Genomic DNA, 72,089 nt, shown 5'->3' with positions numbered 1-72,089 from the left:
AAATTTCCAAATAAGGAAGTGAAGAAATAGGAAGAAAATTCTAAATCTCCCCCTCTCAGAACTAGATAAATCTAACCATAAAATAAACAAGAAAGAAGTTGAGTTGAATAGAATTTTACAATAAATATGATAGGCTTTTGGAGAAAATTACATAGAGAAAGAAAAGAAAGTCCCTTTTTTTTCCCCAGTGGTACATGGCATATAAACAAAAATTGATCATGTATAAGCCACAAAAATGTCACATCAAATGCATAAAGGCAACAATAGTAAAAGCTTTCTTTTCAGATTATAAATTTACAATGTTTTTATTTAGGGACCATAGAAAGTTATTTTAAAAATTTCAAAATAAATAATCTAATTCTAAAGAATGAGTTGTGCAAACAACAAATCATAGCGGGGGAAATCAATAATTTCTTTTTAAAATATATTTATATATTTAAAAATTATGTTCAAAATACAAAAAAGAAAAAGACAAAATTGTCATGTGCACAGAACATAAAAGGAATCAAAATATGAACAATAAATTTCTATTTCAAGAAAGTGTATATAAAAATAGGATATGTATTCAGAATTATCTTTTTTTTTTTTTTGGTTCCTTGAAAGTTTTTGTTTTTCTTTTCTATGTACTTTTTACTTTATTCCTTTTTTCCTCTTTCCACCAACTCCCCCAAGCAGGCTACAATTAAGGAAAAATATATTTATGTATCTATATATTTATATATGTATTTATGTATATCTCTGCTATCTATTTATACATGGATACATGCACATATATATATACACATATGCATATATGTATTATAAGTATTTATGTATATGTACTTATGATTATAAGTACACATATCCATTCATATATTTCTATGTAAGGTTATACTATGTTTGTTTGTTCTTATCCTTTTCTGAGGGTAGATGACATAATCCTTCTTAAGTCCAAAGCTTTCTTTATTTTTCTAAATCCACTAACTCATCATTCCCTAAGCTACATTAAAATTCCAAACATATATTATCTAATTATTTTGAGTAGTATTTTGAGTAGAAAAAACCCACAATATTAATATGGCTGACATATAATGTAATTCCCTATTTTTCTCTTTTAACTGAATGTATTTTAACTTTAACTTTGTCTGACATAAATGATTACTAATTCTGCTTTTTAGTTCCAATAAATTCTGCTCCTGAGCATCATTATTGTTTTTGTGTTTATTTCTTGTTTCCTCTTCCTACAGACGCCTGTACTTTACTTCTACCCAATAACTTGCTTTTCTATTATTTAACCTCTTTCCCATGCCAAAGATCCTTCCTTTATCTTTTCCTCATCTTTTCCCTCCCTCTTTTTTGCATTCACATTAATCCACACACCTTATCCCATTCTCATTAATCCACATACTCTTCTATATTGTATTTTATTCCTATTACTTCCCCCTTCTATTTATTTGTAAATTCTGAAGAATTTTATATCCTTGTGAGTGTATATATGTGTGTGTATATTCATATACTACATGTATATATGTATGTGTATATGTCTATATGCATGTATTCTTGTATGCATGGTTCTCTCTTTAACCCATTCTTGATATGATTAGCATTTCAACACAGCCCTCCTCTCTCATCTAATTCCTCTATCTCAGTTCTTGCTCTTGCACTTCATTTATATAACATAATTATTGTTTTTACCTTTTCCTACAGTTTTGCTTTTTAGAATCATATCATACTCAATTCTACCTCTTTGAACTATCCAATTATTAATGACAATCTTAGACATAAGGTTTACATTTCTACATATATAACACAGTTTGTCCTTATTTAATCTCTTGAAAGTAGTCTTTGATGTTTATCCTACATTTTTTCTAACTCTCATATGTCAAATTCGCTATTAAGTTCAGGTTTTTTTGCAACAAAATCCTGAATGCCTAGCAATTTGTTGAATATCTTTTTTTTTCATTCAGGATTATGGTTAATTCTGCTAAATGTGGTATTTTCAGATTGAAACAGAGTTCTTTTGCTCTTTGAAAAATAGTATTACAAAACCTGTGTTTTTTTATTTTAACTCCTTATAGATCTCATGTGGTTCTAATGGTGGCACAATTCAGTGTATTTGAATTGTTGTTGTGGTTGTTACTGTTGTACTTGTTACATGTGCAATTTTCTCTATGATATGGAGGTTTCAAAATTTAATAATCATGTTCCTATAGGTTTTCCTAATGGGATCTCTTTCAAGTGATAATCAGAGGATTTTTTCTATCTAGACAACTATTCCATATCTATCTTCTTCAACAAACAATAATTTAATCACTGAGAATGACAATAATGAGATAATATACAAAAATTTATGGGATGCAGTCAAAGCAGTACTTAGGAGAAATTTTATCTTTAAATGCTTACATGAATAAAATGAAAAAGAACAGATCAGTGAATCAGCATGCAATTTAAAAGCTAGAAAATGAACAAATTAAAAACCCCCAAATAAATACCAAATTAGAAATTATAAAAGTCAAAGGAGAGAGTAGAAAATTTCAAAGTAAGAAAACTATTAAACTACTAAATAAAATTAAGGTCTGATTTTATGGGGAGGAGGAAAGTCAATAAAATAATAAACCATTGGCTAATTTTCTTTTAAAAAGAAAGATGAAAAACAAATTACCAGTGTCAAAAATGTAAAAAATGAATTCACCACCAATGAAGAAGAAATGATAGTTAGGAGCTATTTTGCCCAATTACATGCCAATAAGTTTGACAATTTGAGTAAAATGGGTGAATATTTACAAAAAATATATATACATTACCCAGATTAAAAGAAGAGAAAATGAAAGATTTTTTAGGGAAAGAAATCAAACTAATAATTAGTTAAATTCCTAAGAAAAAATCTCCAGAGACAAATAGATTTGCAAATGAATTTTTGCTCTTGCACTTTTAATAATTTAAAAATAATTTAAGTAATGTAAATTTTTATTTAATTTATAATAATTTAAATTTAAATAATTTTAAAATTTTAAAAATTAATTCCAAAATAGGTGGAATCTTGCATAATTTCTTTTATGATGAAAATAAGATATGGATATATAAGCCAGAAAGACCAAGGCAAAGGACAGAAATTAAAAACTGATTTCCCAAATGAATATTGATGCAAAAATTTAAATAAAATATTAGCAAAGAGATTATAACAGTATATCATGAGGACAATGACCTATGACCAGATGGGATTTATACCTGGAATGCTGGTCTGTTTCAATATCATGAAAACTGTTAGGATAATTGATCATATTATTAACAAAACTAATAGAAATGTTATCATCTCAATATATGTAGAAAAAGCTTTTGACAAAATACAGCAACCATTCCTTTTAAAAATACTGGTGCATAGTAAAAAATGGAGTTTTCTAAATGCATCAAATAGCATTATCTGTAATGGAGATAAGCTAGAAGCCTTCTTAATAAGATGAGGAGTAAAACATGGAAGTTATTACCACCACTTATTGAATATTATACTAAAAATGTTTTCTTTAGCATTAAGAAAAAATAATGGAAGGGATTAAAATAGGCATTGAGGAAGGAAAACTATCACTCTTTTCAGATGATTTGATAGTATACTTAGAGAACCCTAGAGAATGAACTAAAAAATAACTTGAAGTAATTAACCAAGTTAGCAAAGTTTCAGGATATAAAATGAATTCATATAAATCAGTAACATTTCTCTATATTACCAACAAAGCTCAGCAAGAAGAAATATGGCCTAATTTCCAAGACAAACATAGGAACAATAAGAACACAATCACAGAGCAATCATCACAAAGTCAGATCTAAACAATTAGAAAAATATCAATTGTTCATGAGCAGGTCAACCTAACATGATAAAAATGACAATTCTACCTAAATTATTTTACTTATTCAGTCCCATGACTATCAAACTAACAAAAATTATTTTAAAAAGATAGAAATAATAATAACACAATTCATCTGTAAGCACAAAAGATCAAAAATATCAAGGGAATTGATGAAAAAACTTACAAAGCAAAGTGGCCTACAATATCACATCTAAAATTATATTATAATGCAGAAATCATCAAAGCTATTTAGTCCTAGCTAAGAAATAGATTGGTGGATCAGTGGAATGGACACATTAGTAAATTATTTTAGTAACAATGTTTAATGTTTAACAAACCCAAAGATTCTGTCTTTTGAAGTAGCTTATTATTTGACAAAAACTGCTAGGGAAATAAACTAGATATAGAAGAATATCTTACATGCTAAATCAAGATAAGATCAAAATGTCTAAATGATTTAGATATAAAGGGTCATACCACAAGCAAATTAGGAGAGCAAGAAATCGTTTACCTGTCAGATCTATGGAGAAGTTAACAACTTGGGTGGCAAATTTTATTGGCCACAGTTCCTTGCAGATAGCCTGGCTGTTACATAATTAGCCATAGGTTTTTGAAGAAAACATTTCTAAGATCCCTCTTAAAGGACAGGCCATCTTTACAAATGTGTCTAAATATAACACTTGTGCTGTATATTCTCCAGACTTAGCTATAAAAAGAGTAGTCAGAACTTCATTTCAGTCCACTCAGCAAAATGAGTTGTATGCATTATTACCCAGGAGAGGTAAATATAATATCTGATTCAGCTTATTCAGTAGGTGTGGTACAAAGAGTTGCCACAACCCTAGTAAAATTTGTAGCCTCTAATATATTTCAGCTTTTTAAGGAACTTCAGGAGCAAGTGAGAAACTATCCAGGTAAGTATTACCTCTTGCATGTCCACTCTCATCCTTGTCTTCCAGGACTCCCTTTTTTATGGAAACTCAAAGGCAGATTGACTTCTTACTAGGTTAGCCAACACTCTCTATTTCAAGCCACCCAAGAATCTCATTCTAAATTATCATCAGGCTGCACAAGTTTTATGTCTGCAATTTGGGATAACAAAAGTAGAAGCTAGGAACATAGTAAAAGCCTATACAACTTCCTTTTCAATTCTCCTATGCTCCATCCAGGGAAGGATCCTCATGGTTTGAGGCTCAATGAACTCTGGCAGATGGATATGACCTATTAGAAATTTTTAGGCTATCTGTCTCTTATTCATATTTTTATGGGCACCTCAAGATTTACTTTTGCAGTACTAGCAGCAAAAAAGACAGCCTTGGTGGTCACTGGATTTTTTACACAGGCCTTTGTAGTTATGGGCATGCCACAAACAATAAAAACAGATAATGGACCTGTATAGTCTTCCAAACATCTCACACACTTTTGCGTACAGTATCAGATTGTACACACTACTGGAATGCCCTACAATCCTCAACAATAGGCAATAATAGAGAGGAAGAACAGAAATATCAAGATGCTCCTCCAAAAACTAAAGAGAGGAAGAGCCACTGTAACCCTAGAGAACTTCTAAATTTAACCCTTTGTTCTATTAATTTTTTGGTTTTTGATGGAGATGCACTGGCTCTGGCAGATAGTTTTCATAATCTGCTGGAAGGGCAATGCCTAGTGTGAGCAGCTCTAATATCTTTAGATAATTGTCAGGTGATGTGGAGAGATCCAGAAAGTGGTGAATGGAAGGGCTAGGTTAACTGCTTGGACCAGAGGATTTGCTTGTATCTCTACAGATGGAGAAAGAATCCATTGGGTGCCACACATTGTATCTGACTTGTCTATTGGAGAGAGATGGAAAAAGAGAAGAACCTCAAAACAAAGAATATGACCCAGGAACCATCAGGTGACTCCATCTCTGACTATGTCCACCATTGAAAGGGCATGACTGTTAATTCTATGTGTATGGCAATTGATTAACGAATATTACCATGACCATAAAAATAATTGCTAATGAGACTGATGTAGGACTTCAAAACCTGCAGGAATCATTTGATTCCCTGACACATGAAGGTGGGCAATTCAAATTAGGTAGAATAGAGATAAAGTACATAAGAGACAGAGAGAGCAGAGTGACTAAAAAAGAGCAGAGAGAGACAGAAAGGGAGATATGGGACAAACTGGGGGCAAAAAAAGGAGACAGAAAACCAAGGAGAGAGTAAGAAACAAGGGAGGGACACATAGAAACTTTATTGATACCTTCATAAATATATTTTCCTGAGAGAATTAAAGTATGTATTACTACTGACCTTAGATTAAATCTGATTCCTAGGACAAGGAGAAGCATCTCCACTTTCCTTTTTCTGTCCTTGAACAGTTTTTATTACTAATTGGTTAGGGTTTTAAGGTAAAGGAACCTGTCATTTTTTTGGTATAAAGAAATCCCAGTGAATATAGTCCTTTTAGCAAAGAAGGTCAGCACCTTGTAGTATTATTACTATAACCTGTTGGGCAACTTGTAGCATTAGAAAGTATTTGGAAAAATTAAGTGAAATGCCCAAAGTCATTTTATGACTGTATATATAAAAGCTGAAATTCAAACCCACATCTTCCCTATTCCAATGTTCATTCTCTGCCCAGAAGGCCATGCTGTCCTAGGTAGATCCAAATGGAAACTGAGTCCAGAATTAGAGGTATAGTGGTTAAATGGATTGATTGGGGACCTCCCCTAGATCATTAGATTCCCTCTAGCCCACTTGACAAAAATTACAGGATTTGAAGGTTCATCTTAGGCACAGATTTTCTCCATGTCCCTATGGCTATGTGTATCCCTTATATGTGTGAAGGAACATTTCTATATTTGTCCATTCTTCCCATGGATGATATGTGTATTTATAAGAAAATGTGCTCCAGGTTTAAGGGAGGGGGCAGTTGTGATTGCTATTTCATTAAAAGGCTTTGCTTATAACTAACCATTTCTTCTGTCTTATTAGCAAAAGTAAAGATACCAGTGGGAGAGCATGAATTTTGTTTTTTGTTATTGTTGTTTGTTTATTTGCTTTAATTAGATATAGAGTCACAAAGTACTTTGAACCTGGATCAGTCTTTCCTGAAGAAACTATTAGCTAGTTAGGAGATGCCACCAGGTGCATTGATAGATGATAGTATCAGAATCTTTCCTATTTTGACAGGGTAATAGACTTAAAACCAGGAAGATGGTTGGGGATAGAAAGGGGTGAGATCAAGGATAGGTTGGACTAGGTAATAAAGCAACAAATAAAGGCTAGAAACTTGAATAGATAACAAAGGAGGTAAACTTCTTTATTTTGTTAGGGGAACTTGCTCTGCTTTTTTTCCCCTTTATCCAGGCTAGAGGAAACTAGGGGGGAATATATATATATATATATATATATATATATATATATATATATATTGAAAACTGTATTTCAAAATAATTAGTTTTCTTTTAATTCCATTTTTTAAAAACTGTGCATTTAAAGCATTTTTTTGTCTGAGAAGACTGGCTTCATCAAACTGCCAAAGAGATTGTGATATAAAAAGGAGTTAAAAAATTCTTGCTCTAGAGTCATCATTGTGATATAAATAGAAGATCAAGACATAATTTCTTTGATTTGATATGGAAAATTCTTCTCTTAGTTTTCACTATTTGACATTTCCCTAATCTTTGTAATATAGCTATGGCTTTAAGAAAGTTGTGGTAAATGGAGATGGAGGGTAGAGAAGGTATTTCCTCACACTGAGAACAAAAGAAACAAGAGCCAAGGAAACAGCTGCAATGCAGAAGGAGACTGTTTTCCCCCTCTCTGTCACTGTACAATGATTTCCCCAGTTGATTGCCAGAGAAGTATTGAGTGGGCTACACAATAAATGGAAGAAATCTATGGTTAAGAAGGAAGGAACATGATGGGGGAAGTATATCTGCAATATCCTTTGGGAATTGTGGAATGCTAAAGCTAAAAGGATTGTCTGAGAGAGAATTTTGTCTAATTCTTTCATTTCACAGATGCGGAAACTGAGTTCCACAGAGAAAAAGTAATTTGCACAAATCATGCAGTTTTAAAAAGTTCAGATCCAAACTCAGGTCCTCTAACTCCAGATCTACAGTGGCATACTTTATGCCTTTTGACATTGGTGCAAAAGTGAAAGATAATGCCTTTACTATACCCCCTTTCCCCACTCCCTAAGGCTGGACTCTCATCCACCTCACTCATCTAAATATTTTTGCCTAACTAACATGATTAACTAGGATATATCATATTTTAGACAGAGACAGAGACAGAGGCAGATACACACACACACAACACACACACACACACATACCCCTTATCTAAGTCCTTCTAGACTCCGATTTTTCCAATCCCTTCTTGTCTGTTCAACTTATTAGTGAATCTAAAGAGGATTTTGAGCATTGAGAAGAAGCCAAACCAGGAACAGAGTCCAGGTTCTATTCAAATGTGTTCTTTCTTCAAAATGTGCACTTCTTTCTAGGACTCAGTTTTCTAATTTTAGAATGAGAGTGACCAAATGGTGTGTAAGGTCTTCCAAATGGGGCTGGGACTCAGGTATCCCAAGACTTGACCTTTTTCTATTTGTACTATACAAAATACCACTTATACTTAGTATCATGAAATAAGTCAGCTTCTGATTTAATTTGGAAAATAACATTATGTTTATTCAATCAAACATCAGAATATTGCCAAGACACCTCAATGAGTTCCACAGTCATTTGAAAGTAATTAACTTAGGAAACCACACAAGAAAACTGAAGTGAATTAAGAGCTTCTATTGCACAGATTAAGGCTTGAAGTGAGAATTTCAGAGGAATGTTCCAAGTATCTTGAATAGACACTGAAAACAAACATCAACCTAAGCCCACAGTTGAATAAGAGAAAAGAAAGAAGGTTGCATTTGTAGAACTGTAGTACTTCAATTTACCAATGCAGTGAGTTGGTACAGTGGATAGAGCACCAGGGCTGGAATATCAAAAACTAACCTTCCTGAATTCAAATTTGGCCTTAGACAGTTAGCAAGTCATTTTACTTTGTTTATCTCATTTTCCTCATAGTTGGAAAATTAGTTGGACAAGGAAATGGAAATTAGCTGGGCAAGGAAATGGAAAACCCCTCTAGTATTTTTGGCATAGAAAACTTCAGATGTAGTCATGAAGAGGCACATACAACTTAACAACTTCCCCGCATGAAGTTTGTGTCTTTATCCACTGTACCACTTAGCTGCCTTGGAAAACTATAGTATTTACAAAATTAACCTCTCTTCTCTTCTTATTCAACTATAGACCTGTCCCATGGTCTCCTTTCAGTGTCTGTCCAAGATAATCTGGAGTAACAGTAGAAAAACCCAAATTTAAATCCTGTACCAAATATTCACTATGCAACTTTAGGTAATTAATTTAACCCCATTCAATATCAATCTCCTAATCTGTGTTAATAGCATCTATTTTAAAGGATTATAAGAAGAATCAGATGAAATAAGAAAGTAAAACACTGGGGCAGCTAGGTGGTGCAGTGGATAGAGCACCAGCCCTGAAGTCAGGAGGACCTGAGCTCAAACACTTAACACTTCCTCAGACACTTAACACTCCTAGCTGTGTGACCCTGGGCAAGTCACTTAACCCCAATTGCCTCAGGAAAAAAAAAAAGTAAAACACTTTGATCACCTTAAAGTTATTTGTGTTGTTAATCATTATTTCCCAATGCATATTCTGAATTAGATATCCATCTTTTCACTTCTCTATTTTCTCCATAAATCATTCTCTCCATATTGTAATTTGGGTATTGATCAAAGCCACCTTAATCTTCAAAGAATACATACACACACACACACAAACACACACACACACACACACACACACAATGATGTATAAATGGCAAAAGGTGGCTACTAGCATATAATTATAATGTATATGCAAGATTTCACATGAGACATTATTAAGGACATAGATGAACAGAATTACCTATAACTGTGTTGACTGATCATCTAGCAAGAATAGAGGGTAACAGATAGAGAAACCAAGTGGTACACTATTAGTCAGAAAATGCTAAAATGTCTTGTATGGAGTAGACGTGGGTAGGCAAGGATAAGATCCTACAATAGATATGAGGGTGAGTTAAAATATGTACTGTTAGAGGAACTACACACAGCAATGAAGTCCCTGAGATGCTGCAATATTGATCCGAAAGTACTGAACTACCAGCTTCACTGAAAGTCTGTTTCCTAATCCTCAGAAATTATTCTGTTCCTCTCAGTAAAGTCAAGTGAATTACATCGAGTTTCAGTCCAACACAATGGACCTATAAAATTATTGCTAGGCCTTAATGGTTGAGAAGCAAACAAGCATTTATTAATTGCCTACTATTTGCTAAGCACTGTATTAGTGCTTTGCCAATATTGTTTCAATTTATTTTCATGACAACCTTGGGAAGTAGATGGTATTATTGTCCCATTTTACAATTGAGTTAGCCGTAAGATAAATGAGTTGTCCAGGTAAGACAGCTAGCAAATTCCTGTGGCCAGATTTAAATTCATCAACCTGATTGCAATTTCAGAAAATATATTTCTGAAAATCAGTGAGAATAGACTCTTAATAAAAATTGGTTTCATCCTTAAAATTGTAAGGGGTTGTTAAAGACAGTAGTTTTTGGTTACTTCAATGTCTCTTTTCTAGGTCATCCCTACCTTTTTTTCACCCTATCCCAAGCAGGATTCCCCTGGTTCATGTTGCCTGCACAAGTTAATGCTTTCCACTAAACAAACTAGTTATAATGAATGTTCAGGCATGAACATTAGACAATAGAGAATATATTTTGCAGAAGGGGAACTTTCCCAATACCCTGCAAATAACTTACAGTAGATTGTCACCTCCTCCTACACACAAGGATAACTCTGCCTAAATGTTGGAAATTTAAATGTTTTAATAAGAGCTCCTGGCTTAATCCCCTTGAGTAAGGACAGATTCTTTACTATATAAATTAGGCCACCCACAGTCTGAGCTACCATTTGGAGAACTTCTCATAACAGCTTGCATGCAATGAGGCACGCAAGTGAATTATAACGATGGGAGTTTTGGTGGCAATGAGGGCTGTGACACTCTTTAATGTAATTTTCTCCTTCCTTCAGAGCTTGTAGTGTGAAATCTACAAATTCAAATCCATTTCAGAAGAATTTATTACTTAAAACACCACCAAATACTATTTTTTCCTAATGTTTATTACAAGGATAATTACCCTGTGGTATTATTTCTAATAGCATTCATTAATCATTTGGTATCATTTTAATATACATATTTTGTAACATCTGATCCATTGGTGCTATGATTTTTGTTCAGTAATATCCGGAATGCCACCCACTAGATTGTTTTACATTTGCATTTTTATATCCTTCTTGCGTTCTTTTATTGTCATCATTAGAGATGCTTCTATCTTCCCGAATACTTTTTTTGCCTGCCAAAACATCACAAACAGCTGGTGTTTATTCTAAACAAATAGATCCTTAACTCTATAATACTTTTTTCTCCTGACCTTCATTTATGACATCTGTTTTCATTTCCTAACTGGTGAAGTGAAATCACTCAAAAAGTCCACTGGAATGAAGACAGTTATGAACTTATTGCAGTTAACTTATAGTTATCATTGAATTCTGCTTTTCTTGGTCTAAGTTTTCATTAGCTAATCTGTATTAACATGTAACCAGTAAATTAGTCAGATGATTATTAAAAAAGAATAAACTTGGAAAGAATTAAAATACTATCTAGCACATTAAAATTTCGTGTTTTTTTTTTTTGTCAGATTTCCTATGTCACACTTCAATTAGTACTAAATTTACTCTGTCTTGGTATTATAGCTAAAATCTACTGCTTCCTACTTGTATGAAGTTGAGCAAAGTACTCAACCTCTCTTTGGGTCCAGTGAAAGGATCTATAAGTCAGAAGACCTCAATCAAGTTCTAACTCTCAAACATTCACAAGTCATTTATTTTCCCAAGCTTCAATTTATTTATCTAAAATGAAGGAAATGATACTTATACTACTTGCATCGTGTGGTAGCTGTGGTTGAGGAAAGTATTTTACAAACAATGATATCCTATGTAAAGATGAACTATTATTATTGATTTAGAAATAATAATATTTACTTTGTTGTTCCAGGGTAAAGAGGTGATTGGTCTCTTCTGCTTATTGCCCCCAATTTAAAAGCAAATGCTTTCTAAAGAGATGATTATGAAATAAACCCCATACACATCACTAAAAGGTGACAGTAAAACCTAGTATATAATCACATTTTTCCAGAAGGGTGTATTGAAGTATGAGATATAGCCAACCAGGTCCAAGATTTATGTTGAATAAAAGGAATGTGACTATTGCCTTTAAGTAGGGGGTCATGCTTCTCACACACAGGAAAATTCTTGGTCTTGTGTGAGGCATCAAAGAGTTGATTAAAAATACCAACTCAAGTGTGATAGGCTCAGGATAAATCTTTAGCAGTAATACAATTTGAAATTGGTTTTTTCATTCTTATATCAGAAAAAAACTGTCTATGATATAATTTATCAATAAAATATCACTTTTTATTAATTTTGAAGATTTAAAGTATTAATTACTCAGAGTAGGTATAACTTAATGTAGGTAATGTGAACTGATTCAACCATTCTGGAGAGCAATTTAGAACTATGCTCAAAGGGCTATTAAACTGCACATATCATTTGACGCAGCAATATCTCTACTGGGTCTATATCCCAAAAAGATCATAAAGGAGGGAAAGGGACATATGTGTGAAAAATATTTGCGGTAGTCCTTTTTGTAAGGGCAGTTATGATATATGAATGTTATGGAATGGCTGTTAGTTATGTATGTTAAGTTATGATATATGAATGTTATGGAATATTATTGTTTTTTTTTTAAAGAAATCATCAACAGGATGGTTTCAAAGAGGCCAGGAGAGGTTTGCATAAACTGATGCTAAGTGAAGTGAGTATTACCAACAGCAAGATTATATGATGATCAATTCTGATGGACGTGGCTCTTTTCAACAATGAGATAATTCATGCCAGTTCCAATGGTCATCTGATGAAGAGAGCATCTGCACCCAGAGAGAGGACTGTGGGGACTAAGTGTGAACCACAAAATAGTATTTTCACTCTTTTTGTTGTTGTTTGCTTGCATTTTATTTTCTTACTCATTTTCTTTTCCTTTTTTATCTGATTTTCCTTGTGTAGCATAATGATTGTGGAAAAACATATAGAGAAATTTCACATTTGGCATATATTAGATTGCTTGCCATCTGGAGGAGAGGATAGGGAGAAGGGAAGGAAAAAAATTGAAACATAGGGTTTTACGTGGGTGAATGTTGAAAATTGTCTATGCATATGTTTTGAAAATAAAATGCTTTAATAAAAAAAAAGAGAAAAAAATCCAACCCTAAAAAAAAGTTAGGGACCATATGTAGAGACAGCACAAGAAATTTCATGAGTGGAGAGTAATTAGATGAATGAAAAGGAGATTATACAAAGGAGAATAATGAAATACAGGAAGTCAACTCTAAATCAATGATTTCAAACTTATGAGCAATTAATCCCATAGGAACCACAGAATTTTCACAAATTATCTGTGAATCTATATATAAAGCCAAAAATAACTTAAATGCCTTTTATAGAACAGATAAATTATGTATCACAATGTATGTAATATTATTTTTCAAATATATGTGCACTTATGATTAATAAAATATAAATTCATCTAACAACAACAAAAAAAATTGGCATTTATTTTACCATGAAATGGAAGACATCCTAGAGTCTTGAAAACTATCCTAGTGAGACATAAGTTTAGTCAATGAATTCATCCACGGTTAATCCCATATGATGGCTTGCTTGCATTTATCGTTTTATGTTTTTCTTGACCTATGTGCATACTTTTAGTTTCTATTCAGCTCTGCTCTTTTCATCAGGAATATATGTCAGTTCTCTATTTCTATTTCATTGCATTTCATTCCCAATAGGATTACACTCACATTTGCTCATTATATCATTTTTGTTGTAAGTCTTCATCATTTGCCTTTTGAAATATTCCATTCCAAGTTTTTTTCTGTAATGTAGCAACTTAAAACTAATGAGCTAATTATTGTGTTACTTGAATTATTTATTTTCCTAGCTAATTCCAGTGTTTTGTTGGTCTGTCTTTTTTCATTCATTTGGAAGCTCTATGTTTTGGCTATGATGTTGCTGAAATTTTTGATTTGGGATTTCTTTCAGGAAGTAGCTAACCCTGATTCTATTTTTACTTTGCCCTTTGGTTCTAACAAGATTCAGGAATTTTTGTTCTTGATTGCTTTAAATATTGCATCCAAAGTTGTTTTTTTTTTTCTAATTGTAGTTTTAAGTAGTCCAATGATTAAGTCATCCAATTTAGATTTTTTGACCTTGAGCTATATTCCAGGTCAATTGTTTTGGATGTGAAATGGCATACATTTTCTTCTCTTTTCAGTTTGTCAGGGTTTTTTTTTTTCAGTTTAAATTATTGTTCTCCATGAAATCACTAACTTACATTTGATCCATCCTAATGTTCAGGTAAATTATTGCTTGGACAAGCTTTGTCTATCTTCACCAAGCTGTTTATTCTTTTTCAAGCTTTTTCTGTAGAACTATCATTTCATTTGTATCATTCTGGGATAGTGCTGTTTTATCATGGCTGCAAAGATAACTTATGTAATGGGATAAAATAATATGATTTTTGAGGTCAAAATTCCCTCAGTATTCCACTATCCCTCCATCTCTTTATGCTATAAAGCTAGACATAGATGCTTTGAAAGAATTATAGGCCCAAACAGGATAGCAGAAACCCTCTAAAGTAACACTCTCATTTTGGAAATGAGTAAATTGAGGCTCAGGAAGGTCAAGTGACTTGCCCAACTTAAAGAGGTAGCAAATGATATGGTCACTAATCTGTGCAACATACCATATTATCTGTAGAAAAGAAAATGAATTCTGAATCCACCCATAAGAGTCAGAAATGTGATAACAATAGGTCAAATTCTAGCCATATGAAAATATGCTCCAAATCATTATTAATCAGAGAAATGCAAATTAAGACAACTGTGAGATACCACTACACACTTGTCAGATTGGCTAGAATGACAGGGAAAGATAATGCGGGATATGGGAAAACAGGGACACTGATACGTTGTTGGTGGAATTGTGAACACATCCAGCCATTCTGGAGAGCAATTTGGAACTATGCTCAAAAAGTTATCAGACTGTGCATAACCTTTGATCGAGCAGTGTTACTACTGGGCTTATATCCCAAAGAGATACTAAAAAAGAGAAAGGGACCTGTATGTGCCAAAATGTTTGTGGCAGCCCTGTTTGTAGTGGCCAGAAGCTGGAAAATGAATGGATGCCCATCAATTGGAGAATGGTTGAGTAAACTGTGGTATATGAATGTTATGGAATATTATTGTTTCTGTAAGAAATGACCAGCAGGATGAATACAGAGAGAATTGGCAAGACTTACATGAACTAATGCTAAGTGAAATGAGCAGAACCAAGAGATCATTATATACCTCAACAACGATACTGTATGAGGATGTATTCTGATGGAAATGGATTTCTTCGACAAAGAGATCTAACTCAGTTTCAATTGATCAAGGATGGATAGAAGCAGCTACACCCAAAGAAAGAACACTGGGAAATGAATGTAAACTGCTTGCATATTTGTTTTCCTTCCCAGGTTATTTTTACCTTTTGAATCCAATTCTCCCTGTGCAATAAGAGAACTGTTCGGTTCTGCACACATATATTGTATCTAGGATATACTGTAACCTATTTAACATGTATAGGACTGCTTCCCATATGGGAGAGGGGGTGAAGGGAGGGAGGGGAAAAATCGGAACAGAAGTGAATGCAAGGGATAATGTTGTAAAAAATTACCCTAGCATGGGTTCTGTCAATAAAAAGTTATTAAATATTAAAAAAAATAGGTCAGAGGTTACTAACCTGGAGTCCATGAGGCCCCAAAGCATCTAAGATTAGAATTCAGCTGATCCATGAACTTGAATGAGAAAAAAATATATCTTTATTTCATTAAAGTCTGACAGAATTTAGCTTTTTCTTCTAATAGATATAGACATAATTGTATGAATATATTATCTATATGTATACATTAATATATGTGTGTGTATGGCAGGGTCCATAGGCTTTATCATATTTCAAAAGGGATCTAAGACACAAAGAAGGTTAATAAAGTTAAAGGTGATTAAGTTGTATTCTTTATTTTGTTTTGATATTTTTCTTATATTTCTAAATAAAAATTGTGCTCTTCGTGATAGAGCCAAGTCTGTGATGGTTCCATAACACCCTGGTATCCAAAAAGCTCGAGGTAATAAGTAAAGTTTCATAATTCATAATAGATATAAGAACCTGGCTGTTTGATTTTAATTCATTCACATGTATATGTTAATTACACTCTGGAAATCCAAGATAGGAAATAGACTTTGGCAGATTTGGTTGCTAATGGTTGACCTTCCTCAAAGTAGTCAGGGAAGATTGGGGTGATATATTAATCATCTTCATACTCTGCCAAAATCCCTACTATTAAACTCTGCTATCTTGACAGCAATGTCAAATGACCCAGACAACAGAAAGAGAAAATCATATAAAAGTCAATGTATTGTTTGGCCACCAAAACCTAGAGGAGGTTAGACAAAACCAGATAGTTTCTGACAACCTAAAGAGATTGGAGATGATTGGGGGATTATTGGAAATAAGCAGGGTGTCCTCCTCAAAAATAATTAATTGGCAAACAGATAAAATACAGTAAAATATAATAAAAACAAAAGGAAATGAAATAAATCCTATATGCTATCATTTTGCTTTTGGAAAGGTTCCTATTTGAATTCTGAATGTTGAGATGCAAACTAAAATGCAAGAACTTTGGGGAAGAGTCATACTTCAAGCCTTTACAATTTAAAATGTTAGTGTTAGGGATTAGCAGAATTTGAGCATGAAACAGCATCTTTGGAGGAAAAGAAGATTTTAAAAGAAAAAAAGGGGAGAGGACACCTGAAAGAGGAAAATGGGAAGAGTAGTCAACCATTAAAGATTTACAAAATACTTGCTATGTTCTAGCCTTGACACTAGAGACCAAAAAAAAAAGTGTCAAAGATAAACCTTCCAAAGACAATCAATAAAAGTTTGAACATTTATAATTAAGATAGTGGATAAAACATTAGTTTATTAGAAAAAATTTCTGGGTGGAAGATTCTGGGAAGATGGTGGAGTAAGTTGGTAAATTTCAAGCTCTCTAGATTTCCCCTACAAATAGAACAAATTTGCACCTCAGGGCTATCATAGACTGATGAAAAATAAAGAAGACTTGGGACAGAACAGGAGTTCTCCTGATACAACCCAAGAAGATCCAAAGAAGACCAGGGGCCCAGGATTAACCCACATGGAGGGCAAACACTTTCGGGCTATTTCCCTAGAAACACCCTGGGGTGAGCTGGGTGTGGTTGGAGCCTCCCCAGGAACTTCAGAAATTTTCACCTCTTAAGACTATTTGTGGAGTTAAGGTCTGAGTCTGGGAAGACTGAGGGAACCTCAGCAGATTAGGAACACCAGGCCCAGCTGTGCTGCAGAGATGTGGCCCTGGGCAAGAAAAAACCAGCACAGCCATGAGTGCAGAAGCAGTGGGGACAAGGGATGCTGCTGGCTACAGGCTTCTGGAGGGTGGAGCTCTTGGTTTTAGGTTCCTAGTCAGAGGGAGAGCGAAAATGAAGGCAAAGGCACCATCCCTCCTCCACCCCAGGATTAGAAGTGCTTATACTTATACCTCTTATTTTAAAAAATGAACTAGCAAAAAAAAAAAAAGATCCCCATCATAAAACATACAATAGGAACAGGGAACACTGGGGCTCATCTTTAGAGGAGAACAGCGAAGTAAAAAAAAAAAAAAAGCTTCTATCCCAAAGAGTAAGAAGAAATGGTTCCCTGCCCAGAGAGAATTTAGAGAAGAACCCAAAAAAGAATTTTAAAAACAAATGAGAGATATTGAGGAAAAACTAAAAAACAATAAAATATAAAAACCACACCCAAAAAAACCCCAAGATAATGAAAAAAAATGTTAACCAACTAGAAAAGGAAATACAGAATCTCAAAGGTGAAAATAACTCTTTGAAACTTATCATTGGGCAAGGGAAAGTCAGTAAAGCCATTAGAGACCAAGAAATAACTAAACAGATGATAAAGAATGAAAAAATAGAATGTGAAACATAAGAAAAATGACAGATCTGGAAAACCAATAAAGAAGGGAAAATATAAGAATTATTGGACTGCTTGACAGTTGTGACCAAAAAAGGACTTTGACACATTAGTGCAAGAAATAATCCAAAAAAATTGTCCTGGAGTGATAGAACATGAGGGGAAAGTAGAAATAGGAAAAAAAAAAAAAGAAAAACCCTCTAATAACTACCTCAACAACACCTTTGTGGAAAACACATAGAAACATTATTGCCAAATTTTGAAACACAGAACAAAAAGAAAATTGCATAAGAGACAAGGAAAAAATATTCAAATACACTGGAGCTACAATTAGAATTGTACAAGATTTTTCAGCAGCCACAGTAAAAGACGGTAGATCCATATCTACCACCAATTAAAAGAATTAGACCTGCAGCCAAAATGTATCCAGAAAAATTATGTATCATATTAAATGAGAAAAATGGATTTTCAATGAACTTGCAGATTTTTAGGACTTTATATCAATCAAACCTGAATTTAATAGAAAAATTTACATATAACAGCCAATATCAAAGATCAATTTCAAGGAACTCAACATGCACAAAATGTTTGTTTTTTATGTGGGAAACGTGTAGTATATGTTTAACATTGACATGAACAATAAAACAACTCAAAAGAAAGATTGAGGTAGAGTTAAGGGAAAAAATAGTGATAATGTTACACACATAAGGTACAAAGTAAGAAAAGACACAGAGGCATTGAAGGGGGAAGAGGGACTCATAAATTCTGAAAATCTGCTCACATTGGGAATGGATTAAATAGGCAACACTATGTATATACTATGAAGGATATAGCATTCTTTAAAATCTATAAAGAACAAAGGAGGGAGAGATAGGTTGACAAAGAAACAGGATTCTAGAAGAAGACAAGAGAGGGATATGTGGGTAAGGGGATTTTAAGTAATAGCAAGACAAGTTGGAAGCAGAATTAAAGCAAAGGATTAGTATGGATAGGAAAATATGTGTGTATGTGTGTGTATATGTATGTGTATGTATATATAAATATATCCTTTCTTAACTATAATATGTTTGGGGGGATAAAAAGAGGGGAGAATAAAGTAAAAAAAAAAAAAGGTGTGCAGCAGGGAACAAAGAACATCTTTCTAACTTAAATCTCAACAATTGCTTAAAATAATGAGAAGTCAGGTCATTTGCTTTTAGTCACACAAATAATATGTTAGAGGAATTACTTGAGCCCAGATCTTAATGACTTTAACGAAAGTTTTCTATCTACTGTATCTTGTCTCTATCTCTGACACACAAAGAAGTATAACAAGAGAGACAAGATGAGACTGTTTACATTTATCTATGCATTTCCTTGTAATAATAATCCAAGATGTTCTTCAGATTGAATTGATGCCCAAATGGAGCTTTGTAAATGGTCTATCTTCATTATGTAACAATAAAGATACAAGAGTCAGACTTTTTAGACATAGGGAGTGAATCTATGATTTTCTTGATACAAGAAATTCTCTATCAATTAAAGTCCAATGACTAATGAAGGTCAGCCACTTTTCTGTAATTTGGTGTCTTAGAGATTTGCCAAGAGCAACAATAAATTAAAACACTTACCAAGATAAAAACAAAATGTTCCTTGATCCTAAGAAGCTCCATTCATTGGGGAAAGGGCTTAATTTATGTAAATATAAAGTATGTATAAAATCATGCAAAGTAATTTTCCAAAAGCCAGAGTTTTAAAAATAAAGGATATTATGAAGTTATGAGCAGGACACAAAACCTGAGGTAAGTCTTTGTGGAATGAAAACTTGAATTCTAAGAAACAGAGATGAAAATATATTTACTCAGTGCCAGGTATTAAGAAATATCTGTGTTATGTAACAGAGAGGAATGATAAAATGTAGTGTAGAAAGAACAACTAGTAGACCAGCTTGATTGGTAAAAAAGAACATGAAGTAGTAAATAATGAAAAATTATTCTGGAGAAGAAGGTAGGAGCCAGCTGGTACAGGGTACTAAATGTCACATTGATGATGTTGTGTGTTATCCTACCAACAATAGGAAATTAAAGAGAGTTTTTCTTAGTAGGTGAATAATATGATTAGATTTGTATTTTATAAATAATAACTTGACATCTGTATGAAAGATAAATTGGAGAGAAGAGTGAAGGAAAACAGAGACTGATTGTTACTATTAAGTAGTCATTTTCAGTCATGTCTGATTCTTTGTAATCCTACTTGGATTTTATTGGTAGAAATATTGGAATGGTTTATAATTTCCTTCTCCAGATCATTTTGCAGATGATGAAATGGAGATAAACAGGATTAAGTAACTTGCTCAGGGTCACATAGAGAGTAAATGTCTAAGGAGGGTTGTGTGAACTGTTTGGGAGAACCAGTATCTTTGATGCAAGGGCCTAAAGGTCTTTGCAGTGATGCTCATCCACTTTGTTCACCTGATTCACACAGCATTCATTTGTAACTCCAAGAAACTATAGCGTATGAAGTGATCACACTATACTAAACTATTGGCAGACTGGCTCATTCAAATTGAGAGTAACCAACATGCTTTAAAGCTATCAATGAAGTAGGAGGATATCTCCCCAAGCATGGGAAAGCTTTCCCCAGCATAATGGGCAGTTGAGAACAATTTGTTCTAATGGCTATGAAGGTGGCTGAAACAGGTACTGTGAAGCACTTTTTTTATGAGTTTGGTCAGGCATAAAAGATACCAAGATAATTTACTACATCCTGGGTCATTACCTATCATGTTGACTTTTGTTCTGACACTGGACTTTTAAGACTCAGAAGAGAGAGTGAGGCTGATGACTTTGTGTAATTCTGTCTCACTCAAATCCAATACTTGCACAAGTTAAGACATTATCCATGATGTCATCAGTCTTCTTTGAAAATGAAAGACAAATAACAAATGTCTGAAGACAGATCTGAATTCAAGAAGATGAGTCATCCTGAATCCAACTCCAACATTCTATCTAGTAAGCTATCTAGTTTGCAAAGCCACTAAGAGGTTGTTAAAATAGTTGAGTGAAGAAGGAAATGGCATAATGTCTCTGTATCTTTATCAGAAAAATCCCAGATGGAATCACAAAAAGTTGAACATTATTGAAATGACTGAACAAAGGCATAAGATTCTAATTTACTTTGTAAAAAAGTATAGAGAAGTGAAACAATGCAAGAACTGTTTTGTAATTAGAATCAATTAGACATCAACTAATTAGGTATGGGAGTTACAAGGGGGGTGGGGAGAGGAAGAAAAAAAAGTATTACAAATAATCCTGAGGTTCTAAGCAAGATTCTCTGGAAGTTAGTACCCTTCATGAAATTTGGGAAATTTGGAGAAAATTATAATTTTGGTATCCCCCCCCCGCAAAAAAAAAAAACTGTTCCACTTTGAATTTATTGATTTTCAGATGTCTTTGGCACTTCCAAATAGAGAAGTTCATGAGAGAATTGGTAATGCAAAGCTAGAATTCAGGAGAGAAATTGGGACTAGATAAATGTAGTAGTCAGCTAATGAAATATGAAATATGAAGAAAGTGTAGAAAGAGAAGAGAGCAAGACAGAGTTTTGGAGGACAGAATAAAAGATGTTTTGTGAAAATAATAATCAAAGAGTCATATGTTCAAAAAAAATAGAGGACTAAACGTTTTCTCTGATCCTCCCAAATTTCCAATTTCTGAAAATAAGAATTATAAACAAAGGTAAAATTTTTATAGCTATCCCCTCCCTAAGAAATCTAAAAAGGTAACAATCTAGGCTAATCCCTAATTCCTAACAGACTCACTTATCACCCCTTTCATCTCTAATGCTTCCCACCTTCCTACTCATTCTGGCAAGGCAACACAACTGCACCCAGCTGGGAACAGAATAAGAAACAATAGAGCTCAATAATACACAGTTCCATAAATCAGAAAATGTAAATTACTTAAGAAAGAATTTTTTATTTTTTCTATTAAAAATATTACTGGGAAAACAAACAAACAAAATCTGGCATAAATTAGCCTTAGAAGAACAATTTATACCAGATTCAACAATAACTGTAATAGGTATACATGAATTTAGATTAAATCTGAAACTATTAAAAAAAATAGAAGAGTAGCATGTCATATACTTTTCATAGTTATGGGAAGGAGGGATATTCTTAATCACACAAATGATAAAGGTATTTGTAAAAAAAACAAAGAAACAAATGAAAACATATAATCCTGATTACATGAAAATAAAAAGTTGCACAGACAAAATTAATGCACCTAAGTGGGAGGAGGGAAGTGATTAAATGGGGGAAAAATCTTTGCAATGAAAGCTCTTAGATAAAAAAATTAATATTCAAGATACATAAATAGCATATATTTATTACATAAGTGTGTATATGTATACATACTATGGATAGATAATCTACAATAGACATATATATATGTAGGTTATACATCTATATCTAAATTCTCTCTCTCTCTCTCTCTCTCTCTCTCTCTCTCTCTCTCTCTCTCTCTTTTCTTTAACCTCTTTTTCAAAGCTCATTGGTATAGGATTCTCTCCTTATTGGTGGAAATAAGTGCCTTATCCCGAATGAAAAGTAGGGCAGAATCGGTGAAAGCAAGAAAAATGCCATCTTTCTTCTGACTTAAAGGGGAAAAATGCAAGCCAAACTTCTTTGGATTGCTAAATAAAAAGACTCTGAGAAGACAAAAGAGAAACTTACAGTCTCCATTATGTCACTACCCTAATGTTCTATATTAAACTCTTCAGGGAACTTCACTTTGGGTAAAATGTAAGACTCTCCCAGTTAAAATGAATTACCTTACTTGCAATAATAGAGCTTTTTCAGTATATTTCTTCAGAATTCTTTTTTTGTTCCCAATTTAGATAAATGGGTTTTCTTAGATAAATGATATGTGTATTCATTTTGGAATTGTTATTTGGTGGCAAAGTAGTAATCGTAAATATAAAGTTTGGAGTTCTCCTTCCCTGTAATGCTGAAAGAGTAATCAGAAGTTAACTTGAATCTGATCACATCCCCTACACTAACAATATTTAGGGAAACATACAAACATAATTCTGACTTTCTTTCTCTGAAGAGAACAAAGTGGTGGCCTCTGATCCCAAATTCTTGCTTCCCTTCTTGACAGGAATTAAAGTCTCCTTTAAAGAGAAGAGGTCAGAGATGTCTATTCTGTCTTCCAGACACACAATAACAACCTCATGCTACATGTGGTCTAAATGTGGGGACTCTGATAAAATATACATATATCTGTGTGTACAGATATATGCATACATATTTATATATGTGTATTTGTGCTTACATGTATACATAGGTATATATATGTATGTTTATATATCATGTGTGCATATAATACATAATACATATATACATATATTTCTTTAATTAAATTGCTTAATCAAATATTCTTTGAGGTCATGCCTTGCTGTGGCATCAAGACCCTACTTTGCAAAGCAATGATAGAGTTAATAGGGCACTATTAAGATATTGTCTATTCATTTGTTTGCTTGTTTGCTTGTTTTTACTGTAAGAATGACATTTTCAAAGTTGCATATTAGAAAGATGAATGTGATGGTGATATAGATGATATAGTATATAGAAAAGGATAAAAGGAAAGACACCACTTAGAAAACTAATTCAATAATCTAGTTATGAGGTGTGGAGTGGCTGATCTACAGTAGTGACAAAGAGAATTTTCAGAGTCAGATTTTCTAACAAGAAAATTTTCCTTTGCAAAATCTATTATTCATGTCTTTTCTAATGAAGGCATCATAAAATAAATCTGGTTTTTCTTATTACATTAGCTCCTCACTTCCATGTACAAGGTTCCTTGTGCTCTTGGGCTTATCAGCTACTCCTATGAGATATTCAGTAGTATTCCCAAGTCCCTTTCTTTCTTGTACAGCTTGTGGTTATTTTCTCTAATCATCTATAGATGGCAGTCTATTAATATCACTACCAACACAATCTTCTTTTGTTTTTTAATTTAAATTTGTATTGCTATTTTTTATTTTGTTTTACTTTCCTTTCAAAATGTATATCATCCCATCCCAAGAGCTATACCTTAAAAAAGATTTTGTTTTTAAAAGGAGAAAAAAATGTTAAGCAAAACCAATCAATACATCAACCAAATCTAACATTGTACTCTGTCAAACAAAGCTTTCTAATTACTCTGGATGGGTGCTTTCCCCTTTTCTGAGGACCAGATCTTGCAGAAGCTTTTCACATGCCTCTGGAGTTGCTATTGGACATAAATATGGTAATTTTTATTGCTTAATATTTAAATACCCTATTTTCTTGAGAAGTAGCTTGGTATTGAAGAGAGAGTACTAGGCCTAGAGTCAATATCTTACCTTACTTGTATGTCTAAGCAAGTCATTTAATGTTTCTTGCCCTCAATTTCCTCACATTTAAAAGGAGGGGGTTGAAGTTGATGAAATATAAGATCATTTCCAACTCTTAAATCCATGGTTTTATGATTTAATGATGCTATTTTATACAGTAAACGGGTTTAATAAAAAAAAAGACATTTGTCCAATAACTATAATATATATAATTCTATGAAACTTATTATGAAAGATAAAATGAAGTAGAAGACTCCTTCCCTTGAAAGAATTATGATTTAGATGCAGAAGAAAGAGTGCTAGTCCTAGAGTCAGAAAGACCTGAGTTTAAATCTAATTTCAGTCCTTCTTAGGAGTGTGATCCTGGGTAAGTAATTTAACTTCATCGTGGCTCAGTTTCCTTATCTGTAAAATGAAGATAATAAAAGCAAGTACCTCCCAGGATAATAAAATAACTTACTTTCTCTGACTCAAAAGTCCCAGGGACAACTAGGTAATGCAATGAATAGAGAACTGACTCTTTAGTCAATAAAACCAGAATCCAAATCCAGCCTCAGACATTTATTAGCGGGATGACCCTGAGCAAGCCACTTAACCCAATTATATCAATTATATTATTATACCAGTTAAATCAGTTTCTTCATCTGTAAAGTGAGCTAAGGAAGAAGATAATAAAACTCTCCAGTATCTTTATCAAGAAAACCCCAAAAGGTGTCATGAAGAGTTAGATAAGAGTAAAACAATTTCTTGCTAGGATGAAATGAGATATTTGTAAAGCAATTACCAAACTTTAAAGTACTAAATGCTCATTATTAACTCACCTTTAGTCCAGGTTTGTAACCTTCCCCTCTCTAGAATCCAATGTTGTAATATAGGGCTTCTTATTTTTCCTCTTCATGTGTTCAAATGCAGGAATCTAGAGGGCTTAGTAATAATTCCAAATTCTCTTTTTAAAATATATTCTATAGGCTACAAGGGAAGATGTATAAACTGGATCCCAGCAACAATTCAAGCTACCTCTCATAGGTCCCTCAAGACAAATCTGTATCTCAAGTCTTACAACCACCCTGGGTTACATGTACATTCATTTTATGAAAAGCCAATAAAGAGAATTCCAAAATTTTAAGTTTCACTGTGCCTATATTGAATATATTCTAGTAATTTCATTATCTAGGCTCTATTTCATAATATCTTTCATGGTTTAGTCAAATTGTTTTCCCCCTACTGATCTATCAAAACGACTTCCTCAGCAAAGGTTTCATTTTGCACAAGTGGTTCAGTCATGCTTCAGAGACTACATAGACTAAAGCAGCTGTTCAGTTCTTTGAGATACAATAAGAAAGTTCGATGGACCCTGCAGCACTTAGTGAACATCTAGAAGTCACCCCAGCAGCCCCACTGATTGTAAAACTAGAATATACTATTGCACTAATTCCTATTGTTGGCCAGCTACTAACTCAGGACATTTGTCATTCAAGCCGAGGACAGGAATAAAATGGCACACACTCATAGACTAGTTAACACAACACAGTTTACTTAACATCATGGAAAAGAATTTTAGCAAGGATACAGAAAGTTGAGTATAACTACTCCATCTTTGCATTTGTCACACTGGCTTTGCAATCAGTAATTTTCTGATTCCTCATGGATTGTGCTTTCATGTCAGATGACAAGTAATTTATAATATTAGTTTGAATAGTAATGCTTTGGACTAATTAATATCAGTTTTGTTGTCTTGTAAAGAACAACTATTCTATTCTATGTGGGGGCAGATACTGTTCTTGTGACAGTTGCCCAATATGCATTCTGAATTTAGATATATTTTCACTATTTCTTAAATATTTACATTATATTTTAGGGATCTATGATTGAGTATAGTTACTCCTTCCATTTGTGGTGATGTAGATGGCATCTTCTCTGCATCTAGCAGAGACATTCTCCCTGCTCAACTTTCTTTGTATTTCATATATACTATCTGTATGGCCTGGATCAAGTCAATTAATTCCTCTCAGTTTCAGTTTCCTCATTTGCAAAATGGAAATACAGTAATAATAAAATATAACTCTAAGTTATATTATAAGGACCAAATAAGATAATAGATATAAAGTGTTTGGGGCAAATCACAATGCCTCTTGGCCTTAGTTTCTTCACCTGAAAAAAAAAATGAAGTCATTATGCTAAATTTAAAACTTTTCCCAGTTCTAACATTTTATGATGTTATAAATTTATTGTTACTCATCAGGACCTATTCCTCTCAGAATAGTGAAGGACATAGTGTGTGCTTTTAACAAAATAGTTACTAACCTTACCCCCACCAGAGAGGCTGTAGCAAACTAATCACAGTTATTTAATCCACCCTTCTCAAATCTTATTGTATAGTTAAAATCAAACCAATGTCAACAATACAAAATCTATCAAAAATGTAAATACTATGTTTATGAGTGCTACATGTGTACCCACTCTGTCTTTCGTCCTCTTCTCATCATTTTCTATACATTTTCACTTGGTGATCTTATCAGATGCCCAGGATTTTAATCATCATTTTAATTGAATAGATCTATATGTATATTCCCTTTAAGTTCCAGTCTCATACACTAGATACATGTTAGATACCTCAAATTGGATGTTTTAAAGATGTCTCAGAATCAATGTGTTTATAATCAAACTCAGTATATTTACCTCAAAACCCAATCCTCTCCTGATTAGTTCTATTTCTTTAAAGAAGACCACTATGCTCCTAGTCATCTATGAGGACTTCTTTTTGTTAATTACATCCTTGGAGACAACAAAGATAAAGATGCAGTAGTTCTTGCTCAGAAGAGAAATTTAGATGATTTCTGGAGCAAGGGTATTGGCAGCCTCAGTGTTGGTCACCATGTCTAGAATGCCTCCCTCCCAACTTCTGCCCCATCTAATCTTGTTTCCTCAAAAATTTAGCTTAAATTTCATCTTCTTCTACATTAAAACTTTCCTGACTTGATCAGTTGCCAATGTCATCCTTCATGAAATTACCTAATATTTATTTTGTATATGAAGTTTAATTGTTTGTGTCTATACCTAAGCAAATATATTGTTACTTTCTACCCAAGAAAATGTAGATTTGCCTTCAATCTTTCCCATTATCAGGGTCTTTTCCAATGAGTCCTATTTTCTCATTATGTGGTAAAGTATTTAAGATTCAGCTTTAATATTTGACCCTCCAGTGAATAGCCTATATTAATTTCTTTAAGTATTAACTAAATCAATGTCTTTGTTATACAAGAGACTCTCAAAAGTCTCCCCTAGCAACACAATTCAAAAACATTGATTCTGTAGCTCTCAGTTTTTCTTTGAGTCCAATTTTCATAGTCATACATTGCTACTGGAAAAACCAAAACTTTGACTATAAAGTCCTACATTTTAGTATGCTTTTCAGATTTTCCAAAATTTTCCATCCAAGGAACAAATATCTTTTAATTTCATGCAATCCCTGTCCGCACAGATCTTTAAGCCCAAGAATATGAAACTTAACAATGCTTCCATTTTAGATGACAAAATCAAGATTTTAAGAGGTTAATTGATTTGCTGAAGTCACTGAACCTTTTATGAAACTTTATGCAACTTTAAGACTACAAATTGCCACAAAAAATTATCAAGCTGAATGGGTAAAGGGAATTTCTTCATCATGTCTCTATAATAAAATCACACTTCTACTTCCTATCTTTATCTCTAGTAGCTACTAAGTGAAGAGGTGGAACTTGAACCTAATTCTTCTGACTCTGTTATTGATTTTTTTTCCTCTGAGGCAATTGAGTTTAAGTGATTTGTCCAGGGTCACACATCTAGGAAGTGTTAAGTGTCTGAGGTCAAATTTGAACTCAGGTCCTCCTGACTTCAGGACTGGTCCTCTACCCACTGCACTCCCTAGCTGTCCCTTTTATTGATTATTCTACTATAGCCAGCTTCCAGACAAATGCTCAGGTATACATACATTGTTTTTCTTGATTGTTTCTCCTTTTTTCTCTTTATCTTATTTTTATCCTTTTCTTTTTTTCCCATTTCTTTCCTTTCCTTTTTCTTGTCTTTCCTTTTCCTTTCCCTTTCTTCTTTATCTTTTAATCTTCCAATAGTTTTTTGTATCCAAGAAAGAATCCAAGATTTCAAAGTATGCTAGGTTTACATTATTTTTTTAGAACTACCCTCCCACCTTTGTGAAAAAGCCAATTCTTCCAAGAAAAGGATAAGTGGCCATGTTGGCAGATCTATTTCTATAAGCAGACAAGTGCCTCACTGGGGGAATGTTCCCTGATTTCCTGGGCATCATTCCCAAAGCTTAACTTTTAGTTCTGTGGCCCTGATTTTCAATTACCATTTTATAACCTTAACTCATGTAGAGAACACTTGGGAAAGTTAGCCTGGTTACATAATTTTTAGAACAAAGTAGCATATGATGATGATGATCTTAAGATCTGACTTCTTGAATTTCAAACTTCATCTCAAGATATAATCCAATAAAAGATAAAAAATAAAGAAAATTCAGGGCAGGGCAGAGTTCAGATGAAATTTTTTTTCAAAACTAGTGATACCTTCAATATCATCTTCTTCCTTTAATCAATCAGTTAACCAAAAAGCATTAAGTTCTATGGAACGTCCCTTCTATCCATGGTGAAGGTAATATGTGTGTGTGTGTGTGTGTGTGTGTGTGTGTGTGTGTGTATATATATATATATATATATATATATACATGTGCAAACATATACAAGATATGTACATATATGGGAGGAAAGAGGGAAAGAGAGCAAGAGAGAGAAGGAAAGACAGAGAGAAAGACAGTGGGGGAAGGAAAGAAGGAATGAGAGAGGGCCTAGAGTCAGGAAGACATGAGTTCATATTTGACCTCAGACACTCATTAAATGGGTGATCCTAGGCAAGTCACTTAGCCCTGTTTGCTTTAGCTCCTCATCTCTAAGATGAGCTGGAGAAGGAAATGGCAAATCATTTCAGTATCTTTGCCAAGAAAACCCCAAATGGGATCACAAAGATGCAGAAATAACTAAAATAACTAAACAACTACAACATACAAAATAAAAATAAAATAATCTGAGTGGGGGGGGGGGGGAAGTACTAGCAGTTAAGGGAACAAGGAAAGGCCTCAGGTAGAAGATGACATAAGCCAAAACTTGAAAAGAAAATAATGAGTCAAAGAGTGCCAAGGGCAACATTCCTTGCTGCAAATGTACTCTCAGCTTAATTGCACAAAGAAGTTCTGGGTCAATATTAGTTTCATTTCATTTCAGTCTTGAATTCCAGCTGCCAGAATTCTGGCCTGGTCAGCATCTGCCTGCAAAACTCCTTAGAGCCTCTAAGTTAAAATGCAAATGAACTACTTTATGCACTACCGGTAAGATGAGCATAGTCAGGAAGAGCTACATTCAAAACTCTCACACTTAAACCTTGTCCTTTATTATCAAGGAGGACCATGACATCAGGGTGGTGATGCTATGCCATACAGGTGAATTGAATTAAATGAAGGACAACTGTGCAAAATCACCACCCTCACTTTTTCCTCAGGAGCTATCCAGTGGCATAAATTAGCATATGGACTATAAATAGTCCTTGATGCAGTGGGAGACCTTGGCCTTTTTAATCTAAAGGCTTTGGTATGTAGCAACATGGTTAGAGTTAACCATGTTCCTACATCTACAGAGACCTTTCTCTCTTCAAATGCACACTTCTCAAATGGGGATGCTGAGTTTTACTCTGTTCCAAAGCTGTCCAGTCTCTGAAACAATAATTAAGTTAAAGTTAGTACTGTCATGACAACATAACAAGGACTAATCAGAAATGAACTCTCTTGCCACTCTCTTTTGCCAATAATCAGAGTTTGAAGTTTTTTAAAGAGCAGCACTTTATGAGACAAATAACAAAAACCAAAACAAGAAAAGATATAAAGCTTCTTTGGCATTTTTTTATTTCAGGCAGATAAGTACTATGTAGACACCATGGTATTTTTCTACTTCTTTTATTAATTGAAAGAAGTGCCACAGAAAAGAAGGTTCATCACTATCACTTAGTGATAATGGCTAGAGCTGGAACTAAAAATTCACTGGAAGAAAAGCAATGGCACAGAGGAGAGTAGAGGAGGGTTATCATAGGTCATAGAAATTTTGCTGTTCAGAGTATATGTCTGGGGAAAGAAAGACCACCACCAGTGTTGCAAGGAGCATCCAATTGTTAAATGAAGTTGCACTTGAAAGGGAGATTTTTATCTCCCAGGGACATCTACATGTGCAATTATAGAGTTTATTAATGGGAAAACAAACCCTAAAAAGAATAGCATAGTGAAGGAATGTCCAAGAATTGGAATGACTGAGAGCTCAGGGATACTATTTACTATTGTATTCCTGGATATAAGAGTGATGAGAACACTGTCTAATTCTGAGAAGGGTTCTCATTATAGCATGACTATTAGAAGTCATTGTGAATCAGAGTTAGCTAAGTATTCATTCTTTTTAGTCCCACCTCCTATAGAAATTTGTAAGAGAAGGAGTGACCTTCCCACATCCCAGTCCATTACTTTCTCTTTGTGCCAGAATGAGATTTTCCTTACATACGATCAAAGAGACAATGAAAATCAAATCATTAGCTAATTTTTTTCTTTCTCTAATCTGGGACCTAAACTTTCAGAAGTTTATAAATACTGCTCATAATAAAACCATAGACCTAGGAACCTCCATTATAGGAAGATTCTTTAACTCTTCTGGATCAAAGTATAACTCTCTGTCCTAGTTAAGTTATTTGTATTCCTAGTTGGTTATTGATATCCTCCAAATGCTTTTCTGTACTAAGAATAAGTATATAGACATGTAGTACAAAGCAGTTGTGATCAGTCTTAAATTTTGTGACCAAAATCAAAATAAAGAAATAGAGAGAGAAAGAAAACATTAAAAAAAAAAGCCCCTGGTAATAAATATTCGTGAAGAGGAAGGAGTAGATGTTAATAAAACCTTTTGGACACTTTGTAAATTTCTTAATGGAATGCTCACATACAGTAGGTCTAGTGTCCTTTGTTGTACAGTATTAGTTTTTGATCATGAAATGAGGCTTCCCCTGAGATCAGCCTATTATATACTCAGCTCCCAATTCCAGAACACATATGGAAGAATTTAAATCACTATAATCCTAATTCCATTCCATTCTGCCACCGCTAGCCTATTCCTTCCTTCCCCTCTGATATCTTGCACATTAACTCAAAAGATCCTGCCTCCCTGGCAAATATATTTTGTTTTGTTTTGTTTTGTTCTGGCCTTCATTTTTGAAGAAGAGCAATGACATCACAGGTTTCTGTATAAATTGAATTTAAATGTAGCAGTTTTACAAAGTCAGTAGCTTCACACTCTCTTCCTGAGATATTGAAGTCTGGTGGCAAGATAAGAGTCAAGATAAGTAATGATATCTCAAGATGCAATGGATGACCTTGAGATCTTCAATGTCTGATCAAGTTGCAAGTTCTCCACAATGCCTACTGCAACTGTTTTCATGGCCCTTGGAACAAATTGTTCTCACCTGCTCATTCCACCAAGGAGACTATTCATATGTTTGGGAGTAGATATCCCTCTAACTCACTGAAGGGTTTGAAGCAGGTGAGTTGTAATGGGCTGAGGTTTGAGTTGATGCACTGAGGTCCCAAGTACATGAGGCTAAATAGTAATTGGGCTATACTCTATTAATATACATGATTGGATAAAGAATGGTCCCGACCCATTCTCCATGCAAGTCCTGATGTATTGTATAGGAAAAGACGATTTTGGTGGGTGGAGGCAGAGAGAGAGACAGGAAGAGAAGCTGGGAGAGATTGGGCCTGGGTTCTATACTCCTAGCTGCTGGTTGTGTGGCTGCTGGTCTAGTTAGCTTCTTGACTCAGCTGCACACATTGCTATAGTCGATTCTCTTCCACCTGCGATCCTTCTTCACTGAGAATAAAGACTGACGGTTTTCCCCTAACCTGAATTCCTGACTCCTGCTGATTTAAAAGTATGCAATCTTCACATTTGGCACCCAACGGTGGGAACCAAGGATGAAGAAGTCTCCGGTGACCAGGAACTTGGGTGAGTATTGTTAATAGACAAACAAGGAACTTATTTTCTTAAAAACTAAACCAGTAATCTTTTTTTGGCTAAAATGGGACAAATGCGAGCTAAAGACTCTCCATCCCCGCCCCCAACCCCACCCAAGAGTGGTGCTATAGAAAGCATGCTTAAGCTGATAGAAGGACAAGGGCTACTTATAACTTGGGAACAGGTAGCTAGACTTGTGGGTATATTAAACTGCATCTCCCCTTGGTTCGTAGAGGAGGAGCAGATCTCTCGAGATAACTGGTCCCTGGTTAGACAATAGATGTCCACGTATTTCAGTGAAAATGGTCCTCATTCAATTTCCATTGAGGCATTTTATTTATACAATATAATTCAGTTAGCACTAAGAAACCCTATCCCTAGAAGAAAGAAAAAACCATCGGCTCCTTCTGCTCCTTCTCAGAGTAGCCATGATATTAAGGAGGAAGACAATGAAGAGATTAATGACCATATCCCCACAGGGCATGGAGACTTAAGTGAGCAAGGGTGTGGTGACTTTCCACCTCAGGAGGCAGCTTCATCCCCACCTCAGGAGCAAGTGATTGACTCGCCTCCATTAATTCCACCCTCCAGGATGGAGGGAGGAGGGGCATTGGGGGGAGCAGTGACAGCACCAGCACCAATTATGAGTAGACTGCAAGAGGGCTTAATGAAGGCCAAAGAAAAGGGAGTGGACATCCGGGAGCTCCAGCTACTTATCTTTCCTGTAATTTCCCAGTTTAATGCCTCAGGTCAAGAAAGTCAAAGATATGCCCATTTTAACATGGAAATCATCAAAGACCTGAAAAAGGCTTCCACTCTTTATGGGGCTATATCAGCTTATGTTAAGATGCTATTACAGAATTTGGCTTTTGAAATCTTGACTCCTAATGACTGGAAATCTATAGCAAGGGTATGCCTAGAACCTGGACAAAATTACATGTGGCTTTCTGAATATAGTGAGTTCTGTAGGATACAAGCCCAACAAAATAGTCAAAATGCTGTTCATGCTGCGATCACCTATGACCTACTACAAGGTATAGGTCCATATGCAGACATCACAGCACAGATTAATTATTCAGTAACAGCATATGAGTAAATTGCTGCTAATGCTATCAAAGTGTGGGCTTCGATTCACAATAAAAATGACAAAGGTGAGGCCTTCACAAAAATAACACAAGGGCCAGATGAACCCTTTGCTGACTTTGTGGGACATTTGCAGACTGCTATCACAAGAACTAATGGGGAAAATTCATCAACAGATGTTTTAATAAGGCAAATTGCTAAGGAAAATGCTAATGAGGTGTGCAGAAGAATTATACTAGGACTGAGCAAGGATACTCCTTTAGAGGAGTTCATAAGATGCTGTGCCACAGTAGGCACAAATGCCTTTTATAGCCAGACTATGATGCAGACTTCCCAAGATCCCAACATGGGTAGACAGGGTCCCTTCCAGCAAGGGACTTCTAGAGAGACATGTCAATGCTTTCAGTGTGGTAAAGTAGAGCATCTGAAAGCTCAATGTTGGTATAGAGGCAGAGTGAGAAAACAGGGTGGGAGAACAAGACCCAGTACCCCATGTCCAAAATGCAGCAGAGTCTTCCATTGGGCCTCAGAATGTAGACAGAGTTCAGGAAGCAGGGATGAGGGGCCCCAGCCCCAGGGCCCCAGGCAAAAAAAAACACTTGAGGGCATGATGGCAGCCATGGTGCACCCAGAGAGTGCCTAGACGGCCAATACCCCAATATGACCAATCAGCCAGGAAGCCATATGATGGGAGAAAGGGATTACACAATCAATCAGCCAGGAAGCAACCTGATGGGAGAAAGGGATTACAATTAGGGAGAATAGAGTTGTGTGCAGCTAAGACAACTGAGATACCCCCTGAAGAGGTGAAATCTGTTCCTCTCCAGCCTATGGATCCCTTGCCTCCAGGCACAGTAGGCTTGATCATTTTACCTCCTGAGAGTACATACAAAACAGTGTCCATCCACACACTGATGTGGAAAACTGGAGAATGTGTAGATAATATCCCAGTCACCAATAAAGGCAGACAATGTGTGACTTATCACCCAGGAGAAATAGTAGCATCAGGTTTACTCATACAGAATCCTAATAAGCAGCTTGGTGATAGTCACCCAGATTCTGATTCCAGATCACAAAATCCAGCAATTTACTGGACAGCAGCTGTAACGACTGACCAACCTATGCTCATGATCTATATAAATGGCCTTCCATTGGAAGGATTGGTAGACACTGGTGCAGATCGGACAGTCATTAGAGGTGCCAGCTGGCCCAGTCACTGGCCAAAGATTAAAGCAGACACCTACATGTCTGGTGTAGGAGGATCAATAGCAGCTGAAGTTAGTGCTGCCCCTATGAGATGGACTTTTGAAGGCAAAACAGGAGTTTTACTCCTTTTATAGTGAAAAAATCCCCATCAATCTGTGGGGAAGAGATGTTTACAGCAATTAGGGTTAAAAATGAGTACTTCGGTTTTTTAAACAGGGCTGCTGTTGAAGGCCTGCCAACACTTTCACCTGTTCCTATCCAATGGAAAACTGATACACCAGTGTGGATAGAACAGTGGCCCTTAAGTAAGGATAAAATTCAGGCCTTATTAGATATAGTACAGGAGCAGCTTGACCAAGGACACTTAAAACCTTCTCTAAGTCCTTGAATTCCCAGTGTTTGTTGTGAAAAAGAAATCTGGAAAATGGAGGATGTTAACGGATTTAAGAAAGTGAATGAACAGATGGAAACTATGGGAACTCTTCAGCCTGGACTTCCATCTCCTACTCAGTTGCCTAGAGAATGGCCTCTTTGGGTCATAGATATTAAGGATTGTTTCTATTCTATCCCTCTGGATAAGGAGGATATGAAAAGATTTGCCTTTTCAGTGCCCAGCGTTAACTTAGCTGAGCCTTATAAAAGATATGAATGGACAGTTTTGCCACAGGAATGAAAACAGCCCTACTATGTGTCAAATGTATGTTGCTGCTGTTCTTGCTCCAGTAAGAAAAGCATTCCCAAAAGTTATGCTATTACGTTACATGGATGATATCTTGGATGTGCACCTGAGGAACAAATGTTAGAAGCATGTCTACAAAAGACCATAGAAACACTAAGGAATTACAAATTATACATAGCACCAGAAAAAATTCAAAGACATGCTCCTTTTCAATATTTAGGATATGAAGTATACCCTAAGGTGCTTACAGTACAAAAACTGTCCTTAAGAACAGAAAAGCTAAACACATTGAATCATTTTCAGAAATTGATAGGAGATATCCAATGGATGTGACCAGTGTTAGGTTTGACTACCTATCAGTTACAACTGTTATATGACATTTTAAGGGAAGACAGTGCTTTAAATTCATCACGCCAGCTTACAAAAGAAGCTCAAGAGGCTTTGAGAGAAGATGAACTGGCTTTATCCAATGTGGTTGAAAGAGTCACTCAAAAACCCTTGGAGATATCAGTTTTTGCCACACAAGAGGCACCCACAGCAGTCCTTCATCAAGGACACAGTGTGATAGAGTGGGTGAACCTCCTGGCACAACCAGAACAAAGCCTTACACCCTACCCAGTGCTTGTGGCTAGAATTTTATTAAAGGCCACTAAGCGAGCAGTACAATTATCTGGGACAAGACCTGACAAGATATACACCTTTTATACCAATACACAAATTAATGTGTGTTGTGAGACCATCCCAGAGAGGCAAATTTTATTAGCCATGGCTCCAAATTTTTTACATGGATCTCCATTAAAGATAACTAGACTATTACATAATTGGCGATGGATTCTTGAAGAAAAAGTTTCTAAAGTTCCTCTTAAAGGACTTTCCCCTCTACTTTCCAATTCTCCCTGTGCAACAAGAAAACTGTTTGGATCTGCACACATATATTGTATCTAGGATATACTAGGACATATTCAACATATATAGGACTGCTTGCCATCTAGGGGAGGGGGTGGAGGGTGGGAGGGAAAAATCGGAACAGAAGTGAGTGCAAGGGATAATGTTGTAAAAAAAAATTACCCTGGCATGGATTCTGTCAATAAAAAGTTACTATAATAAAAAAAAGAATATTTATTTTTGTTGTTTGTGGAGGAAATCTAAAGAGTTTAGAATTTTCTGACCTGCTCCAACATCTTCCCACAATCTTCCAAACTAATGTCTCTAATCTATATTTTAAATAATTGTTTTTACTGTCATGTTTTTATTTCCATCAACATTATCCACCATATCTTTTCCCCTTTTCTTATGAAGTATTTAAAATATTATTTATTAGAATAGAGAAAAGAGATCTCTTTGTTAGAAAGAGAAAAGGAAAGAGGAGGGGAAAGAAGAAAAATTAACACAACTTATCAATCCATTGAAAAAGTCTGAAAATGTAGGAAATATGCAACACCTATCTGATTCTTACCTCCACAGAGGTAGTTTGGGGGTGCTCTCTAATATTTTCATTCCAGTTATGGAAAATTTTGTATATTCCCCCTTGAATTTTATATATGCTTTCCCCTATTCAATTTACATTGAAATTATTGTATATATTGTTTTCCTGCCTCTGCTTACTTTATTGTACATCACTTCTTATAGGTCTTTTCCTGCTTCTTGATATTTAACACACATATAATTTCTTACATCATAGTAATATTACATTATAATCATGTACCACAATTTGTTTTACTACACTAAATTAATGAGCATTTACTTACTTTTTCTTACTTTTTTGAATATGGCTAATAAGTAAAATTGTTTTGCTTGATTTTATATTTATCATGAATTTTGTATTATTTACCATCTCAGTGAGTGATAGGTTGAGGGAGAAAGAGAATTCAAAATTGAAAATAAAATGAAGCTAAATTTCTTAAAAGTCCCACCACTGTTGTGGGGAGTGTAAAATATAATCTTCTAATTATTTTATGGTATGATATTTAATACTTAGGTCATGTGTCCATTTAGTATAGGCTTCAAAACGTAGTATAAGGTGCTGATCTAAGCCTGAGTTTTGCCAAACTATTTTATGATTAAACAAATAATATTCTTCAAATAAAATTTCCTAACCCATCCCTAGTGTAGACAATTCATATTTTTCATTTTAACAAACATTGTATAGTTTAGTTATATTGTTTCCAATTCTCCCCTGTCTAGTCTGTCCTATTGATCTTTCTTTAGATTTTTTTTAACTAATAAGTTGAGGTATGAAAATGCTATTCCTCCTTCATCCATATTTCTTTTGATCATTTCTCTTGATATTCTAGATCTTTAGTTTTTCCAAATGAATTTTATTGTTATATCAAGGTTTATCAATTATCCACATAGTAGTTTGATTCATTAAAACATTAGAAGTATAATTTATATTTAGTAGTATTCTCATTTTTATTGTTTGGCATGGTCTAGTCATAAACACTGAATATTTGACCAGATATGTAAGTTGTGATTTATTTCTCTTTGTCCCCTGAAGCAATTGGGGTTAAGTGATTTGCCCAGGGTCACACAGATAGGAAGTAATAAGTGTGTGAGGCCAGATTTAAACTCAGGTTCTCCTGACTTCAGGGCTGGTGCTCTACCCACTGCACCACCTACCTGCCCCAATTTATTTTTTTAAGCAGCATTGTGTAAGAATCTATACATCTTCCCTGTGCTTTAGAAGATAGTGCTATTTAGAATAAAATTGTCATTATTTTTGCTTCTTATATTTTGATATCGATTTTGGAGGGTTTGTTTTGTGATCAACTTTACTTTTAAAGTACCTGTTTTCTTCAGTGGAATTTTTTTTAATTTGGCCATTTGTATTTTTAAAGAAATTATTTTCTAAAGTCAATTTTTTCTCTCCCCTTTCAATGCTATTGATACTCTTTTGAATATTTCTTATTTCTTTACCCAATTGTTCTATATCTGTTACTTAACTTTTAAAATTCTTTTTGAGCTCTTCTAAGAAGGCTTTTTGGGCCCAAGACCAATTCATAGTCCCTTTGCAGGTTTTGCATTTAGTGCTATCCTCTTCTGAGTTTGTGTTTTCATCTTCCTTGATACTTCAGTAGGTTTCTGTGGCCAAGTTCTATTTCTGGGCAGCCAAGGTGCAATGTTCCAAGCTTTTTTGCTGCTCATCAGAGACTCCTTCCCCCCACCCACCTCCTCTTCTTCATCTTTTTCCTCTTTTTTTCTTCTTCCTTTTGTCCTCCTTCTTCTTCCTTTTTCCTCTTCTTCCTCTTCCTCTTATATCATAGGTTAAGTTACCCCAGAATCCATTTAGAAGTTTAACATTGCTTCCAAATGAAAATTGAGAGAGTTCGTGCAATTACATAACTTTTCTGTGACATCTTGACTTCACCTCTCTTGGAGCATTTTTTTACTTATTTTTAAATTATTTGAAGTTTCTTGTCACAGATTATGAAAACAGTTGAAATCGATCAGTCTTTGGTTCATAATTTCTGCCTTGGAGAGGTTTTAGAAGTCATGACTATTAGAGAAAAAATCTCATTTTACATCTTGTTAGTCACATCACCTGGAAGTGAAGTTCTAATCTATTTGAAGATTTTTCTTCTTCACTTCTTGCCCTATTCATACCACTCTACACCATCTATGAGACTGATTTCTCAAACTAATTTTATTAGGCCAGTCATAGAGGCAACCTCATACAATCCAATACCATATTTCAGAAAAGGATTCATACTTGAGAGACAATAAGTAGCTGATGTTCAGGAAAAACTATTTGAGTCATGGAGGAAATAAAAGGACAATAAAACCTAAAGAAAATATGAAAAGGTGATAGGCAAAATATGTCAATGGGTTAAACTGTAGCATTGGAAGGAAGAAATTGGTATGCCAGTGAACATAGAAAGATCAAAAAAATATTTCAATTTAGACTAATCTCAATATAGAGAATCAGAATTAATAAGAATTAGATCTAAAGGGGATCTTAGGATTTATATTATTCATTTTGTTTTATTTTATGGCTAATGAACAGAAGTATAGAATTTAAGCAACTTAGCCTAAGTCATGCAGATAATAAGTAGTAACTGAATTTAATTTCTCTGCCTTACATTCTAGCATTGTCATTTTAATACCCCTCTGGAATGAGAATGAAATGGAACCATAAACCACAAAGCTAGGAAACCTAAAACAAGCAAAAAACTGAGTTATCAACCTCATGATTATTTGCCATGCTGATTGGATACTACAAAATAGAATCTTTTTATATATGGACTAATATACTAATCACTTCATCTCCTTTTTCTTAAAAATGAAGAACTCTCAAAGGGAAGATGCACATGGTTCTTTGATATTTCTTCCTCCACTTTGCATTTTCCATAACAGAGGCAGTTAGGTAATATAATGGAAAGAGCATAAACCTTGGAATCAGGATGATCTAAATTCAAATCCTGTCTTAGTCACTTGCTAGAAGAAGTAGGTCTATAAAGGTCTATAGGTCTATAGGTCTTGCTTGAAAGAACAAGGTCTATAAATTGCTTCATGATTTTTTTAATCCATAAGGTACCTTATTAAGTGCCTACAACTTGCTAAGTAGTATGCTAAAAACTTTATGATTATGATCTCTTTGAATCTTCACAACAATCCTAGGAGATTAGTATTATTATCTTTATTTTACAACTGAAGAAACTGAGATAAATAAAAGTTAGATACTTTGCTCCTACTCACAAAGCTAGTAAGTGCATGAGACTGAATTTGAACTCAAGTCTTAACACTAGCCCCATGGTTCTATCCATTGTATCATCTTCTTGTGATCAGGCAATGAAAACAGAGATGATAGTATGTGTATAGATAGTATATGTATAGTTTGTAAGTATGTATAGGTTTGTTTTTAATTCAAAATAAAATTATAGTGTTTTTGTATTGATTCATGTCTGTTTCTGGCATTAGGTATGTAAATTTGGGCAAGAGACTTAACTTCTTATTGCTCAGTTGTAAATGGGGATAATAACAATAGTATCTATCTTCAAATATTATTTTAAGGATAAAATGAAAAACTTGTAAAGCTCTTTGCAAACTATAAGGCACAGTACAAGTACTTTACATATAACTATTACGCTTATACTGTAGGCCTTTACTGGTTCTATCCATTGGCAACATCTATATGTATTTACCCTAAATATCTTTCACTTGCTTAGGAAAGTGTATCCTTTAAAATAATAAGTTTAGAGGGAAACAATGTCTTTCTGTGCTTTAAAAAAGTCTCTCCAGAAAATCAGGCATTCATTTTACCCACCGAAGGAGATTTTGACAAGTTAAAGAAGTAGCCTCCTGAGATGTATCTTTTATAATACTTTGCCTTATTGATAAGAAAAACACTAATATCTAGACATATTTAATTTGTTTTTCTTTTTCTTGTTTCTTTGTCTAGTCTATTGACATACCTGGCTACTAGAAGTCTTTCATCTTTCCATTCTATACTTCCCAAGAAGGAAATTTTTCTTCAAATCTTCAGGTATCCCTCTCATTTTGTACACACAAATTTTCTTATTTGTTGAAACAGCTGCATGATTTGAAATCATCCAAGTTCTCATTACTTCAAGCATCAAGGATTCAATCAGGCTGAATGAAGGGTCCTGCAACATTCATCAAAAATTGACTGAGCCTTAGTAATGACCATCTTGACAAGTGAATATTATGGGTATCATTTTTATTACAGAGTCAAGACTCTGGGAAGTGACATATGAATATTTTAAACTAAATACTCAAAAACCTTTACAAGCATTAAGCAAACCTACAACTCCTACAGTAAGAAGATAGTTTGAGCTTTTACAGAGTACCTAAAGTCTATTCCTAAACTGTTATTATACTTACTTGCAGTATGGTTTTGTGGGGAAAGTGCTGGATTTGATATCAGGACAGAAGTAGTTTAAAAGCTTGCCTCTGATATTCACTAATTTTAGGATCATGAGCAAGTTGCTTCATATCCATGAGCTTCAGTTTCTTTTGCCATAAAATTAGGGAAATGATATCTAGAGAAATAAAGCAGCTGGGGAAGTAGAGTGCTCAAATTTCATTCAGTAAGAGCTGGGTGAACACTAAATTGAGAAGCTAATAAATGGTGTTGGGGTGGAGGTTGGGCTAAACAATTCTCTTGAAAAAATTTTTTCTAACTCTAAAAATCCTTGAATCATATAATATGATCTGAGTTTGGAAGAATTTGCACAATTTCCTATTATTGTTATTTCTACATTGCTTCAATTATGTGATATTTGATGATTTCTTTTGAGTTTTCTTGACAAAGATACACATGTGGTTTGCCATTTCCTTCTCATTGTATAGATGAGAAACTGAAGCAGATTAAGTGACTTTCCCAGAATTACACAGCTAGAAGGTATCTGAGGCTAGAATTGAAATTAGATTTTCCTGACTCCAGAGCTAGTACTTTATCCACATACTACCTAGCTTCCCTTGTTGCTGTCATTCAGTTGTATGAGACTGAATTTGGGATATAAAACTGTACTATAAACAAGTCAGTTAAGTGTTCTATAAAACTTTAATATTTTAAGATGTAGAGCTATAGGCCTGGATCTCCAATCTTTATATATAATTGAATACTACTAATAATGAACATTTAATTAATACTTTATGGTTTATAATACTTTTCCTCACATCACATTATCTCCCATTGGACAATTTCATATGTGTGTGTATGTGTGTGTGTGTGTGTGTGTATATATATATATATATATATATATATATATATATGTATATATATAATTTTGTTACCTAGTAGTCAGATATAAATCATGCCTGCCAGTTTTTTCCTGGTCACCTACTGTTGAACAGCTCCTAAAGCCAATGCCTTTCTTTTTCTGAAGAAACTTCCATATCTAAAATGGAAGCATACATGGTACATTGGGAGGCCATTAACATCAAATCCAAAAAGTTTGATGCAAGCTAGCATAGTTCAGTGACCCTGAACAGGTAAGTCTTTGAAGAAGCAGTAAATATCACGTCACATGTTCCTTGTTAAACTGTCCATTTCCTAAATTCTATAAAGTTGATGAGATTCAGTGTGGAACCAAAAGAATCAATCTGGGGGTTGTGAGTTCAGCAGATTAGCTTTAAACATTTTTTCTACCTTAATCCAAGGTGTTTGAAATAAACTGAATGCCTCTTAGAAAAAACATAGTTTTTGATTTAACTATTCCTTAGAGCAATTTGGAATTATGACAAAGGGATTATTATACACTTTGATCTAATAATACCACTACTATGCATGTATCCCAAAAGAGATTTTTCAAAGGTGAAAAGGACTTATGTATACAAAATTATATATAGCAGCTCTTTTCTCAGGGCAAAAATTGGAAATTGAGAGAATGTCCATCAATTGGGGAATGAATGAATAAATTGTGGTATGAGATTATGATGGAATACTATTAACGATGATGACCTCTCAGGTCTCTCTCTCTCTCTCTCAGAAATGCTCTCAGACAAACCTGGAAAATCCTCCATGAGCTCATGTCAAGTGAAATGTATTGTGGATAAAGTAATAGAAATGTGGGATGATCAGCTATGAATAACTTTGCTATTCTCAGAAATACAATGATCCAACACTACTCTGAAAGACTTATAATTACAAATGCTATCCATACCCAAAGAAGGAACTAATTGTGCTTAAAAACACATTGAAGCATCCTTTTTTTAAACTTTATTTTTCTTGAGGATTTTTTGTGGGGTAGGGAGAATCTATGTTTTCTTTTACAATATGATTTTTATGGAAATGTTTTGTATAACTTCACATGTGCTTCGTCAAATGGGAGAGGAAAGAGATAGAGAGGAAAGAGAGCATATGGAACTAAAAACTTTAAAAACAAATGTAAAAAAATTTTTACATGTAACTGGGAAAAATAAAATAAAAATCATTTTAAAGAAGTAAAGGAGAATAACCTTTTTAAAAAGTAAGGATACAGTTCTAAACTACTTTATATATGCCTTAGTTGCATCATCACGGTGGGAGTAACAGTCATAATAAGCAATTTCTCTATCTTGTTAGTTCTTTCAGTTGTTAATATGCTATTATTTGAACTCTAAGTCTATTATTTCACCTACGTTTTATCTATCTATAAAATTGTTGTGTCTGCTAAAGTTCCTTCTTAGTCAGGATAGCAGCAAAGAAGACAGTTGCGATCATTACTTTTTCTTTGCATCAAGCAACTGCAATTATTGGTAGGAAACTCAGAGGTTGACTAGTCCAACACCTTCATATTATAGATAGCAAAACTGAGGTTAGGTGAAGCTGAGTAATTTTTCCAAGATCACAACATCAGATTTAGGGTTAGGACCCAGGTCCTCTAAAAATGATTATTCTATTCATTCTCCTAAAGTAATAAATTCAATTTGGTTGTCAATTTCCTGGCAAAAATTTTATAGAACTTAGCTTGATAATTCATTCATTTCATTGCCTTTCACACCGGTTGGTAAGTTCTTTCTTACTAAGAAGTAGCATAATTTAAATTGAAAGAATATGAAATACACAAAATTAAAAGACACATGTTTGAATTCTGGCCTTAGCAGTTACCTATATAACCTTGAACAAGTAATCATGCTTATATGAGCCTCAGTTTCCCTAGTCATGTAAAATGTGATGAGCATTATAACACTTGCACCCCACTGCCTACTGGTGACTAGTGTTTACTTTGCAAAACTTGTTTTTAGCTCATTTATTTCTTTTTCTGTCCCCAGTAGAGTAGCAAACACAGCTGCTCACCAACTACATCATTCCTTCAAGTAGTAGAAGATTATTAAAATACTAATAAGCTTGTCTGCATAGACAAATATTTAAGCACTGGCATATAGATTTATGGGTCTAATCTCTCAGCCTACACAGCCCAGGGGGGACAAAACTATATTACTTATAATTACTAAATTATATTATAAAACATGACCCAATGAAAAGTATTAAATTCTACCACCACCCCCCATTTCATGGTTTCAATGAAATAAACCAAAAAAAAAAAAAATGTAGGGAGAAGGAAAGGAGAAAAGCATTGAGGAGCCAAAACAAGAAATTACAACATCATTGTTAAAGTATTAATGGAAATAAAACCCATGTACAAGCAGACATTCTGAACTAAAATATATTAAATATATGCAATCATCAGAAAAAATTTAAAAGCAATGTTTGAGCTATGCTGGCTGAGTGTGTGCTTTGAGTACTGCACATTAAACTGTTCCTTTGTGTTTTGTTTGAGGCTAAATGTGTTTAATTTAATTTAAAACTGAGTGTATCACTGATTACATTTTGGATAACAAATTCTTGGCAGTTGATGAAGAAGGAAGAGAAAATAATGGGATTCTAAAAGTCAAAGGTGGCAAAGATATAAATGGTCCTGCCTCTTTCAGTGTGAAACATTTCCTTTTAAACCTTTTCTCATTGCACAAGTGGAAATAATGCAAATCACTTCAAGTATGAAGGATTTTGGATTTACTTCTTACTCCATATCATTTTGCTCTTTTCAACAATGAGGTGATTCAAGGCAATTCCAATAGACTTGTAATGGAAAGTGAAATCCACTCCAGCAAGAGAGCTATGGAGAGTAATGTGATCAAAGCATAGTATTTTCATCTTTTTTGTTGTTGATGTGTGTTTGCTTTTTTTCTTATGGTTTTTTCTCTCTTTGAGTTTTTTTGTGCAGCATAATAAATATGGAAATATGTTTAGTAGAATTTCACATGTTTAACTTATATTGGAGTTTGCTGTCTTAGGGCGGGGATAGTGGAGAAAAAAGGGAGAAAAATTTCCAACACAAGGTTTTTTAAAGGTGAGTTTTGAAAACTATCTTTGTATATATTTGGAGAATAAAATACTATTTTTTAAAAATTACTCCATATTTAGTCATTTTCATGACTTTCATGAGCTGTCTAAAAGAAATAGATGACTAAGCAGATGGGCCTCTGATATGTTGAGAGTGAGAGCTAACCAATGCACAATTGATATGAACCATTTGTAATTAGGTAAAGAAAAGACAATGTGAGAAAGGCTCCCAGCATGCTAGTTGGATCATTTTGTAGCAACTCATAGAGGAATACAGATGAAAGGACATGGACAGCTTATAGGTAGATTGATATCTAGAAAATGAGGTAGAATTTCCACATCAATGAGATTGTGAAACCCCTGAAGTGTGGGAGTAGAAATTAAATGCTGAAAGGAACTAGGTCGCTTACATTTGGGGAAGATTGAACATAAAAATATAGAGATATTTTAAAGATACATTTAAGAACAGTAAAGAAGCCATCATTACGATTAAATTCACAGTGAGAAATACTCAATTACTGCTACTAGGGATAGGGAAATACATTCCCTTCATTGAAGTATTAGGAAGAAGACAACAAAGGTTGACTGTAGTATAGAAACTGCTTAAGACAGCCTAGTATAGTGAATGGAGCACTGAATTTAGAATCAGAAAGATTTGAGTATGAATGTCCCAATTGATAGTCACTATGTAACCCTGGAGAAGCCTGGAGAGTCTTTGGACCTCAGATTCCTCATCTGTAAAATGAGGGGGTTAGACTCAAGCTCAGAGTTTCCTTTCCACTCAAAAAGTCTATGTTTTTATGATCCAGTGATGGCAATAGCATTAAGACATAAAGGGGGTAGATGATTTTGCACAAAGGTATAGGATTCCAATTCTTTATTATCCCTATCTTCCAACTAGAAATTTGTGAGATTCAAACACCACTCTCTGAAACAATTATTTATTTAGTGTTTGCAAAGTGCCAAGAATTGTTCTAGGTTTTGTTTATGCTTTCTCTCTGGCTCCATGATATGTATTTGTATTCTGCTTTCCATTTCCAATCTGCAGTGATAATACACTTTATAGCTGAGACATTTGACATCCCTCCCAATTTACTGATGCAAATAAGAGTCCAAAGAGTGTAGCTAGAGGATTCAATCTGCCTACTCCTGAAAAATCATAATCAGAATGAAATTGAATGACACCTTTTATCCAAAGAAGGAATACAATATTTGTCACAGTCAGTCTAATAGCCCCACTTTACAAAAAGAAAACAAAATTATTTACCATTAACAACTATACATACAAATATATATTTGTATATGTATGCATATATGTGCATGTATATTTATTGTGTATAAGTGCATATCCAAAGTGATTCAAAAATTTTAGCTTAGTCCTAAATTTTAGTAGGTTAAAACAACACTAAGAATTTTGCAATACATTATATACATGTATATAAATGCAAATATATATGTGTATTGGTTTTAGGATCTATGACTTCCTCAATATGAGGAAGATCAATATGGGAAAGAAAGTATGGAGACTTCTTCCACTTTGAAGATTAGAAACTTGTCTATATTTTATTACCTGAATGATTATCTTTAGGCATTAATAGATTTAACAAGTGGACAGTTGAAACACAATCAGTTGATATCAGAGGAAACATTTGAACCTAGGTAGATATGACTCAAAAATTGGGCTTCTACCTTTTACTCGTGACAGGTCTATGTGTTTTTATGAGTCCATGTGTGTATGGGCTTCTATTCATTAAACCAAACTGACCCTTAATTAGCAAGATAAACTTTAGGAAGTCACTTAAATTATTATTATTAATTTTAATAATGATATCATCATAAGAGGGACAGTACTATATAGGAGCTAGAGACCTGGGTTCAAACCCTTCCTGTCATATAGTGTAACTATGTTACACTGATTAAGTCAAGGGTTTTGGAAAATGTTGATACTTTAAGATATAGAATTATGGCCCTGATTTTGTTAGAAAATATTTCTTCATCTAGGAAGTTTATTATAGCAATGAAATTGCAGGTCCAATCCCTATATATAATTCATTCTACCAATAATGTGCATTTTAATAACACTTGAACGTTTGCCAGGCCTTTTCCTCACATCAATCCTGCAAAGCAGTCATTGTAACATTTGGATATTATTGTTGAGGAAACTGAGGCTCAAGAAAGGGTAAGTAATATAAAATCCTTAGTCACACTGAAGTAGGTTCCTTATCAATCAATCAATGAAATGAAATGAATTATGCAAAAGTGCCTTGGGAACATAATTTTTTTATATTAATGTTAAAAACTTTTACATGTGATTGAGATAATAAATTATTAGATTATTGAATGTTAAATTAATTAATTATTAAATAAAAGTGTTTAATGTGTGATAGGCATTGAACTAGGCACAGGAAAAACAAGTTCCTGCCTTCAGGGAGTTCATATTCTTATGGGAAAGACAACATGAAACAACTTTGTATAGAAGGAAAACACTAGCAGTTATCAAATGAAAAAATTGAATTAGAGGACTTTTAAGATTCTCTTTATTTTAAGATTTGATTGTATATTTTGATAGAAGAAGTCACAAAATTTACTTTACTTTAAAGGGAACACGAGCTGGACAATCTTTTTGGTCAAAATTTCTGCTTGAAGTTATATAGGGCTCCAAAATCCTTTTCCAAAGTCACAAAAACAGAGGTCCTAATTACTAAATTGAAGAGTCCCATTCAATAAAGATACATGTGCACAATTTCACACACACATACACACACACACCTCTCTAGAAAGCAATTTCAAGACAGAAATGGAACCAATACTGTTATATCAGTTTCCTTTCATTGTTCTGCCTCACTTTCCCTGAATTGTTCTGCCGCAGTCCCTCTGATGGCAATCCCCCTTTCTGACCATTAAGATGGAGGTAATTAGGTCTGACCACTAGTATTCCATAGAGCCATAAACTGCAAATGGTGATTTCTCAGATTGGGGATGGGGGGGGTGGGGTGGTAGGAGATATCTCCTACCTCAGACTGAATGGTTCATAGCACTCCCAACTTATCAAGATTTATGATCCTTCCTTACCTCCAACCTGTCAGAATGGAATTACGGTCCATTCCAAGTTCCCGCTCATAAGTGTTCACTCCCACTCTGCTTTGTTCCCCCGATCACTGGAGCTCTATAAGAATCCCTGTTATCCATCATTTGCTGCTGGATGCTTTGAGACAAGAGTCCGATTCAGCCACTGGGGTAACATGGATCCTGTTTTTTCCCCAACCCAATCTCTCCTTCTAAATAAAATATTAAAACTTCTCTAATCTCTATCTTGACTCAGTTTCTCTGGCATTACAGTATATTTGCACAAAGTAATTGTAATTTGTAACTTTTTTTTCTGACTCATTCCCTCCTTAGGATGCTATAATTATAACTGCCTTGTGATTAATAAAGACTGCACAGGAGGTTCTTCCATGGGTTTTCCATGACAGAAGGCTTAATCCTTCCTAGAATTAATAATAATAATAATTCCCTACTGAAGCATTCTCTTAAGCAGTTCCTTCTCAGAATATTTCAGTCATTAATAGCTACAAATATTCTATGTTCACCACTCAGTTCTTTTTTATTCAGACTTCTAGTTCAGAAATTTGGGTTAAACTTAGAAGCTTTCCCAAAAGAATGATATAGAACAGAGACTGAAGTACCATAATCATGTAAAAATGGATGTCAATAGAAATGTTTATTTTCTAAAGGACAGAACACATTGCTTATGTGTCTAGTCAAGTATCCCCTGAAAGATATTATAGTTCAGGGGTTAGAAGCATAAACAGAAAACATCAAAAATGGGATTCATTCTGGAGAAAAACTCATTGCTTCCCAATTTGATACTTCAATCCACAAAATTCTTAGTGTTTTAAATTTCACCCATGATATCCCTGTGATGTTCTTTGTAGGTAGCCTGAGGGAATATATACAAATTTGAACTTAGAACTAGGAAGACAAAAACGTATATCCCATTTCATAGAGACTACATGAGCCTAAGCAAGTTATTTCATGTCTATCAACCTCAGATGATGTAGCTATACAATGGGGGGGGGGGGGTGAAATAATGTTGATTTCACAGGGTTTCTCAGATTTTATTATACTATTGATAATGTATGATCAAAAGATCACAGAACAGAGATGGAAGAGACCTGAGGGACCTACAATCCAATCTTTTCATTTTATAAATGAGAAAATGAAGTCTCAAGGAGCTTAAATGATTTGTCCAAAGTCATACAGGTAATAAGTTTTGGAGGTAATTTGTAAAGATCAAATGGAATATTGTATGATAATTGCTTTGCAAACTTTAAAGTATATAAATTCCAGTTGAAAGGCACCATGCTGCAGTCATGAATAGAAAGCAAGCAAGGAGCTAGGGACTGAGCTTGAGTTCTGCTTCTTATTTTGGACAATTGAATGTCCCTCAGCAAGTAACTTGACTTGTCAGTTTCCCCAGGAACACTCTTAAGATTGTAATTACAGAAAGTACTAACCAGTTCTAATAGAAAGCATTTACTCACAAGAAATTTCTTAACCAATTAAATTAATGGTTTGATTTAAAAATGATGACAATAATAGTATAATAATATCAATAGTCATAATTATTATTATCATCCCTAAACACAACTCTAAGATTGGAAGGGACAATTAAATTTTGATGTTGCTAGGGTGGGATCCAGACAGATTACAATTTTCTAATCCATAGGAGGATGAATATATATGACACTATTTTTCTAAAGTAGCTCCTTTTGGTGATATCTTCTCAGCATTTAGCCAATCTGGTCTTTAAGCTAGAAACATGCAGTTGGTCACCCACTCATTTTCAAAGCCTTTCCCATATGGTAGAGTTTACAAGAGTTTGTATAACTGGCATAGCCTTTCAAATCTCAGTATCATCTCTACCCTCAATAAGGCAACAACAACAACAATAATGAAGTTTTATAACAAGATAAAATAAGATCTTGCTTATGATCAAGAAAGCAAACCCTAGATAGAAATAGTCACTAAAAAATCCTAGGGTTCATAATCATGGCACTTGAATTACTAACTCATACAATTCAGTACCAAAAGATTCTTCTACGTAAAGTCAAGAGTTCCAGCTATATTGGGGCATATTGTCAGCTAGACAAGAACAAGAGAAGTCTTATTCTATGGTGCAAAACTCAGGTTCACAATAGCAAAACTGAAGTGACTAATGCAACAAGCCTTTATTGAATGCCTACCATGTGCTTAGCAATCAATCAAATGCTTTCCTATCTTTGATGCAACTTAAAAAAAAAAAAAAAGAATTGCCTTTTTTTTAAAAAAGAGAGAAAGGGTGATAGTTATGGGTCAAAAATTATATTAAGGTAATGACTGGCCCTGCTGGGTTATTAGTTGTTTTATGCATATTAAAATTGTTTCCAGACTAATGAAGTTCATGGACTTTTCATTTTGTTAAATGGATTTTAAAAATGCCTATCCCTAGTGGAGCACAAGAAAAATGAATTAAATACATATTTTCCAAACAGATGAGATTTACTATTAGTGTCAGAATCACATAATGGGAAAAAGTTTTTTTGCTGCACAATACACAATCATATGGTCAGAGAAAAAAAGTCTAAAAAATATTTTGAGCACATATAGTTTAATAAATTCCTTTACATTCATTCTTTTTCATCCTCTGTGCCAGGACAGGCACTAAGTACTTTGTACCTAATATAACTTATGCATGTGTAAATATATGACATATATAAGTACTGCTTTTATTACCCTTTTGCCTATAGAATTCATAGCCTTCCCCTTTCAACTACCCAACCCCTACCCCCAAAAACATTTCTTTAGCCATAAGCATAAGCTAAGTACAAAACACCCCCACTCTCTTTTCCTTTTACATCTTAAAAATTATGAAGAAAAATCACTGTGCATATTCATAAAGTTACATCATTCCAATTATACTGCCCAAAATATCCATTTCGAACACAAATTTGCTCCTGTTTTGTTGTAGCTTCAAGGACCAGATGTGCTCCCCATAAGAAAGTCCTGAATAATGGTTTTCCTGATATGATTTTGGAAGGTCATTTTCAAATTTACAATGCTCCCACCCCAATTTCCACATAAATAATTTTTTCCTTTAAAATTCTCATTGTTGATTTAATTTTCCATCAAACAATAAGGAAGGCAAAATTGTGTTAGTCGTGTTACTGAGGAAGTATTCAAATGATCTTTATTTAATCGCTCTTTTTGAACTGGTTTCAACATACAGTTAGAACTGTATCCATAGCTTGAACTATCTTCAAGATCCATAGCAGGACCCCAGCAGGAGTGTAGGTACACTTAACTATCTGGATAGGAGACTGTCAAGCCTTAAAATCCTGAATATGGTTGACAATCCAAGACTTCAAGTTCTAGCTACAAAAGGAAAACAATAATGTAAGAGGGAAAACGCTTTAAATATAATCTTTGGATCAAATGTTTGAAGTCTTTCATGAATTAAAATCAATAAAATCTGAAGAATCATTGACACTAGCTTTTTTTTAGGAGAATGTAACATGAGATGGGGAGCAAAGTCCTTTCCCTTAAATGCTGTCCTCCTTATTTATTTGTTTATTTATCTGTTTGTTCTTGCTTTGTAAAGTTTAGGTAAGCAATTGTGAGGTTTGCTCTAATGCAAGTAAACCATGCTATAAAAAATGGTTGTTCACTTACCTTTATAAAGACCTTCCTTCCTGGGGCCCTTTTATCTATCAATTATCACCATTTTTATCAGGCAACAATTATGGAAGACTCATAAGGTAGCCATTTCTAAGTTTTTCAACTTATTGAATTATCACACATTTCTAGTTGAAAGAGACTTTAGAATTCAAGGTCATTTTACAGAAGAGAAAATAGGAGTGTTGGGCATAGAGTCAGGAGGACTTGAGTTCAAATTCACCTTCAAATACTAAGATAAAAAATCTGAAGTGCCTGACATAAAGTAAGCACTATATAAATGTTAGCTATTAGTTATTATTGTTTATCATGTACCAGATACTGTGTGAGGTAGTAGTGATATAAAAAGAAAGATGAAATAATCTCATCTTTTCTCTTAAGGAACTAAAAGGAAAGAGACTGATTTATTGACACTACAGAATAAATATCAATACTACTACTATGAGGAATCATAATATTATATATATATATAATATTAAAAATAAAAATGCCAGTATCACTTAACTAGTAAGTGTCTGAGTAAATATTTGAACTCTGGGCTTCCTGACTCTAGGCTTGGTACACTACACTGTGACAATTTGTGCTTTAAATGGAAAAAACTGTTAAACCAAAGTAATAGGTTATGATTTTAAAGAATAAGTAGAGAAAGAATGATAGTGTTCATAGATCTCTGAAATCTTATCTCTTGGATATCACTATTCTGCCAGGGCTCTATCAATGACTCAGAAACAGTTAAATTTAGGTATGAGAATGGATTCATAGAGAATTCATTATAGGAGAAAGAGTTCTTAACAAAATCATAGCCTATGGCTTATCAGAAAGATTCTTGGAATTTTGTAACTCTTTTCAGCAATGCTGCCAGTCTGTCTTCTAAAATCAAGAAAAATAAAGATTGGCAGCCTCTTTTGGTTTTGAAATTGCTGTTCTTAAAAATGGAGCAAAGGACATTTTCAGTTTATCTTTCCTATATTGTTTGAAAAAGAGAAATTGAGAGTAGGGAGATTTTGAACCTTAAAGCTTCAATAGTATCTGATTTTTGGCACTTTTAATTGCCCTACAGAAGCAAGTCAAAATGTCATCTTTTATTTACAGGTGTTGTTTAGTAAGGAATAGAAAGCATCATTTAAAAAACAAACTAACAAGTTCCTTCCTCTCAGAATTATGCAACTCCTTGGATGAAGTATTACCTCTACACAGCAGTTTTATTTTTTAGTGACATCCCTTCCAATTCAGCTCTTCTACTCCACCTAATTAGAGCAGTGATACAGACAGAAAACATGGATTACAACTAGAGAGTGGGGGAAATTGAGTTTTAAAATTAGAGCAAAGACAGAATACATATCTCGATTTATGCATCAGCAAAGTCTATTTCTCCCTGACAGATGACCCAATGGTTAGTTTTGTTTTGTTTTTGGCATAGTGGTCCTTTGCAGGATCAACTTGCTAGAATCAGCTTTGCAGGCAACTTGTTAGAATTTCAAATGACAGGAACCCAAGTTTTTCTGGTAACTCTAACATAAGAACTTGAAGGAATAATGATTATAGAAGATGATCGAAATTCTATCATTATGATCTGTGTTTAATGATTTCTTAAACTTTAATTTCGTTATCCTCCTGGCAGGAACTGTTCTTATAATGATTCGGCAGGTGCACAAAATGAGAAAAAGGAACTCATATCCACAATAAACTACTAAGTCCTTAGCAATGTGGTATAGTATAAAATGAATTACATTTAGAATCAAAAAATGTATAAAGAGCAGTAGGAAGGGCTTTACAAGCTGAGAAAACAATATGAACAAAAGTGAAGAGGTACAAAAGAAGGAATGAATGAAAAGTATGAAAAAGTAAATGAATTAAAAGTATATTTAAGAGAAAGATATAGTCCTTCAAGTTGGCAGTTTATTTGGGGAAATATGAATAAGTATAAACTTTTTGCTTTGAGATAGGCAGAGTGCTTAGCACTAGGGATACAAATATAAAAGGTGAAATAGTTACTGCTCTCAAAATATATATTATATATATAGATATAGATATATAAATATAGATATAACATATATAATTTGAAATAATATATAAAGAGAAGTATTAGGCAGAGAAGAAAGTTTTGCCTAGAGAATCATTAAAATTTTGAGTGAAGTCTTGGGCAATTGATCATTCCATTTTCAGAAGTAACACTGATATTGATTTGATTACTGTAATCTGAGCAAGAAGTAGAAATGTTAAATAACCACATGGAGTACTTAGAGAGGTAGGTAAAGTTAAGTGATGACTATGGATGAGGAAGACTAGTAAAGGGAGATACCAGGTTATCTAAAAAGAAAAAAAAAACTAATTCTCATATTTCCCACAAAATTTAATTCATTCATCCAGGTCTATCCAGGAATTTTAAGTCTGTTTCCCTTCTAGGGGTGACCAAACTATAAAATAGCACTAAGATCCCCAGAGTTTGCATAAATCTCTGTAGGAAAAGTGACTCATGAATGCTGGATTGTTGCCTATATACTAACCTCAAGTTTATTAATTTCCAAAGGTAGTTCAAATGATAAGATTGGGCTATGAAAGAGAAGGATTTTAGAGCTCTGTAGAAGAGTTAACAGAAGGGCAAGAAAATTGGACTGATCTGAATCATCATTGACAACCTAGTCTTTTTTTAAAATTTTCTTATGTACTAGGATTAACCTTTGACCAAACCCACTTAGCTCCAAAAGACCAGAATGTAATCACAAAGTATTATCAAGATGTAAATACAAAGATCTTTAAATATTTTATATAAATATAAATATAAATAAACATTGTTCTTTCAGAGAATTAAATGAAGTATCATCACAGGATGAGCAGGGGTTTAGGGACAGAATTCAATTCAAAGAGCTTTCCAAGTCTGAAAGGGCTTTGTGGAGACATCAGTAGAATAAGTAAGAAGAAAAGGATTTTTTTTTATTCTCTCCTCCCACCTCATTATCTACCAGTAATTTTCTAAGAGAGAAACATTCCAACGGTAGAAGTTATTGCTTTGAAAGAGTTCAAGGTACTTTGAAATTTTTGAACTTTTGAAAGAGTTCAAATGAGTAGAAACATACTCCAGGCAAATTCAGATGTTGAAAGACAGCCAAAGAATGAAGGAAATAGTCTTAAGGAGCATATTACTTGGGCAGCAGAAAAGAAGACCCATTGTGTAATTGCTGAGGTTCAAAACAGACTCCAAAAGGTTGGGGTTGCAAACCAGAGTCACAAGGTATCTCAAAAGAATTTGCAGACTTGAACTCATGTCCAAGTCAAGGGACAAAGTTAATTATAATTATAACACCAATTGAAGCAGGCTAAGTTCCAAAAGAAACTAATAAAGCATCAGGAGTAATAAGATAAATTAATAGGACAAATTTAGAAAGACCAGAGCTTCATGTTACTTATTTGCTAATTTTATGGCTTACATGTAGGTGTGGGGGGTGGTCTATTTACTACTGTCTCAGGAATTTGATTGTTACTGATCAACAGATTGTCTATCTGACAGTAAACAATGTTTGTAGAATTATACTATAGTATTCCTAAGGCCAGGAGACTTTAGAATCATTGACATATTGCAGAACAATAGCACTCTAAGATTGGAGACCTCAGGATTATTACTATATTTCTCCCAGAAGCTGTTCCCTATAAGAATGAAGATGCCTTTGCAAATGAGAGATGAACCACCAAAATGTTGAGGAGAGAAAAGATTTCTAACACTGCAGTTCTTGAGTTGTGAGTTTGTGAACTTATGTTTTTTCCTACCATTACACTATAGGTTTATGTCTACTTTTTTCATGTTTGCTACATGTATTTGTAATAGAATTCACCTTATCTCAAGGTGTGAGGAGGATTGTGGTTACTGGTCTTATGTCATTTCAAAAAATAGATTTGCTAAGAGATAGTGTATCTACTGACTTCTTATTAATGAGAAGTACACCAGTTGGAACTCAAAAAAGTATAATTTTTGAAATATAGCAACTTGGATCTACCAATGGAACCCTTAGAATAGTGGCCAAAAAAAATGAGATGTTTACAAATTGGCACAATTTTTAGCACATAGTAATAATCAAACAAAAAAAACAAATAATTAATTAAATGCTTTTCCCTTTTCTCTTTCCAAGCAAATAGCCCAGAGAGATTTTTTTTTGGAGGGGAGGGGAGTAGAGCAAAGGCTTCAGAGTAATGATTGTCAGATACAGAAATGATGGCTATAAATTCCACCTTGTCCCCAACCTGTGATACGTTCTACCACAAATGTATATTACATCCATGAAAAAGTAGATAAACTTAGAGTACAATGATAGGAAAGAAAATATGCAGAAAACATATATATCAAAGCTAGTAACTCCAAAACGGCAATGCTTAGACATTGATAGACAGGAAGATCTGTTCAGTTTTTTCAGTAATGTTTAATTCTTTATTTAATATTTCATTTTTCCCAATTACATGTAAAAATCATTTTTATCATTATTTTTATTTTCCTCAGTTACATACAAGAACTTTTTGTTATGCATGTACATTCATTTTTATATATTTCCTTAAGAATCATATTGTGGAAAAAAATTCTAACAAAAGGAAAAAACCACAAGAAAAAAAAAGTGAAAATAGTATATGTTGATTTACATTCAGTCTCCATAGTTCTCCCGCTGGATGCAGATGGTGCTTTCCACCCAAAATTTATTGGGATTGCCTTGGATTACTGAATCACTAAGAAGAACCAAAATCTGTCATAGTTGATCATCATATAATCTTATTGTTGGTGTGTACAATTATTTTCCTTGTTCTGCTGGCTTCTCTGATTATCAGTTCATGTAAATATTCCCTAGCATTTCTAAAATGCGCCTGTTCCTCATTTTTATAAAATAATAATATTCCATTTTTTTCATATACTATAACTTATTCAATCATTCCTCAATTATTGGACATCTATTCATTTTCTAATTTCTTGCCACCACAAAAAGAGCTGCTGCAAACATTTTTGCACATGTGGATCCTTTTTTCTCTTTTATGATTTTTTTGGAATACAGACACAATAGTGGCACTGCTGGATCAGATAGTATGCACAGTTTTATAGCCTTTGGAAAACAGTTCCAAATAGATATCCAGAATGGTTAGATCACTTCACTACTTCATCAACAATGCATTATTGTGCCAGTTTTCCTACACTCCCCTCCTGCATTTGTCAGGACTTTGTAAAAAGAACTTTAAACTTTCATTTTAAAATTTTGAATTCTAAATTCTTTTCCTTCCACCCCACCCTCATTGCCCTCATTGAGAAACAAGCAACTCAATGTAGATTATACTTGGGTAGTCATGTAAAACATATTCTCATATTAATCATGTTGTGAAAAAAAACATAATTCAAAAAAACCCCAACAAAAAGAAATAAAATAAAATAAAGTCTATTTCAAACTGTATTCGAATACCATCAGTTCTTTGTCTGGGGATGGATACCATTTTTCATCATAAGTTCTTCAGAGTTGGCTTGGTTCATTGCATTTCTGAGAATAAATAAATTATTCTTAGCTAATCATTTTATAATATTATTATTATTTTATACATAGTACATTTCACTTTGCATCAGCTCATGAAAGCCTTCCCAGGGTTTTCTGAGAGCATCTTGCTCATCATTTCTTATAGCACAATTCTATCACAATCATATGGCGCAGTTTGTTTAGCCACTCCTCAATTAATGGGCATTCTCCCAATTTCCTTCTTTCTGCCCTCAGAGAAAACCTGCTAAAAATATTTGTGTACGTATAGATCTTTGTTTCCCTTTTTTTTTTTTTTTTTTTTTTTTTGGTCTCTTTTTGGATATAAAGCTAGTAATAGCACTTCTCAGTAAAAGAATATGCATGGTTTTATAGCCCTTTGAGCATAGTTCCAAATTGCTCTATATAATAATTAAATCAGTTCTTAACTACAATAACAATGCATTAATGTCTCATTTTCCTCACATCTCCTTCAACTTTTGTCATTCTTCTTTTCTGTTATATTAACCAATCAATTAGGTATGAAGTTGTTCCTCAGAATTGTTTCAATTTGCATTTCTCTAATCAATAGCATATAGCTATAGACTGCTTTGATTAATTTATCTGAATGCAATTTATATATAATCTAAATGTATTTCTCTCCATCCTATTTCCCCTGCCTTAATTATTCCGCTTTCTCTTTCCTTTCACCCATATCTCCTCAAAGGTGTTTTGCTTCTAAGTACCCCCTTCTCCATCTGTCCTTTGTTTCACTTCCACCCTTCTCTTGTTCCCTTCTCCTCCCCTTTCTTTGTAGATAAGATGATTTTTACACACACACACACACACACACACACACACACACACACACACACACTTTTCTTTTATGTGAGATAATTTACTCCATTCTTTACCACTCTCTTTCCTTTTCTCCCAGTGCATTTCTGTTCTTCACGCCTTTATTTTATGTTTTACAGTATTACCCATCCACATTCAACAAAAATCTGTACCCTTTGTCCATATATCTTCCTAATTGCCCTAATAATGAGAAAGTTTTTATGAGTATCATTTTCCCATATAGGAGTGTAAACAGTCCCTCATGGTTTTCCTTTACTCTTTATTTTTTTTATGCTTCTCCTGTATCTTGTATTTGAAAGTTAAATTTTCTATTCAGCTCTGATCTTTTCATCAAGAATGCTTGAAAGTCCTCTATTTTGTTGAATATCCATTTTCCCCCTTCCTTCCAAGTGATTATGCTCACTTGGGAGGGTAAGTGATTTGTAATTTCTTCTCACTTCTTTGACATCCAAAATATCACATTTTAAGCTCTTTGATCCTTTATAAAAGCTGTTAAGTGTTGTGTTATCCCTGTCTGTGACTCTGTAATACTTGAATTGTTTCTTTCTAGTTCCTTGAAATATTTTTTCTTTGATCTAAGAGCTCTGGAATTTGGCTATAATATTCCTAGGAGTTTTCATTTGGGGATTTCTTTCAGGTGGTGGTTGATGGAATCTTAAAATTTCTATTTTAACCTATAATTCTGGAATATCAAGGCTCTGATAATTTCTTGAAAGATGATGTTTAGGATCTTTTTTAAATTTTTTATCATTGCTTTTGAGTATTCCAATTTTAAATTTTCTCTCGTATCTGCTTGACAAATTAGTTGTTTTACTAATGTGAATAATTTGATTGGAAAATCAGATCCAGGAAGGATAATTTTAAAATTATTGGACTACACTTCCAACTCTTTATGATCCCTTTTGGGATATTCTTGGAAAAGATAGCTCTTCCTTCTCCAATTCATTTCACAGCTGAGGAACTTAAGCAAACAGGGTTAAGTAATTTATCCTGGTACATATAGCTAATAAACATCTGAGGCTAAATTTGAACTCAGGAAACTGAATTTTCTGAATTCAGGCACAACATGCTATCTACTGTGCCACACCACATTTATCTAGGTGCCTAGATAAGTAGGTAGAAAAATAACGCACTGATATAATATTTGGGGAATCCTTTTATGACATGGAGAAATTTAGATATGTTATATATGGACTTTTTTCCATAATTAAATGAATAAAGATTTAGTGTGCCGGATAATATGGTATTTTTGAGGTATTTAGAAAAATTAGATCCAGTCTTTGTAAACTTATAATCTGGGCCATGATTTACATACATTTTAAATTAATCATAAGATTATGGATTTAGAGGTGGAAAGGAATTTACAGGTTAGGTAGCCCAGAGATTTTTAAATTTTTTCCACTTGTCACCCCTTTTTACCCAAGAAACTTTTATATGACCCTGGGTACATAGGTATATAAAATAGGTATACAAATCAAAATTTAATGATAACAACTCATCATTTCATGACCTCCACATTCAATTATATGACCTCATATAAGGTTGCAACCAATAATTTAAGAATCTGGAATCTAATCTAAGCTGCTCTTTTTTTTTTTTTTTTACAGACAAGGAGGTAGAGATCCAGCAAAATTAAAGGACTTGCCCAAAGTCATGTAAGTAGTCTGTTATGTGGCTAGATTTTGAACCCAGCTTTCTAACTCCAAATCCAGCATGTTTTCCACTGTATCCATCCTTCTCATCTCTGCTTTCTAAACCTTTATTGCTTTCAGTTTCAATCTCCTTGGGGAAATACAGAATAATATACAATTGGTGAGATAGCCAGGATAAATCTGCTAAGAGCATTAGTGATCAGAATCATTACCTTGAATTGATGTCCTTCACACCACCTTAGAGCTCAAAGGAAATAACCCATTGCTTCCTGCCCTAACTGAAATTGCTAAGTGGTTTTCACGGGTCATTTCAGAATAGCAGAAAAATTGAAGAATGCCAATAAAACTTTCTCCACTTTATGGATTCTTGACATGTTTCTGCAATATAAACCAAATTACTGTCCTCAGTATGGGGGTAATTGGTACTCTTGCCCCTTGTGCAGCAAGGCATATAAAAAAACAAGTTGTCTGAATTCACATTTAATAACTTGTAGCATGAATTGATGGTCATATTAGCAATACTAGCTGAGAGGAAGAAAGTTGCAATGCTGATGTAGGCCAATTCCAGCCAAGAAGGAATCATTTATTACTGGATATATGTTATTTTTGTTTCTTTGATAGCTCACACACTGGGCACCTGAAGTAAGGATTAATAGCTAGGACTATGAAACCAATATTCACCTTTGGAATTTAACATTCTGATAAGTGCATGTTGGCAAACACCTGGAAACAGTGAGGATGGTAAAAAGTAGCTGTGAAATTCCCCAATGTTCAAAATAAATAACTTAATAATCATTGCCAGGGCCAATTCAGCATGTTCAAACAGGTTTTTCTAATTAGAAGAGGCTGTGATTGAACCATAGTCAATTTTTTGGAAATGCCATCAGAGATGCAAAGTAGAAAATAATTTGTGAAAGAAATTGGCACTTTGGACACTGGAATCTTTTTTTTTTTAATTAAAAATACAGTTAACTAGCCATAGTTCAACTGTAGATTTCTTGCAGTGAAACAAAGCCTGGTCTGCTATTCTTGCACATCTTCTACCAATTATATTGGAAAGAGTACTATATCTGAATGCAGGGATCCTGGATTCAAATCCTGTTTTTTCCACTTAGTAGCTATGTGACCTTGGGTAAAGCTTTAACCTCTCTGAGACTTAGTTTTCTCAGAAACAAAAAAGAAGATGGACAAAATGACTTCTAAGAGCTGTTCCAGTTCTTAATCCTGTGATTATAGTATAATCACCACTACAACACACCAAGATTAATCTTAAAACATTTCAAATATCGCATATTTATATGGCAAAAAATTAAATTTAATACAGTAAAATCTCACCAATTGTAAGTTTAATATTTCAGAGATCTATTATCAATGTGGGGAGTCTCACTACCAATGCAGATCACAATCCACTATAACATAGTAGTTGGTGTTGGAAAATTGTTGTACACTAAAATAATAATAATAATAACTGTTCCATGATTAAATTTGCTCTTCAAACAACTATCACAGAACATCTCACTAGATTATAATGTAGAAAAATACACCATCTATAAGAACTGGAGTCAAAGAATGCCAGAATGCTTCTCACTATCTGTGTCACCTTGGGCATCATATCACCACTGTTGACAAACCATATTACCTCTCTTCATCATTTGTAAAATGAATAAGTTGAACTAAATAGCCTCTAATGTTCATTCCAACTCTAAGTATACAATAAGTCTTTAATAATCTTATTAATTGGATGTATATAAGATCCCATTTTGAAAATCTCATTTGAATAAATCATTTCATAGAAACTATTTCTATTTTACTTGCACAATGGCATACAGACTACATGTCTTAAGGCTACCCTTTTGAAAGGAAATTTGTATATTCAAAAAAAATGAGACTAACATTTCCAATGATAGATGATGCCAAATAACTTCACATACTTTGATTTTTTTTTCATAAGCAAGAATGACAGCTTTTGAAATAATTAAAGCGTGGGTACAGTAATTAACAAGGTAAGGGTTTCATAATTATTCTGAAACAACGTGTATATTCTCTTTATAACCTCATCTGGAAGAATTCTGATATTACTGTATTTTGTTTATAGCTTGGGGACCAAGGACTCACAATTTAGAAGTATTGAATACCTTATGCCCATAAAAATCCACTTCCCTTGGTGGAAGAAAAAAAAAAACAGACCTTAAAAATAAAGTACCACTCTATGACCTCTCCCAAAGTCACAAACACATATTGAAATGCCTTCCTGTCTTTCAGTGTTTCAGTGAAATATGTAGTTTAAAATACTTAGATTTCTGACTTTGTAGTAATGTTTCCTTCCTGCTTTTCTTCTGTCCCACAAAGTATACAACTGTGCTCCAGCTATCCTGGCTTTATTGTTGTTCTTAACCTACAACTCTCCATTTCCTAAATGGATATGTGTACTGTCTATCCTTCAGGTCTTAAGTGTTCTTGGTCCTCAACACTAAAATTCTTAGAATTCTTGACTTCCTGGGAGATTCAGTTCAAATCTTCCCTTCTTCCGAGTGAAAAATGTATTGAGTACTTCCATAAAGTAACATTTTAAGTTACTTTTTTTGAAAAAAAAAAATGTTTTTTATTGGTTTGACTAATTCTCACCAGTACCATAAAAGAAGACTTCCATAAAATGGAACCTTGAGTTGGACAATAGGTTAGAAGATATCCCAACCTATATCTCAATAGAAAACCCCTTTAATGTCCTCAACAAATGGATATTCAGACTCCAGAGGATGATAACCTGTTAACCTCTTTGAAATCTACTCTCTTATTATACTACTCTAATTAGGAAAAAGAGATAGGACTAAATCTGTTCCTCTATAATGACTGACCTAATTTTCTGTCAATTTTCGAAGCAAAACTAAACTTTAAGCCATTCTCTACACTGAGGACACTTTAAATGCTTGAAAAAAGCTACCATATCTCTAAATTTTCTTTTCCTTAGGTTAAACATCTCAGTTTTCTCAACTAACTTTTAGTAATCTCAACAACTTACCCACCCTTAGTTGAATGTGTTCAACTTTGTCAGTATCTTTATCATAGTGTGATATCCAAAGCTCAGTAAAATATTGTAGATGTATTCTGATTAGAAGAAAGTACAGAAGACTTTGTTTCTCTATGACTCTCTTAATTCCAAGTTCACTTAGAATTAAATTTTTAGAGATGAAGTTGCTTTATAATTTTTTAGCTATGCTTTAGTTGTGCTACGCTTCAGCCCACTAACATTTCCAGATATTTTTACAAGTCATACCAACTTTCATACTATATTTTGATTATTTTTAACAGAACTATATAATTTTATATTTATTCCTAATAATTTCTGTTTTTAAATTATTGTGAAGGGGAAAAAAAGGAAAATGATGAAAGATGGAAAGCTGAGAGACTACTGAATTGAGGAAAATTATAAAACCCAAGATCTTAGAGATTGCATTTGGCTTAAATTTGTTGAACCCTAATACCCAGGAGAATGAAGGATTCTGGGAAGATGGCAGAAGAGGTTTCCCAATTTCCACTATAAATAGAACAACTTTGCTCCTCAGGATGAACATAGAATGGAGAAAAACTAAGAAGACTTATGGCAGAACAAGGATCCTCCTGATACAACCACAATATCTGAAGAAAGACACTGGGCTAGGTTTAACTTGTCTGAAGTACAAATATCTCTGGGCTAGCTCCACAGAAACTTCAAGTGGAGAACTCAGGGTTAGCTTGTTGAGGCTGAAGCCTCAACTTTTATCTTCTGGGACTGTTTGTTGTGGGAGTTTAAGTCTGGGAAGACAGGGTGAACCGTAGCTGATTGGGAACATAAACCCCAGCTTACTGGTGAGATAGGCCCTGGACTAGAAGGAACCAGTACTTATGAGTGCAGAGGCAGTGGGACAGGACTCTGGGCATTTGCAGGAGGGTGGCACTCTTGGTTTGGGATTCCAAGTCAGAGGGGAGAACTGAAGCGAAGCTTGAGGCACCATCCCTCCCACCCCAGCATTAGAGGTTCTTACACTAAAATCTCTTATCAAAAAAAAAAAAAAAAAAGAACTAGCAAAGAAGAAAGAACCCCATCATTGAAACATATTATGGGAACAGGAAGACCCATCTTCAAAGGACATTGAAGAAAAAAAAGCTTCTACCCCAAGAAGGGTAAAATGGTTCCCTGTCCAGAGAGAATTTATAGAAAATCTCAAAAAAAGAAATCAAAAATCAAATGAGAGACATTGAAGAAAAACTAAAGAACTAATACCCAACAGTCATGCCACCATACTACATTAGTTCCCATTGAATTTAAGGGGAAAAAAAATCTAATGTCATTATCTGAAGCTGGGCACATATACTTCTTTACAATTATCTTACTCATTATCACTAATTTTTATATGGCATTTCACAGTCTACAAATGGCTTTCTTCATAACCAGTTAAAAATGCAGCATATATTCTCCAATTGATAAACGGTCAAAGGATATGACCAGACAATTTTCAGATGAAGAAATTAAATCCATTTCTAGTCATATGAAAAGGTGCTCTAAATCACTATTGGTCAAAGAAATGCAAATTAAGACAACTCTGAGATACCACTACACAAATCTCTGATTGGCTAAAATGACAGGAAAAGACAATGACTAATGTTGAAGGGAATGTGGGGAAACTGGGACACTAATACATTGTTGGTGGAATTGTGAAAAGATCCAGCCATTCTGGTGTGCAATTGGAACTATGTTCAAAACGTTATTAAACTGTGTGTACCCTTTGATCCAGAAGTGTTTCTACTGGGCTTTTATCTCAAAGAGATCTTAAAGGAGAAAAAGGGGTCCACTTGTGCAAAAATGTTTGTGGCAGCCTTTTTTGTAGTGGCAAGAAATTGGAAAGTGAGTGGAGTTAAGAGAATGGCTGAAAAAGTCATGGTATAGGAACATTATGGAACATTGTTGCTCTAAAAGAAATGATCGGCAGGATCATTTTAGAAAGGCCTAACAAGACTTACATGAACTGATGCTAAGTGAACTAAGCAGAACCAGGAAATCATTGTACATGGCAACCAGAAGATTATACAGTGATCAATTCTGATGGATATAACTCTTTCCAACAATGAGATGATTGATGCCAGTTCCAGTGATCTTGATCTTGTAATAGAGAGCCATCTATACCTAGAAAGAGAACTGTGGAAACTGAAAGTAGACCACAACATAGCATTTTCACTTGTTTGCTTGCATTTTGTTTTCTTTTTCAGCTTTTTTTTTCCTTTTTGATCTGATTTTTCTCATGCAGCAAGATAATTGTATAAATATGTATACATTTATTGGATTTAACATATATTTTAACATATTTAACATGTATTGGATTACTTGCCATCTAGAGAAAGGAGTGGGGGAAGAAAGAGAAAATGTGGAACACAAGGTTTTGCAAGGGTCATTGTTGAAAAATTACCCATACATATGTTTTGTAAATAAAAAGCTTTAATTTAAAAAACTCTCCCCCAAAAATAAAAATGCAGGCATAAGTATTAGTCTTATTTTAAAATAGAGGGAACTGAGATTCATGACCTTACAGACTTATTTTATAGTTAGATCATAACAAGAAAACATCAGTATCCAGATTCTATTCATTCCAAATTACAATCCCTTTTTAATCTTCTACCAGTTTAGGGCTTCATCATTTCTCAGTTGAACAATTGTAATAAAATCCTAATTTATCTTTCTTCTTCTAGGTTCATTATTCCAACATTTTACATAACTTGCCTAAACAATCTTCCTAATATTCAATTCTTTCACATCATTACTCTATTAAGAAAATTTTCTTTGAGAAAACTGGGGAAAAAATCCCTGTGGTCTTTCCAAATAATATGTAATTTTATATTCCTGTCATTCAATGCCTTGCACACTATATTTCTAACTTATGCATTCTAAGCTTACCATCTTTCACCTGACTTTATACTTTAATTTATAATCATTCTGCACCTCTCTTCTTCCCTTTGTCTTCTTCCTTCATCTCCCTCTGATATCTTGCTGGATATCAGAATATCCAGGATATTCTGGAGAATAAGATCAGGATAGATATATTTAGAAAAAATAAGGATAGATATATTTAGAAAAAAAATTAATGTAAAAATAAATTTTATCAATTAAACTTTAAGAAATTAGGAACATTATCTGACTTTTCTTAACATATTCTTATTATTCATGCATGTGATGTTTATATAAACCAAACTTTTTAAAATTTTAATATACAAAAGAAAGAAAAAACTGATTTTTGGATTTCTGCTTACTTGTATTTTTTGAATTTACATTATCATCATTATCTCTAGTAAATTCTTATACTTTTAATTTTTTTCTAGTTTGATTCATATTAAAAAATGATTCATGAGCTTAGTTAGAATCATCACTTTCTGTATGAATTACTTGTATTTGTATTTTTTCAGTCTTCTGATTTCATTTTAAGTGACTTCAATAATTTTTCACACAGTTCTAATAATTGTGTAAATCTAAATGTAGTTGCTTTATTATCATTAATAATAAGACTACATCATTAAAGATAGACTGAAAATGTATTCAAACTAACATGAATTTGTTGCTCTCCAAGTTTTATATAGTAGAACACAAGCTTCAAGAGGGTAAAGATGATTTTCATTTTTGTTTTGTATTTTCAGAACTTTTGCTTAGGAAATGCCTGTTAAATTATTGAATTGTAGTTTTATTTTTCAAGATTGATTTTATAATTTTTACCTTTATTCTAGATTCTAGAATAAAATATAGAATTTAGAAAATTAATACCCTTCAAAACATTTATTCATCCTAGTATAGGTGATAGAACAGACTAACCTATAGGCACAATAGAGAGAGTACCGTGAGGAAATGTTGAAAGATTCCATCCTGTAAGTGACAAAAAGCAAAAATTATACCTTATACCTTTTGCATAATGATTGAGTAAGTATGTTCTATGTGTAAGTATGTCTAGTAGCATAAATGTTATGTAATAAGCTTTTTTGCAAAAATACTGAGATAGTATATAAATTGAATTTTGCAACAACAACAAAAAGAATTTTTCGACAGTGCAGGAAGTATGAGAATATCAACTTTGGGCATTGATGGTGGGGTGTAATGCCTGACAAAGAATGTGACATCTCCTGACAGAGAATGGAAGAGGAGAGAACAAGCATTTATTAAATGTCAATATTTTTATTATCTTACTTTGACCCTCAGAAGAACCCTGTGAGATAAGTAATATTATTAATCTCTATTTAAAATTAAGGAAATGGAGCCAGATAGAAAGTAAATACTTGCCCAGGATATCAGAGACCAGATTTAAAATCAATCTTTCCTCACTCTTGACTCAGTGCTCCATCTGTTATTCAAGCTAGTTGATGCTAAGTGATAAACTAAATATACATGATGGGAAATACAATCAATTCTTTTGTAGGGGTAAAATTCCCAGAAAATCCTGTGAAATCAAAAATGAAAATATGTATGTGTTTAAGAATCTATAAGACTGAGGAGATTGATCTCCAAACACTATAATCTTTTCCAATATAATATACAAAATAAAGTTGCTAGTATGCAAAACATTTTTCTCACTAGTTAATTCCTTTGAATTGTGTATCCTTTGTGCTAACATCTTCAAAAACAAAACAACATTGATTTCAGAAAACACTCACTTTCCATAATATATGAAATTTATAATACCATAAATACTATACAGTAAATAAAATTCTTAAAACTAAAACATTTTTAAGCATAGATTTACCCTGACCTCCTCAGTTATCAACTTGAAAGTAAAAATGAAATTACTAATAAAATTCAGTAGTGCTTGAAGTTGGGAAAGTTAAAAGCCTGAATGTTGCTGATGGAGTATATATATCTTTGTACATGGCCAAGGTAGGAGTATGTTTTGTATGACCTCATACATTTGCTATAAGGATTTTGAATTGCTTTATTTTTCAGTGCAGAGAGAGAATTAAAAGGGAGAGGAAACAAATATTTGTTAATCAGATAATAAAATTTAATAAAAATAATAAACTTAATTTTACTATAGATCATTTTCTAGTTAGAGATTGTTCTATAATGACTACAGAATGTTTAATTAAGAATAACATTTTTAATAGGCTCTGGAGTGGATGTCCCTTTAAAGTATAATGTTTGTTCTTAGTAATGTTGCTTTGACCAGAAAAAAAAATAAGAAAAGAACAATCTCGTTCAGAGAATAATACCTGCTAAGAACACAATAAGACATCAAGAAAGGAGAAAAAGTTATTGAATTTCTAATGTCTAAGAAGATGAGCAAAACAGGAAACTGAGGACTTCTCAGAATAATAATTGGGCAACTCAAGACTGGGCACCAAGGGTCTGTTATTCATTAAGGTTCTGGGAAGAACAAAGACTTGCTCTTCTAGCAGAAATACCTGAGATAACCCCCTTGACCTTCACTTAACTGCTTAGAGAAGAACCTGACTATTTAATAGCTTGTAGATATTCAAGAAGTCTCTAAAAAAGCTATCTCTGTTAATTGAGGAAGCCTGAGGTAAACTAAGTCTCTTTGGTTATTCTAGAAACCTTTTAACCCCTCTGGCTTAATCCATTACTTACTTCTAAATAAATCTCCTTATTGTGAGGAATTATGTGGTTTCTCATTAACTAAGGTAGATTGAACCTATAATCTAAATTTTAGTTTATCAAGATCTGATAGGTTTGGGAAAAATTAAATTCTTTGTACAAACCTTACAATAAAGTGTTTAATTCCAGCTCAAACATACCTGCAAGCACTTGCAGACATAACAAACGTACCACCATAAACTTAGGCAAACATACCTGCAATAAGGCAACTATATTGGGTTGACTAGAATTTAGCAAAACTTTGCTACTTCCATCTAAGCAAGCAGTGAAAATTAACCAGATGGGGGAAGGGAGTAATAGGTTCCTGTGGTTTTTGACTATTTAAATCATCTCTTGGCCTTTGTAAAACCAACTTTTCTCTCTCTGAGACTCAAGTGAGCGGACCATCTGCTTCTTGTGAGATTCTAATAAAGCTTCTGTTGTTCTTCATTTTGAGAAATCTCTGAATAGTCATTTTGAGTTAGGGGTTGCCATCCCACACAAAGATAATCCTTAGGAGAAATTCCTCTAATTTCATCTAGCCACATTGTTAGCTAGTGTAAGAAAAAAAAAAAAAAGAGACTAAATAGCTTCTGATGGTAGTTTGGGGGTTACTAGATAACTGAGTCTTATGGTACATGTGTGTCTGAGGTGTTCATGCTTTCATACTTTTGAAATTTTCTTTCCTTTGCTATAAATTAAAAACAATCCATATGTACCTTTAGAACTTCTTGAAGGATTTAGAAATGAGAGCAGGGAGATGGGGCAAGAGGTGAGTAGGAGTTTCAGTTCAATGAGGAATTATTAAGCACTTCTTATGTGCCAGACACTAAGTGCTAGGAATGTAAGAAGACAGAAAATATTTATTCTCAAGGAACTTAAATTCTAATTGATCAAGTAACAAGATCAACAAAAACAAAACCCAACAAAGACTAGATCTTTGATAGCTAGGTAGGTCTTTAGGAGGGGTGTTAACAAGGAGGTTAGAAAATACTGTGTACTATCTGGAAACCTAAGGGAAACCAAGCAGGAAGGAGCACTATTGTAATTATCTCTTTAAGCACACTTTGTAGTTTTGACTAGGTCTTTTGTTATCCTAAGTAGGCCTTTTTATTTTTATTTTTTTGCCATCAACCCCTGGTTCAATTCCTAGCCTAGCATAGACAATCATCATAATTCAGTTACTGTATCTGACCAGAAGACCAAGCTATGATGTCAACCCCTAAGTTATATTTCTCTAAACAACCTACCTGTACCTCAATTTCCTGCTGACTCCTATAGGACCTTAATTATTTTTGAGGGTTAGCCCGCTATCTGTAATCACCCCTCCCGCAATCCTTTGCAGGTTCATTAGGAACCACCTCTCTCAGGGCACCAAGTTCATAAGGACTTATTCTGCCTAATAGCATCTTCCCTCTAGCTTATTATGAGTTCCATTAGGGAAATTAGCTCTCTTCTTTCACCTTGTTAATTGCTAAAAACCCATATGGAAATTAGTCCCATGTTAGCAGGGTCATAAAATCTTTGTCTCTTGATTTAAAGAAGGTCTAAGCCTAAAAATTGTTTTGCAACAACCCACAACATAAACCCCAATTTGTTTTGGGGATCCAAACCCCTTTTCCCCAGCATTTAATGGGTTTGATTCAGACCATTCAGGGTCTGAAATTCCAATATATCTTTTGCAGATTTCAGCACTTCTGAAGCTCTATACCCTGTAACTAATAATGAAAGATAACACATAATGAGGGAGATAAAAAGCATGGAGAAGAGGCTGTAGATAGAGGTTAAGTGTATTTCCAATGTACGAAGGAAGGCCAAGAGTGGAGTAAACTTGCAGGGTGAATGAAGAGTTTTCTGGGACATTGTAGAGAAAATCCAAGAAAGTCAGGAGTGCAACCTGAAGAGGAATGAAGAGTCTAACATTCCACTATTAAAAAGCAAGTTTTAGGCAAAATTTTCTCTGTAGGCCTAAAAAGAACTTTAGATTCAGAAGAGAGACTTTACTAATGATCTAAAGTTCTTTGGATCTGATTCTGACTAATCCTGTTCCCTCTGTAGCCAGAATAAAGATTATATAAACATGTGAGTGTGTGTATGTATATGTGTGTGTGTGTGTGTGTGTGTGTGTATACACTCTCTTTTTTTTTTTTTTTATTTAATAGCCTTTAATTTACAGGATATATACATGGGTAACTTTACAGCATTAACAATTGCCAAACCTCTTGTTCCAATTTTTCACCTCTTACCCCCACCCCCTCCCCTAGATGGCAGGATGACCAGTAGATGTTAAATATATTAAAATATAAATTAGATACACAATAAGTATACATGACCAAAACGTTATTTTGCTGTACAAAAAGAATCAGACTCTGAAATATTGTACAATTAGCTTGTGAAGGAAATCAAAAATGCAGGTGTGCATAAATATAGGGATTGGGAATTCAATGTAATGGTTTTTAGTCATCTCCCAGAGTTCTTTTTCTGGGCATAGCTAGTTCAGTTCATTACTGCTCCATTAGAAATGATTTGGTTGATCTCGTTGCTGAGGATGGCCTGGTCCATCAGAACTGGTCATCATATAGTATTGTTGTTGAAGTATATAATGATCTCCTGGTCCTGCTCATTTCACTCAGCATCAGTTCGTGTAAGTCTCTCCAGGCCTTTCTGAAATCATCCTGTTGGTCATTTCTTACAGAACAGTAATATTCCATAATTTTCATATACCACAATTTATTCAGCCATTCTCCAACTGATGGACATCCATTCAGTTTCCAGTTTCTAGCCACTACAAAAAGGGCTGCCACAAACATTCGTGCACATACAGGTCCCTTTCCCTTCTTTATAATCTCTTTGGGATATAATCCCAGTAGTAACACTGCTGGATCAAAGGGTATGCACAGTTTGATAACTTTTTGAGCATAGTTCCAAACTACTCTCCAAAATGGTTGGATTCGTTCACAACTCCACCAACAATGAATCAATGTCCCAGTTTTCCCACATCCCCTCCAACAATCATCATTATTTTTTCCTGTCATCTTAGCCAATCTGACAGGTGTGTAGTGGTATCTTAGAGTTGTCTTAATTTGCATTTCTCTGATTAATAATGACTTGGAGCATCTTTTCATATGACTAGAAATAGTTTCAATTTCTTCATCTGAGAATTGTCTGTTCATATCCTTTGACCATTTTTCAATTGGAGAATGGCTTGATTTTTTATAAATTAGAGTTAATTCTCTATATATTTTGGAAATGAGGCCTTTATCAGAACCTTTGACTGTAAAAATATTTTCCCAGTTTATTGCTTCCCTTCTAATCTTGTCTGCATTAGTTTTGTTTGTACAAAAACTTTTCAGTTTGGTATAATCGAAATTTTCTATTTTGTGATCAGTAATGATCTCTAGTTCTGCTTTGGTCATAAAGACCTTCCCCTTCCACAGGTCTGAGAGGTAAACTATCCTATGTTCCTCTAATTTATTAATAATTTCATTCTTT

At 33.9% G+C, this 72,089-nt stretch overlaps 1 long non-coding RNA gene across 1 annotated transcript; it reads right to left on the bottom strand.

The window, feature by feature from the left end:
• Positions 1-40,918: 40,918 nt before the first annotated feature.
• LOC116423693 lies at positions 40,919-66,882 on the bottom strand. Its single transcript, XR_004234200.1, has 3 exons — positions 66,831-66,882; positions 65,925-66,043; positions 40,919-41,116 (listed from the first exon to the last, which is right to left on the bottom strand). It is a non-coding gene; the product is annotated as an uncharacterized LOC116423693 (long non-coding RNA).
• Positions 66,883-72,089: the final 5,207 nt, after the last annotated feature.

The sequence above is a fragment of the Sarcophilus harrisii genome, chromosome 4 (assembly GCF_902635505.1).
Source record: "Sarcophilus harrisii chromosome 4, mSarHar1.11, whole genome shotgun sequence".
NCBI classification, from domain to species: Eukaryota; Metazoa; Chordata; class Mammalia; order Dasyuromorphia; family Dasyuridae; genus Sarcophilus; species Sarcophilus harrisii.
This window is presented reverse-complemented; position numbering and strand designations above follow the sequence as displayed.